General features: G+C 40.0%; 4 protein-coding genes and 1 long non-coding RNA gene across 6 annotated transcripts in view; 2 read left to right on the forward strand and 3 right to left on the reverse strand.

Annotated features, from left to right (window-relative positions):
• nat10 (N-acetyltransferase 10) overlaps positions 1-14,211 on the reverse strand; it is a 15,919-nt gene extending 1,708 nt beyond the window's left edge. The window contains exons 1-26 of the mRNA XM_085357555.1: positions 14,120-14,211; positions 13,777-13,919; positions 13,548-13,639; positions 13,264-13,435; positions 12,510-12,632; positions 12,349-12,410; positions 12,128-12,242; positions 11,548-11,655; positions 11,282-11,415; positions 11,080-11,173; positions 10,896-10,994; positions 10,662-10,798; positions 9,576-9,700; positions 9,340-9,490; positions 8,938-9,034; positions 8,675-8,791; positions 3,121-3,222; positions 2,951-3,025; positions 1,716-1,832; positions 1,489-1,622; positions 1,361-1,409; positions 1,173-1,269; positions 979-1,086; positions 721-893; positions 504-623; positions 282-380 (exon numbers count right to left, since the gene is read on the reverse strand). Coding sequence (XP_085213681.1) covers positions 282-380; positions 504-623; positions 721-893; positions 979-1,086; positions 1,173-1,269; positions 1,361-1,409; positions 1,489-1,622; positions 1,716-1,832; positions 2,951-3,025; positions 3,121-3,222; positions 8,675-8,791; positions 8,938-9,034; positions 9,340-9,490; positions 9,576-9,700; positions 10,662-10,798; positions 10,896-10,994; positions 11,080-11,173; positions 11,282-11,415; positions 11,548-11,655; positions 12,128-12,242; positions 12,349-12,410; positions 12,510-12,632; positions 13,264-13,435; positions 13,548-13,639; positions 13,777-13,890 — 2,814 coding nt within the window. The 5' untranslated portion in view covers positions 13,891-13,919; positions 14,120-14,211. The remainder of the gene's footprint in view (positions 1-281; positions 381-503; positions 624-720; positions 894-978; positions 1,087-1,172; positions 1,270-1,360; positions 1,410-1,488; positions 1,623-1,715; positions 1,833-2,950; positions 3,026-3,120; positions 3,223-8,674; positions 8,792-8,937; positions 9,035-9,339; positions 9,491-9,575; positions 9,701-10,661; positions 10,799-10,895; positions 10,995-11,079; positions 11,174-11,281; positions 11,416-11,547; positions 11,656-12,127; positions 12,243-12,348; positions 12,411-12,509; positions 12,633-13,263; positions 13,436-13,547; positions 13,640-13,776; positions 13,920-14,119) is intronic.
• A 3,921-nt stretch (positions 14,212-18,132) lies between these two features.
• caprin1b (cell cycle associated protein 1b) lies at positions 18,133-29,280 on the reverse strand. Of its 2 annotated transcripts, none has more exons than XM_085359342.1 (18): positions 29,139-29,280; positions 27,592-27,756; positions 27,406-27,468; positions 27,243-27,329; positions 26,904-27,142; positions 26,715-26,797; positions 24,020-24,196; positions 23,864-23,916; positions 23,693-23,776; positions 22,258-22,443; positions 22,075-22,183; positions 21,932-21,993; positions 21,759-21,851; positions 21,457-21,600; positions 20,622-20,775; positions 20,263-20,439; positions 18,783-18,889; positions 18,133-18,690 (listed from the first exon to the last, which is right to left on the reverse strand). In XM_085359342.1, the coding sequence occupies exons 2-18, from the start codon at positions 27,754-27,756 to the stop codon at positions 18,604-18,606; spliced, it is 2,070 nt and encodes a 689-aa protein (XP_085215468.1). In that variant the 5' UTR covers positions 29,139-29,280; the 3' UTR covers positions 18,133-18,603. The 2 variants fall into 2 exon arrangements, with proteins under 2 accessions (XP_085215468.1, XP_085215467.1); XM_085359341.1 differs by having other exon boundaries at positions 20,263-20,442.
• A 2,801-nt stretch (positions 29,281-32,081) lies between these two features.
• Positions 32,082-33,811, reverse strand: LOC146628073 (uncharacterized). Its single transcript, XR_014906332.1, has 4 exons — positions 33,568-33,811; positions 33,235-33,400; positions 33,018-33,113; positions 32,082-32,566 (listed from the first exon to the last, which is right to left on the reverse strand). It is a non-coding gene; the product is annotated as an uncharacterized LOC146628073 (long non-coding RNA).
• Positions 33,812-40,644: 6,833 nt separating this feature from the next.
• Positions 40,645-44,498, forward strand: lmo2 (LIM domain only 2 (rhombotin-like 1)). The gene is made up of 3 exons (XM_085357556.1): positions 40,645-41,138; positions 41,861-42,076; positions 43,084-44,498. Exons 1-3 carry the CDS (start codon positions 41,098-41,100, stop codon positions 43,307-43,309), a joined length of 483 nt encoding a protein of 160 aa, XP_085213682.1. The 5' UTR covers positions 40,645-41,097; the 3' UTR covers positions 43,310-44,498.
• A 22,781-nt stretch (positions 44,499-67,279) lies between these two features.
• alx4b (ALX homeobox 4b) overlaps positions 67,280-71,427 on the forward strand; it is a 19,425-nt gene continuing 15,277 nt past the window's right edge. Inside the window, exon 1 of the mRNA XM_085357557.1 lies at positions 67,280-67,622. Coding sequence (XP_085213683.1) covers positions 67,280-67,622 — 343 coding nt within the window. The remainder of the gene's footprint in view (positions 67,623-71,427) is intronic.

Consider the following 71,427-nt stretch of genomic DNA (forward strand, 5'->3'; position numbering starts at 1 on the left):
AGCGCTATATAAATCCAATCCATTATTACTGTTCTATCAGAATTTTAAACAAATATCCTCCTATGTGGCTCTTATTTTTCATAAAAACAAAAATAAGGTAAAAAAATAAATAAATCTGGTAATTCTTTGTTTTTACATTCATGGGCCCCAATATGCCCAAATATCAAAGAGAAATTAAAAATGCATGCTGTGGAAGAGTTCGGGTCTTAGGAGGTTAATGGTAATAACCTGTAAATTATTCCAGCATTAGCTAATCATCAGAAATAATTTAGCACAAATACCAGATCTTCACTGAGGCTTCTGACAGTTGGCTCCATTGCAACTTCTTTAGTGGCTGCCATCTGTGCTTCAACTGCTTTTTCTTGGATGCCGGTGAAGATCTAATGCAGTAATAATGAAAAGATATGATGTTACAGCCTTACTGCAGCTGCTTTAATTAACAGTGAGTTGTACATCATCCACAAGTGAGGTTTTTCTGTATGACTTAATTATTGGCAACTCACTTGCACAAATTTACGGATGACGCGGTTGAAGAGGCCCATGAGCTGTGAGCTTGGAAGCTCAATTTCCTTTTCCAGCTGATCCACAGACTTATGCTGCAGTCCGATTCCCAGCAGCAAAGCCTAGAGCACAGCGGACATCAGCCAGTTAACGTCTTAAACAGAGGAATCAGCTGCATTGGAAGGATACCCGTCATATAAAATGTTGATGGAAACGTACACACTGCGCTGCTGAGAGAGACATATCACCGAGCTGCTTGAGGAAGAACACGCGTGCCACCGTTGGCACCAGGTCCATAATGAGGTGGTAATCCACCATGCTCCTCGAATACAGCTCCAGACGTTTGAGGTCATAAGGGCTGAAGTGAGCCACCAGCTCTGAGCTGCTGAGAACTGTTATGATGAGAGACAAGTCAGACTGGGGTGAGGTCTACGCTGGAGAAATCAGATCAGGGTGTTTTAAACAGAGGACTCTTACTGCAGGTATTCTCCTTGGACTTCTTATTCTGCAAAATGCTCAGTGCTAGACTCGGATGAAAGTTGCTGAACTGGTAGGAGAGCAGAGACAGGAAGCGCCGACAAAAATCTGAGGAAGGGGAAGAAGAATTGTTCTAAAGGAGCCTGACAAGCTTGAGCACACCAGTTCTCCTCAGGCAGTGTAAGCATGTTCACCTTTCGAGAAGGCAGAAAGCCACTGGCTCTGCTCCGGGGTTTCATCTGTATTTAGCTCCTTCAGCATCACGCAGGAGTGCTCCCCTGTAAGGTCATTCTACATACAACCGCACATGAAAAAATAATTACAGCAGTGCAAAAAAACAACAACAAAAAGAAACATGAAAAAGTGACTGAATGGTACTTACTGGGGTTTGTCTCAAGTAAACTGGAATATATCCTGCCTTCTTCCAGAACCTGTTGTGGTTGAAAACAGATTCATTTTTATACACTTCCAAAAGATTCATCCCCTTCACTTCATGTTAAGCCAACTCACTTAAGCAGTTGTGCAGTAAGGCCATAGGAAACGCCTAAGTAGTCCAGTTTCTCTGCCCTCCTCTCACTCAGCTTCAGCAGAAGAGGAGGGAGCTCCTTGCGTGGAGTGATCACCTCTTCCAGCAGACTCACAGCCTGCACAACAAACCGTAGCGAGGTTCACTCCGGTTACACTTCAAGTGCGCAAATAATGTCTAGCAGATGTTGCTGAAAACACCGGTGTCTTACCTCACTGCTGACAGAGGTGATTTCATTGTGGTTTGATTGTGTGCTCTCATCCATCGTGGGAAACTTGCCCTCGTAGTACATCTGCAGCAGCTGGAGAGCTCTGGAGCCGTAGCCCATCTGGTGCACAGGTCGATTATTCAAATTAACTGTGTTACTACGCCAGCAAAAGCTCCGGGAACTTTCATTTCCCAAATTTCACTAACTTCCTGAGGGCAAGCATTCCTCTGTCATGTGGAGATTTCTTTTGTTTACACAGTAAGGCCAAAGCCAAAAAACCCCCCCAAAAAAAACCCAATAAACGGCTTTTCCCTCTGAATCACGTCATTCATGCGCTGACAGGTTAAAAAAAACAATGCTGCAACCAAGCACTGAAGTCTGTACTCACCTAAGGGGTGTAATATTATCTCCCCCAAACTTAATTTAGATGCATGGTCTAGTGGACAGCTATTTCTTTATTTTTATTTGTTTTTTTGTTTTTAACTACCGTACTAAAACCTTTTCAGGGAGCTAAAAGATTCTTTCAGGACATTGTTTGTCTGATTTTCCTGTGCAGAGAAGACCCTCTGAGATTAAGCTAATAGGTCAGCTGCATCTACACATGAGACAAAAACAAAAAAAACCCCCCAAAACATAGGGACCAGGTTACATCTTTCTCAGTCTCTTCTATCATAGTCCCCAGGCACTCCTGCATCACCTCATCTGTCAACCTGTCCGAGCAGTTCCAGGTCTGTTTTGCCTAAATTAATGCCGCTGCCATTTGTTATTTTATAGTGTGGCACTTCTCTCGCAGAAATCTCTCTGGACACGTAAGCGATGTAACAGGCACCACCCCACAGATCAATTTCTAACATGTATTCTTCATCACATCATCTCTTTTTATTTATTCTGCTGTTCTTCACATAACTGCTGATGGGTTTCAGGGTTTTTAAAAATTGTATTTTTGGCTGTTATTATCTTCTCTGAGTTTAACCTAGGAGTAATTCAGGGCCGCTCAGAAGTACCCCAGAATAGGCGCTTCTTTCTTTCCAAAAACAGAGTTTGCTTCATGCTTTAGTGGACTGCACATGAAGCTTTGGGCCACCCAAAACAAAACAAAACAAAAAAATGCTTAATAGTTCCTGCAGACAAAAATGCCCTTTAGGAAATTCCTCACCACTCTTACTCCCTGAGGAAAGCAACTGCAGCGGAAATATTTCAGTACAGTGTATATCAAGAAAAACATGGCAGATTCTTACTCCTTGGTAGTCTGGATTAACAGCAATGCGCACCACTCTACCTCCTGAGAGGGTGCCAAACTCCGGGTCTTGAAACTGTGACAAGAGTAGAGGATTCAGTATTAGTTTAAAAATGTCTTCACTGGACTGTAAAAGAATGAGCTGTAGTGGTTTTGTTGAAGGTTTTGTACCTGCTCTGAGACAGTCCAGGGAATGAGGTCGCCTGAGGCCTTCTTCCCTCTGGACAGGCCGTTGAGGATGGACTGTCTTGATATTTCCCCCTCCAGACATACCTGGGGGGCACGAGGGTGCAAATGCATGTTTGAGTGGAATCAAAAAGGTCGCCTATCAGTGATGTTCATAGAGCTCATGCATGCTAGTGACAATAAATCACTATTAAAAAAAACCCCCTAAGCCAGGGATGTCAAAATCATTTTACATCACGGGCCACACAGAGCTCACTGCTGACCTTATTTGGGCCAGAAATGTAAACAACTGTAAGAAGCAAACGTGTAAAATAAATATTAAATTTTATCTATCTATCTATCTATCTCAGTAGGAAAAGCTGTAAAAATGTATGAAAATACAATTAGAAGTCCAGATTTCTGTTCTTCACATTTTCCAAAGCCATCCAGTAAGGCCGGACTGGAATCTTTGCGAGGCCGATTCCGGACCCCCAGCCCTCATTGTCTGACACCCCTGCCCTATGGCTGTAGTAGTCCTCCGAGGCCATGTGCAGCGGCAATAATAGGGGCAATCTCAGTCCCAACTCAAAATAGCTTAACCTAAACCACAATCTATTTCCTAACCTACACAAGAAGTTTTGGTTCATAAAAACCAAAACCAAACCACAAGAAAAAGTGAGTTACATAGAAAAATAAACAGAGTGAAGCAGGACCCAAAATATTATGGAAGCCCGTTTCCGCCACTAAAAAAAAAAAAAAAAAAAAAAGGATCCATAACTCAAAATTTCGAGTTATTTTCTCGAAATTTCGAGTTATTTTCTCGAAATTTCGACATATTAACTCAAAATTTTGAGAAAAGCAACTCGAAATTTCGAGTTAGCGCTGCCAATCAGTAATCTACGTGAATGACGTCATTTCCATGTTACCCGGAAGCTGAAGCCCTCAGCTACAAATGCTACAGCTAAGCTACCGGTATTACATCCAGTCGTGAATGCACAGATTGCTGAGTGTTTTCAGCCTGGCTTCACAAATGATGAAATCCCTGTGTTATTAGCTGAATCACATGGTGTTACTATCAGCAAACATACTTTAATTTGTTGGGATCCGTTTTTGAGTGCGCGGTCCTGCGCCATATGCTTCCGGGTAACAAGAAAGCGACCTCATTCACGTATATTTTTGATTGGCAGAGCTAACTCGAAATTTCGAGAAAAGTAACTCGAAATTTCGAGTTATTTTCTCGAAATTTCGAGTTATTATCTCGAAATTTCGAGAAATATAACTCGAAATTTCGAGTTATGGATACTAGCTTTTTTTTTTTTTAGTGGCGGAAACGGGCTTCCATAAAATATGGACTAAAGGTTCACAGTCTTACTTTATACCAGTGCCACCTGTTTTTTTTAATTCTATGAATCTTGGGCAGCTCGACTTGCGTGAAGTGTTTCCAGATGTGCGTCATGTAGCCGTTTTAACAGATGCATGAAATGTACATTTTTAGACATAAGTTGTAACGGCCGCCGTTTTCTTTGTGAGTATTTATTACACAGCGTGCTGCGGGGAAAAGCCTGTTCTAACGTTTGAATCTAAGGTTTATTTTTTAGCACCTGGCGGCTCTTTTTTATGGAACGCCAGGACTGCCATAATGAATTAATTAAATACACCATTAAATAATTAATTAAATGTGGCAATAATTAATTAAAATTGGAATTAATTAATTAAATAAATAGTTATGACACATGTAATTAATTAATTATTGACACATTTAATTAATTATTTATGTATTTCACATTTTAATTAATTATTGACACATGTAATTAATTAATTATTGACACATTTAATTAATTATTTATGTATTTCACATTTTAATTAATTATTGACACATTTCATTAATTATTGACACATTTAATTAATTATTTAATGATATATTTATTTATTTCATTTTGGCAGTCCTGACGCCTGGCTCTCATCATGAAATAATTTTATCTGTCAGCCTCACCCATCAAACTCAGGGGGCGGGGTTAACGCTGATCGAGTCAAAACCATTGCTTTGGCCTGGTGGCCATTGTTTCTAGCACACAACAACCGGCATGTGGAAGCTAACAGAACTGAGCTTTGAAAAACCCTGTTTGTGTGTTACCAAATACCGTTTTAATATTTTTTTAGCCGAGAATGTAGTGGTTTAATCTTCATGTGTCTGGTCGGTTTGTCAAGATACAGCCTCTTTGCAAAAGTGTTTCGATGATTTCGGAGATGTCTGCCCAGTCTCACGGCAAAGCGTGGGATAGACCCGCTCGCCTCGCAAGCAATCCCACCGACAAAGCGCAGGCCCCGGTACACAGCTGTAGTAACCCCCGCTGACTTCTTTTACTGAGGTTATATTTATCGACGTTTTATTTCCTGATGTTCTTATGTGTCCTACGTGTTTCAGTCGCCAATTCTGAATTATAACTAACATTAAAAACATGTTTAAGGAGGAGAGAGAGCAAATAAATCTGTTTAACATCTGATCTTTGGGTTTTTGTTCAGTAATCAGCGTGACCTGTGTATAAACACATAAAAGAGATAACGTTGGTGTTTCCGTCATGTAGTAACTGCTGGCTTTAACTGTACAAAGGTTGTTCGACACTATGAAACACATACAGACTTCATGATGTTCGGCTAATATTTTTATTGTGAATATTAATCATGCTGACCTCGCTCTGTACACCACGCAGCGAGGTCAGCATATCCACGATATCCTCAGCTCCATGAGTTAACACACAGTTTCACAGCTGACTATCTAACTGCCAACTATTCCAGAGACGTGAAAATATACAGCATAAAGAAAAGTGTAAGAGACTCAGCAGCAGATTAGAATAACAGTTATACATTTAATAAATCACCAAATGAATCCAAGAAACGAGCAAACCTGTTCCGACAATTTGAATTTGTATTCCCTCAGCTGCAGACTCGCTGCTGTTTAAATGTTTGAAAAGGAAGATTAGATATAAACAAACGTCAAACATAGACTCAGTCTGCCTTCACATTTGATATGAGGCCAGCACGTATAGTGGCCTCAGCAGGCTATTACTGAAATACACGTGCTATATCATAAACTATGATATAAACAGGGAGGTCCTATTAACATGTTTAGTTTTAAAGGACACCTTCCTGCCTTTAGTCTCATTCATGAGCAGTATTAGTTTTCTTCTAACATCCAGAAGTCTGCACAATGTGTTTCATAGTTTGTAACAAGCCTTTGACAGGTAAACATAACATGACCGAAAAAGCAAAAAAAAAGAAAAAAAAAAGAGAGAGAGTGTTGACATAAGAAGAGAAAATTCTCTCAATTATGGAGACAGACAAATGGTTCATTTATGTTTGATGTGTGTTTATTCCTCCCTAAATATCGTCGGTGAAGTTCGCCATGCATGTCAGATTTTCCTGCGCATTTTTATACCTCTGCCAACAGAGAGAGAGAAAAAATCACATTCTAACAGACAGCTGGTGCTTAGAATACAGTTGAATAACTATTAAAAAACAGATGATATTTAGATGATAGTTCAGTCTAACACATGTGCCAGTGAACCATTAAACGTCTGTGAAACTATGCAGTTATGAAACGTAACTTTAACCTCAGCCAAACCGATTTGCTCAGTTGTAAATAAAACAGCGAAGTAAACGTGACCCGACAGACAGAACCTGAGTGAATGAAGTCCAGCGTTTAACCACTGAGAGCTAAAACTCAGCTGAGGTTTGAAAGCTGTGTGCCGGTGATTGGACATCAGCCGCTGATAAAGCTGTTCGCCTATAAAGTGCTCTGTAAGGAAACGAGCTCCAGCAGCTCTGCGCTCGGGGAAAACACTATATTTACTTATCTTGTGCAGAAAAATGCGCTGACATTGCGTTATATCGAGCACCGGCTGCCCAGTTAAACTGTGACTATCACCAGGTAACTAGGCGTGTTTCTTGAATTAGCAGCAGGTGTTAAACAGCTGACAGATGAGGAGGAGGATGCATGCAGGTAAACTGAGGGTCTGCTGAGCTGATCGCTGGTTTCGTGAGAAAAATGTCAGCTCGTTCTTTATGTTACAGAAGCACAGAGACACAAGACCAGGCGGAAAGAGACGATCGTTCGGTGAAAATGAGAATCTGCGAATGCAACATGTGGAACACGGAGAGTGGAATATGTAAACAAACCGGTTAACGTAACCCCCTCGGTGCACTCTGCATGCTAACTGTTAGCAGAGCTAGTGAAATCTCTGAAAACATCTGAGCACTTTTGCAAACATGTTCTATGTTGACAACCTGACCAGACATACGTCGTGACATTCGCGGCTAAAACACTGTTAAAAGTGTAGCTGGTGACAGAAAAACGGGGTATTTTAAAACTACACCACCACCATTGCTGCTTGTGATTTGATCTGCATTCTGGGATAACTGGCTGCCCCAAGTCTACACAAGCAATCGATTTTCTAGGATCGACCTGTTTTGACTTACTTTGCACGGCAACCAATCAAATGTTAGAGAAGCTGCATGGGCAGCGTTAACCCCGCCCCCTGAGTTTGATGGGTGAGGCTGACAGATAAAATTATTTCATGACGAGAGCCAGGCGTCAGGACTGCCAAAATGAAATAAATAAATATATCATTAAATAATTAATTAAATGTGTCAATAATTAATTAAATGTGTCAATAATTAATTAAAATGTGAAATACATAAATAATTAATTAAATGTGTCAATAATTAATTACATGTGTCAATAATTAATTAAAATGTGAAATACATAAATAATTAATTAAATGTGTCAATAATTAATTAATTACATGTGTCATAACTATTTATTTAATTAATTAATTCCAATTTTAATTAATTATTGCCACATTTAATTAATTATTTAATGGTGTATTTAATTAATTCATTATGGCAGTCCTGGCGTTCCATACTTTTTTACTTCTCATCCGTAAATAATCTGCTCTTTCACGTGATTCAGTTTATTTTGAAAAGTCTCAACAGGATCTTGAGCTTTATTGTGAAAGGTTTATGTGGAACATAAACAAGCGGACATGCGATGCTGTTACCGTCGTTGTTGCTAACCACAACGCATAAAAACAGGCGCTTGTCCGTCCGTAGTGTGGTTATATTAAATATAAGAGAAAGAGAGAACTTTAAGAAATTAATATAACCACTACAGTGACCATCAAAACGATGAAAAAATATTGCCGTAAACAGTTTATTTTGCGACACCACGAAACAAACGATAGCGTAAAATGAAACGATAGACGTTTTTATATCGTCATCCGATATATATCGTTATATCGAACAGCCCTATGCCCAGCTATACACTTTTTTAAAATAGAGTCTACACAAATCAATTACAACACCTACATAATGTTTATAGAGATGTTACACACTCTTTACCATTTACAAAGATTTGAGATGCCCATATAAGCAGTTATGAATCTTTTTGCAAATATCGTAATTTTGTTGGTTTGTAATAAATAACTAATAAGTAGAATTTCATTAACTACTCATTTCCCACCCTATGATTTAAAACAGTGGGTCTGTGAGTGTATTACAGTACCTGCACCACAGCAAGGACCTCAGGTAGTGAGTTTTGTGTGGGAGGAACAGGTGGCAGGAGGCAGAAGAGGTGATGAGCCGGAGCGTCAGACAACATCTGCAGGTCATTTGGGGAATTCTGGAGACAAAAATATGAGTCACAAAAATGACAACACTGTGCAGGGCACTGCGCTGCCGTTAGATTTAAGGGGGGGGGGGGGGGGGGGGGGGGGGGGGGGAATGAAATAAATAAATTAAAGTCAAAGGACTGCAATCGACAATCACCTTGTAGTGCGATGCCACATAGAGAGCCATCAACCTCTGCAGGAAAGCTTCAGACGCTTTGTGGTAACAGAACAGTGTGTCTCGGTTCACATAGTATCTGCACAGCATTAGATAAGGACAAATGCAAACTTGCATAGTGAATGTAGGTGATGTGATGTGCACCATAGATTAGAAATCTGGCAATTTTTTTTTTTAGTTTCTATTGCACAGAGTTCAATACTGAGATCAAATTCAGTGTTTTAAATAATAACTGTCCACAGCATTTTCTGCAGCCTAACTTTAAATGTTTGATCTATGCACAAAATACCACACTGTGCCTACTTAATGCTCACCCAGCAAAAAAAATAATAATTACACATGTAAATTTGCCTCAGGCGGGATTATTAGGGAAACAAAGGATACAGTTCACATGTTTGTGGAAGCGGGCAGCCGGAAATGAGCCTGGGAATGTTGAGGCAGTCTAGACAGAGCAGCTCATTCAGCCACTTCTCTACAGGGTCTCCCGGAGAGTACCGAATGGACTCGTGCAGAGAAACCTCGTGGAGAGAACGAGCTGCAAACGGAAACGGGTACACAGCAGTGAGTCACATGATACAGATGCACTGAACATAAACACGGTGAGCAACTGAGATCCTCACCTGCTGATAGTCTGGCTGTGTTGGTGGTTCTGTTCTCTGCAGACATGCTCTGCTGACTGTCTGCGCTCTGCTGCCTCAGCTGCTGAATCAGCTTGAGGGAAAGAGAGCGCCCGGTGCCTTCATAGCTGCAGAAATACAAATAATTAGCACGGAAACAGAAATTTGAAAATTCACTGGTTGCACCTTCTTGCGCTCGAGTAGCTCAGGTGTGTGCACTTCTCAACTGGTCTTCAACTAATTCAGCAAAATTTTTGTTTTGATTTTTAAAAAAACAAACAAAAAAAAACTGAAAATAGTGCCCTGTCTGCTTATTTTAGCCCTTCATTCAATATTCCTACAGCTTAAAGCTGAAATGTATGATTGCATAAACTTATTTACAGCAATAACAACAAGTACTGAAGATAAAGATAGAAGGACATTAAGTCCCAGGATCTCATGCCTGTGCTGCTGGAACTGTGAACATTATGATGGATTTCGCTCCCTTAATTCCAAATATGATCAGTTTTAAACACCGACTGCACAAAAACACACTGTGTGCTGTATAAGTTGCTTGGTTTTGGATTCAGTCATGTTGAAAAGGCTTAGCTCAACAGCCAATTTGCATTTCCTTGTGCCAGTGCAACTGCTCTGAGCATCCCAGCCACAAAACTTGATCTGTGTGATGATCTGAAAGGCAGTGCCTTAAGACTTAAGGTGCAGTGTGCAACATCGCATCACTAGATGTCAGTAGACTGCACATAGCTATGGTGGCACACTTAAACCTAATGTTAGCTGGCCTGATGTTAGCTTATAACCAGCTGTTATTGTTGTTTAGTTAGGTCATTGTCAGCTGTCAGGAGACGGGAAAGTCGTTTGTCTAATGTGCTGACAGAGGGTAAGTGTGACTAAATTGGGACTAAATAAGCATGTTTATGCACATTTTTGTGTGTTAGAGCCCTGACTTCTGTTCAGGAGTTCCATATTTAAGTGCCTCATTTCTCTCATTGATCATTTTACTCAAAAAAGTCTTCACGGTAATATATTTAATATATTCAAAACTAACCAGCATCTTGTGGTGTATAAATATGACTCAGGTTTTAAACTGACCCGTTGATGGTGGAGGCCATGAAAACCAGATAAGGCCCGAGCAGCTTCTTAACAAGAGGAAGAGGGATTGCTGCGGCCTCGTCGATGACAAGCAGTTCAGCCTGGCCCAGCTTCACTGCATCACCTGGGTGGATATACTGTTGGGCCACAGTAATGGTGCGATCAGATCAGGTGTAAATTTCACTTTTTATTGTAAAAGAAGACACTTTTTTTTTTTTTATTAGTCTTGTTTACCTGAATTGTCTGCCGATGCTCTTTGAATATGTTCACCCGCACCACTGCTTTATTGAACTCTGGATTCAAAGACTGGATGATTTCATAGTCGAGATGCTCCTGCGAATTAAAATGGGAGTAAGAAGCAGTACGTGCTCACCATGTGCGCATGACATCAGTGGTGCAGAGAAGAGTCAGAACCTACCTGATACTGCAGGGCATCGAAGCCTTTGAAGATGAATTCAAACATAGTGTGAAGGTTGTCCGGGCTCGGCGAAGTTACAAAGATATTAGAGTAGCTTTAAAAAAAAAAAAAAAAAAAAGTTACAATAACAGGTGACGAGCGAGAAGAATAAAAACAGACAAAGCTGATATTTTAAAATGGCATTGATGAAAGTCATATATACCCAAAAGCCACAGCTCCAGCAACAGCCAGCCCCAAAGCTGCAGACTTGCCTCGACCACGGGCAGCAGTCAGAGCCACAGTGCTCCTCAGTGTCTTCTCTGATATTGCTTCAATAAACTTCAACACCGCCTTTGCCTATAGAAAATATTCAAAATAACAACTGGGACACCTGCACATCTGCTACTTACTGTTTAACTATAACATTGCAGTCAACTTGAATTCAGTTATAGGAGGTGAATGTGTCTGTAGCATTTAAAAGGCCCTGACCTGGTCCATAGTCCTGCATGCATCCACCAATACACCGACTGGCTGAGTGTCCTGAAGGGACTCCTTCAGATCCTTCAGCTCCTGTTCTCGAGGAGGCAACCTGTCCTCCTGAAGGGGAACGAGAGAGCCAGTCAGAATGGAGTCTTTTTTTCTCCCTAAATGTGCACTTATTGGTTTTTCAGAGACTTTCAGCACAGTATCCTAAGCAACAGCAGGAAAAACATTATCATTGCTTCTTCTCAGAGCAGCCAGAAATGCCTGTCCGTAAAACCCTCCAACTCTTTCTCAAAGAGGCCCGACTGGTCTTTATAATGTATGAAACATTTTTAAACTTATTTAAAAAGGGACCGAACGCAGTGCAACCTACATATTGTACAGACAATAAATCCTGGGTGCCTGTTTTATGCAAGTTAATAGTCATAAAATCATAAATCATAAACACACAAAAGCAGAACAACGTCTAAACCATTAATCCTCCCATGTGCAGGATAACCACTATGAAGCTTGCTGTCAGCAAACTATCTGCTGAATAACTAACCGATTAAAAAAACCTTTTATACTATATAATTAAAAAAGGTACCTGAGTTTTTGGCGGAACTGGTTTAATGTTCGCCATGTGGGTGGAAATTGGCAGGATGTTAAGTTGGTCATCAATGACGACACAGTTTTTGCAGGACGCCAAAGATAGAATGAACCTTAAAAAACACAAAAATAAAACCACATTTTTAATATGACGGTTCAATTTTCATTCCTCTGAGCAAATACACTTCAAACTCAATGAACTCTTGGCAAAGCACCTACCTCTCATTAAACCTTCCAACCACATCCTGATGAGCCTCGGTCCTGTATCGAGAGTGCACGTCCTGGAGAAAGAAGAAGGGGTGGGGGGGGGAAAGTCGGTCACAGTGGGTTCCACGTCATCAGAAGAGCAAACCGAATCTAATAATAAATTAAATCCTTACCATAGTCATTGTATACAGCTGTTTCAGAGACTTCATGGTCCTGAGCAGTAGGACCACTATACCGCCACCTTCTACAGTCTCAATAGTTCTTGCTAAGAGGTTAGGAGTGAGAGCTTCAAAGTCCTGTGTGACAAGAGAAACAATAGAAATCAAACACCTGATGCACCTCCCCACCCCACCTGTCCTCAAATGTGATCTGATCAAATGCACTTATGTTCTTGTTTGTAAGGAACAGGAACATAAGTTCATCAACAGAAAAAAACAAAAACAAGGTCAAATTTAAAGAGCATTTAGAAAAATGAACAGGGATGTTTAGAAGATGCTCAAAATGAGGTCTCTGTTAACCTCTCAGTTCATCCAGTGTGACAAAGAAGGCACCTAGAAGCCCTTCTGTTTAAACCAACCTTTTTCTGATTGGCTGTACTTTCCAAACAGAACGTTCGAACAGCGGGTGGGTGGAGCTTCATTGTCAGAAACGACCATATTAAGCATAATTGTACTGATCCATGAGCACACGAAACTGTGTTTAGAGCAATGTGCAGCTTTTGGCTCAGCTAACTTCATTATTTGAAGCTTTGGCCAAGCTTAGTATGAGCAATATGACAAGTAATAGGTAAGGGCAAATAAAGATTGACTTAAAGTTCATTTCAAACCCTGTAACTATTCATTTGCAGGCAGATGTCACACTATTGTACCACAAGCCTAGTGGTTTATTTTACTCTAAAATCTTTTTTAAACCAGAGCAGAGACTCACCTGTAAGACGCACATGCCGTAGGTGTTTCCCAGGATCTTGTGCGTCTCGTTGTAGTAACAGTAACGGATGTTGGTTGCGGCAACAAAGAGTTCAAATGGGTCGTCCTGATTCAGGTTCAACGTGCCAGTTTTAATCTTCTTCTGCAGCTGTTTCATGCGCTTCTTTCTATTGCTGTTTCGCGAATGAGATGATGATGAGAAACACTTTTTTTTAAATCCCAGATTTGGGGAACTCTTTAAATATTTGACAGATTACACCCTCTCTCCTGTGAGCTCACACACACCTGCTGAATCCCAGGTCTTTTTTATAGCACCAGAGCACCGAGGGTCGAGCTCTCACAGCAGCTTTAGACAGCATGTGATGTAGGATGACAACCTGGACAACAGAGAGGGGCAACTGTGTTTTAATGCTCAGTTACACACATGTAAATTCACAACCCTGCAGGTAAAATAAGCTCACTGCTCCTAATGCAAGCTAATGTGTCTTGAATGCGCGGGGAGTGATGGGATTACCTGATCTCTGCCACGATCCCCCACCACAACAAACAAGGTCCTGTGCTGCAAAGCGACCCCATTCTCTATCTGGACCCGGATCCGGTTGTCTACCTTCTTACGGACGGTTGCCATCGTCTATTTGCTCCTGAGAGAGAGAATAACTGTCCGATAGCAAAATCACACAGAAGCAGATACTAGTTAAACAGTGTGACAAAAGCGGTGGAGCCAGAGCCGCAAAGAGCTGACAACAGAAACAGGAGGAAGAACTCAGTGGAGCTAACTTACAGCTAAAACAAAAATATTTAAGGATCAAACTAGCAAAACACACGAAACACTGTAGGATGGACCCGTTTCCGGTTACCTGATATTACAGATGAACTGTCAGGCCTTTAGCTTTTGTAAAAACACAGCAAGTTGCACGCTAAGCTTACACGCCAGCCATCACGCTGTTGATAAATTCACGTGGAGACTGCGCTTCATGGAGGACCCCTGCATGACGTCAGAATTGTGCGACTTTCTTTGAAAAGTTTCCTGTGTTGAGCGTACATTTACAACTGGAGCAAGTTCAACGAAGTGTGTGTGTGGGGGGTAAATCACTGCCCCCACACATTTTAGTCTATTCTGAAAGCAATGGTAAAGACAAGGATATTGGATATTTTCTATTTATTTGTTAATTTTTCTTTAATTTTTGCTCTTTTTTTTTAAACCTAGAATAATTAATTTCCGTTACCCTGTCATGTATTTTTTTTAGCGAAATGCTTTGTGTTATACTTAAAAAGACAAATACATGTAAGTTAAATAAAAACGAAACGATGGCCTCTTATATTTTCTATTGAATAGCCTCGGCTTCTAGTAATAATTTTGGTTAAATCTCTACATGTACTTGCAAGTGAGGCTTTGTTTTTGTTTTTGACCTATTTATTGAATACGCAAACGAAAGCATATCATACGGGGAGAGAATCAGTTGAACTAAAAATAAATTAAAAAATTAAAATGAAAGACTTATCTACAACTGTTATAACACGTTAAAGTAAAGTGTTTGGGGACTTTTTCCTTTCAATAGTTTGAGAAAATATTTGACTGACGGCTATCACACAGCGCCTTTTTTCCAAGTCTATTACAAAGTCACTAATTGAATTCAGTGTGGACAAAACGGGTTTTAAAATAGCTTGGAGAGACATTACAGCAGCAATTTATAGTGTAAAATTAGTTTTGCTTTGTCCCGTGTCAGCACGGCACTACAGTGTGTCTACTCTCTGGCCACAGGGTGATGCTGCATCCCACACTGAGCAACCAGCTAGATGTTTTCAGTTTTTCCTTTTTAGGAGAGACGCTTAGACTGATAACATTACAGAGAAGATATTTTGGTTGCAATTAAAAGTAAAGTTAAGAGTCACGTGAGCCAACGAAACTGAATTTTCACTACAATCGTCTTTAAAATAAGACGTCTGTACTGAGAAAAAGATGTCTTGATGCATGCTCAATCATCCAGGTAAGTAAATCCCAAAAGGTAGATTCTGTTCATCTCGACGTAGCGTTTTCAATGGGAGAAACGTTTCATCACTCATCCAAGTGACTTATTCAGTTTCAGCTGACTGCAGGTTTCCCCAACCTTATAAACAGTACATGTTTGCACAATAACTGAAATCAGCCCACCGAATGAACAATGGGCTGTGAGGTCATTTCTTTGATCATTACCGTATTTTTGCAACTATAAGGCGCACATAAAAGCCTTAGATTTTCTTTAAAAAGTGCGGCGCGCCCTATAGTGCAGTGCGCCCTGTGTGTTGTAAGGAGGACGTAGTAGAGAACACCATGAGAACGCTAAAGGGTGAAGTGTGGGCGTTGATCGTATATACCGGACAATCGCACATACCTGTATAAAAGGTCAGGTATGTGCGATTATGTGGAACATCGTTGTTTTAACAACCCTGAAAATGGCAAAGAGACACGCTTATGAAGCACAGTTTAAACTGAAGGCCATCAGCTACGCGGAGGAACATGGAAATCGAGCAGCCGCGAGAGAATTTAAGATTAATGAATCGATGGTTCGCAAGTGGAGGAAGCTGGAAAACAAGCTCCGACAGGTCAAGAAGACGCAGCTGAGTTTCCGCGGACATAAGGCGAGGTGGCCCGAGTTGGAGGAAAGACTCGAGCGGTGGATCATCGAGCAAAGAACGAGCGGGAGAAGCGTTTCGACGGTCACCATTCGACTAAAAGCAGTTTCGCTAGCAGAAGAAATGAAAATTGAACATTTCCGAGGAGGTCCGTCTTGGTGCTTTCGTTTTATGAAACGGTGCCATTTTTCCATCCGGACCAGGACTACGGTAGCGCAGCAACTTCCAGCGGATTATACCGGTAATGAAAAGCTGGCCATCTTCCGCTCCTACTGCAGCAAACACATCGCCGACAAAAACATCCAGCCCAGCCACATCACAAACATGGACGAGGTCCCGCTCACTTTTGACATCCCGGTGAGTCACACTGTGGAGAAGAAGGGGACCAGCACGCTAGCGATACGCACAACGGGGCACGAAAAGTCTTCTTTTACTGTTGTGCTTGGCTGCCATGCTAATGGACAGAAACTGCCGCCTATGGTGATTTTTAAGAGAAAGACTTTGCCTAAAGAGAAGTTTCCAGCAGGAATCATCATTAAGGCAAATGAAAAGGGCTGGATGGATGAGGAAATGATGAAAGACTGGCTGAGGGAGGTGTATGTAAGGAGACCAGGTGGTTTTTTCCACGCATCACCATCGCTGTTGATCTGTGACTCTATGCGTGCCCATCTCACAGCCAATGTGAAAAAGCTAGTGAAACAAATGAACTGTGAGCTTGCTGTCATTCCGGGAGGCCTGACAAAGGAACTCCAGCCGCTGGACATCGGTGTGAACCGCCCGTTCAAAGTAAGGCTGCGAGCGGCGTGGGAGCGATGGATGACCGATGGAGACCACAGTTTCACCAAGAGTGGAAGGCAGCGCCGGGCGATTTACGCCACAATTTGCCAATGGATTGTAGATGCTTGGGCTAACATGTCTGCTGGCACTGTTGTTCGAGCTTTCGCAAAAGCCGGCATCATTTCCGAGGAGCCGCACGGCACGGAAAGTGACTCTGACGGTGAAGAAAGTGAACCTGGAATGTTTGATGGAGATTTAGCACAGCTGTTCAATTCAGACACAGAGGATGAGGACTTCGATGGGTTTGATTGATGACAATTACCGGTAATAAAAATGTGAGTACCAAACTCAGTTTTGCTCCCGCTTCATTTTTAAATACGCATACTTGTATGTTTGTATGCTGATGATGATGACAATTACCGGTAATAAAAATGTGAGTACCTAACTCAGTTTTGCTCCCGCTTTATTTTTAAACACGCATACTTGTATGCGCCCTATGATCCAGTGCGCCTTATGTGTGTGTTAAATACAGTAATGGCACACATAACTGAGACTGCGCCTTTTAGTACGGTGAGTCTTATGGTCGTGAAAATTCGGTAATATGCAAATTGTCATGACCATTGATCAACAACCACTGATCAAGGCCCATTGGTCAAAGATCATGAGTACCATTCACAGAGAGTTTGGGAATGGCTGCAATCACAGCATTGTAAGATGGCAAAAGATATAACCTTAGGCCCCCTCCTTGACTCCCCATCCAGGATGTGCACATCCTCATCATGGAAAGTGTCCATTGGCCTGTAGGTGTAAATAGACTGCGGAGTCTTGCCCTGAAAAGTTAGCTCTTCTGTGTTGTGCCATCCACTTCGACAGAGGTTGTTTGGTTTCCCCGATGTATATATCATTGCAATCCTACACCACAGTTTAAGACCAAAAATGTAATCTGAACTTTCAAGCATTGCAATTACTTCACTGACTCGACAACTTCTTTCTTGTCAGGCAGACAGAGTCATGGGATAGCCTCAGTTAAAAACAAAAACAAAACCCTGTGTGTTGCATACTTGTCACAAGCATTCATACCATCTCGGCTGGTGCTTAAACATTGATGAGACAACCTGTAAGTGTGTGTGTGCGCGCGCGCTGCTCCCTGAGGGATTTCAGCCCCCCTCACTAATCTGTTGTAGTTTCATTTTCAGATGAGTACAGAAACTGTCCCAGTTCAGAACCAGTTGTTAGAAAGTTTAGTTAGCAGGTGCCAATGAATGCCAATACACTGAACGGGACTTGCACTTAACAGCGTACACTATATTACTCTGTGTTGGGGGACATGCGCAGTGTGTTTTTTGGGTCAAAACAATTACTGAGAAAGATGCCTGCCACTACATTAGTGTTATCTTTGGAGACCTCTTTGGAGCAATAACATAAGTAAAATGAGATTTACCCTACAGCAAGAAACTCAAGGATGAAGCACAGGTATGCAACACAACTTTATTGAAACTCTTGAAGCAACATCCATTTACAAACAAGGAAATGGGAGCTTGTTGAACGTAAATGCCTTTTTTTGGAGCCAAAATTACAGAAAAGAACAGGGGAAAAACAAAACAAAAAAACAACTCCCAGGGATTGGACCAGTGGCAGGTGTATTTTTTAAATACAAAAAAAATTAAAAAAAATTAAAAAAAACATAACTTATGAAATCGTTCAAGTTTACAGGAAGATTGAGACACAGGGCATATGTAAATCATTGATTTACAGTTTAGCTTGCGTTTGAAACTTTAAATGACTTCCAAATATCAAAGCAGGCATTACTTTGATTTAAGAGATGGACGAGAGGGAAAGAAGAAAAAACAAAAACAATGGGCGTGAGTGAGATGGGGCAAATGCATTCTCGAATTCTGGATTTTCAGTGTGGTGCAAGTTAATCAGTCACAGTCATTATGAAAAGGCCTTTTCAGGATCGCATTGCTTGAGTGCTGCCTCTTGACACTCCTCTGGGTCCCTGACCAGCTCCACGTTTGTAGTTCTGCTGGTAACCGTCCTAACAAAGAAAAAACAAAAAGGGATGTTTTAGAAATTGTAACAACAAAACAGCAACAAAGATCACGTACAGTTTGAACACTTCTTTCATACCCTCTGATAATTCCCATTTGAGTAATCCCGAGGTGTGCTGTACTGAGTTTGTCCATATCCCGAGTTTGGAGAGTTGGCGAAAGGAGCACGATAACCATCGTAGCCACCTGGAAACACAAAGACACAAATTAGAATTAATGCATGAGAAACTCATGCTACCAAATACAAATGTGTAATAAAAGAGAACGTCCTGGTCGTGGAACACTGGACCAGCTCTTTATCCTCTCCAGGATACTTGAGGGTGCATGGGAGTTTGCCCAACCAGTCTACATGTGTTTTGTGGACTTGGAGAAGGCATACGACCGTGTCCCTCGGGGTGTCCTGTGGGAGGTGTTGCGGGAATATGGGGTGTCTGGCCCATTGCTACGGGCCATTCGATCCCTATACAACCGTTGCAAGAGCTTGGTTCGCATTGCCGGCAATAAGTCGGACTCGTTCCCGGTGGGTGATGGGCTCCGCCAGGGCTGCCCTTTGTCTCCGGTTCTGTTCATAATTTTTATGGACAGAATTTCTAGGCGCAGCCAAGTGGCGGAGGGCTTTCGCTTTGGTGGCCTCAGAATCTCATCTCTGATTTTTGCAGATGATGTGGTTCTGTTGGCTTCATCGGGTGAGGGCCTCCAGCTCGCACTGGAACGGTTCGCAGCTGAGTGTGAAGCAGCGGGAATGAGGATCAGCACCTCCAAATCTGAGGCCATGGTTCTCAGCCGGAAAAGGGTGGAGTGCCCACTCCGGGTCGGGGATGAGTTCCTGCCCCAAGTGGAGGAGTTCAAGTATCTCGGGGTCTTGTTCGCGAGTGATGGGAGAAGGGAGCTGGAGATCGACAGACGGATTGGGGCTGCGGCTGCAGTAATGCGGACGCTGCACCGGTCCGTCGTGGTGAAGAGGGAGCCGAGTGTAAAAGCGAAGCTCTCAATTTACCGGTCGATCTACGTCCCTACCCTCACCTATGGCCACGAGCTGTGGGTAGTGACCGAAAGAACGAGATCGCGGATACAAGCGGCAGAAATGAGCTTCCTCCGAAGGGTGGCTGGCCTCTCCCTTAGAGATAGGGTGAGAAGTTCGGCCATCCGGGAGGGGCTCAGAGTAGAGCAGCTGCTGCTCCACATCGAAAGGAGCCAGCTGAGGTGGTTCGGGCATCTGACAAGGATGCCCCCTGGGCGCCTCCTGGGTGAGGTGTTCCAGGCATGTCCCACCGGGAGGAGGCCCCGGGGCAGACCCAGGACACGCTGGAGAGATTATCTCTCTCAGCTGGCCTGGGAACGCCTTGGTATTCCTCCAGATAAGCTGGAGGAGGTGGCTGGGGAGAGGGAGGTCTGGGCCTCTTTGCTTAGGCTGCTGCCCCCGCGACCCGGCCCCGGATAAAGATGGATGGATGGATGGATGGATGGAAAAATAAAATAAAGAAATGAACAAATAAATTACATATTCAGTCTTGTTTCAAAGTGAAACCACTAACTTACAGCTGAGGGTGTTATCATACCTCGGAAACCATTTGATGAGCCTCTGTATCCATTGATCATGCCCCGGGCGTTGCGAGGTCCACCACGAGACATACCTCTGCTGTTATAGAAGGACTGAGCCTGCCTGCCAAAGCCTGGACCCTGCTGGGAAGGCTGTTGATGGCCTCCAGGTTGGTCTTGGGAATGGAAGGCACCAACTACTAAAAAATAAACCAAGATAGCAAGGGGTCCAAAACACAATAACTCAGTCTGTAGTTGAACAAGAACATGCATTTAAATAAAGTTTAACTGCAGTGAAGCCTCTAGGAAGGGGAAAAAAAAAAAAAAAAAAAAGACAGGAAAACTTAAGTTGCGAAGATAAAATTTAAAGTCTGCCCACCAGATTGCAGCTGTTCTGGCTGCATCTCCGTCTGCTCCACTGGATGCTGTGGCTGGCTGCTAAAGGCCTGGTTATTGTAGCTCTGATACTGGCTGGCCTGGTTCAAAGCCTCAGCCTCATTAGCTGGTGGGACTGGAGCATTAAGGTTGAACACCTGAGGGATGAACAAAACCCACATTGTTATGAAGCCAAAAATCAGAGGAAAGGTCACATGGTTATTAGGAGTAAAGTCCACTGCCACCCATTTCCTGATTTCTACTGTTCTGCTATAAACGTATTTTAAACGCAATGTGATAAGGTCACTTCAGGACTCAAAACAAACAAAACAAACAAACAAAAAAAAAAGTAAGTCATTAATGAACTTCTGTTGTGACTCCAGTGGTGAAGAGCACTCTGTGCTCCAAACAGCTGGTTTATCCACATGATGCGCTTGATGCTCCAGATTTCAGTAACATTTTTTCTTTAATCACACTCCAAGCATGGAAGGGGAACAGCTGCACGATGCACGAGAACTGTGAATGCTACAACACCACAACTGAGGGTATCCAACCACGTTCCACACATGCATGCTAAAAAGCAGCTTGTTTGTTGTATTTGGCTGAACAGCTTGAAAAGTTGACAAGTGTGTGAATGTTTAACAAAATTAGAGGACCAAAGATATGGAAAACAGTGCATGTGTGGAATACATGAAACAAAGCAGAACCCCACATGGAGTAAACCCTGAAATTGCCATAAAGAACAACATGGTTTTAACACAGGCTATTTTATGACATGAGAAGCAGTTAATATTTATACCTCCAAAAACAAAAAAAATCAAAAGGAAGCAAAGCCTTACTGTCTGCATGGACTGGAATGGTGCTGCGTTGACATTGATGCCACCACTGTGAGGAGCTTTGGAAACAGGCTGGAACACCGGCGTCTGTGAGGCTGGAGGGAGAACTGTAGAGGGTGGAGGCTGCTCCGACAAAGACATGGAGGGCTGTTGAGCAGGGAAGGCATAATACACATCACATTAAAAACGGTCAGCAAAATTTCACATGACTGCAATGAGCACTTCCCCACCTTTCAATGGAAAAACTACTCCATATATAAAGAGTTTAAAAATTAAAGCTTTACTGAAGTCCCACCACAGTTTACCTGGATGGGGTCAATGGATTCTGCTGAGGGTCGAGGATCTGGTGTGTGTGAGGTCTGATACATAGGTGGTGGTGTTGGAGATATGATTGGAACCTGTAAACAGTAGGAGTAGAAATTACACCCATTCTCCATACAATTTCTAACAGCATGTTTGCTTATATTTAAGTACTTACTTGTGTGGGCTCAGGTTGAACAGGAACAGAGTTGGGTTGTGATAGCCGGGTCTCAGGATGAACTAAGACAATTTAAACATTGTCAGACCTGACATAACTTAAAACAAATAAAATAAAGACTGTTTCTCTTTGGTACAACATACCTGGAGGACACCCCATCTGTGGCACCTCCATGTTTTGGGCAGGTTTCATGGGCTGCGCCGATACAATGGCTGGGTCAATAGGCTGTCCATCGAACTCCAACATGGAGTCCTGAGAATAGAGGTAATTAGTACCAAGTTACAACATCCAAACACAAACAGCAGTGCTTTCAACTAAATCCACACCTGCATGAAGTTGTACGTCCCCTGCATCTGCGCCATTAAGTCTTGCACCACCTGCTTCCTGGCCATGGGGTCAGTAGGAGGCGCAGGAGACGTCAAGTTCATTGGGTGGGTATCCAGGGCAACAGGGGGCGCTGCAGGCTGCACAGGCTGCTGCTGCGGTTGCTGCTGTTGTAAGGCAGCAACTGCCTGATAGTGGAAGGGGGAGAGGACAAGTGAGTGAGAAATGCACTGAACGAGAACCACTGAAAAGTGGTTTAATGTTCATGAAAAGTTGTATGCATTCGTATTCACATCAGGATTAGTAAACCAAGACATCACAGATTAAGACCAAAAATGTAATCTGAGCTTTCCAGCATTGCAATTACTTCATTGACTCGACAACTTCTTTCTTGTCAGGCAGACCGAGTCATGGGATATCCTCAGTTAAAAACAAAACCTTGTGTGTTGCACACTTGTCACAAGCATTCATACCATCTCAGGGTGGTGCTCAAACATAGATGTGACAACCTGTAAGTAGACAAAGCCAGAGTATATATATAGAAATGCCCCGGATGTGAAAAAGATTTACTGCTCCCTGAGGGATCCCCCCCTCACTAATCGTTTCATTTTCAGATGAGTACAGAGAAATTGTCCCAGTTGAGAACCAGTTCTTAGAAAGTTCTGTTAGCAGGTGCCAATGAATGCCAATACACTGAGCAGGACTCGCAGGGGGGAAAAAGCCTGGAAATGATAACGACTTCTATCCTGAATCATAGTTGGTTAATCAAGTCTTTAATGAAAAATAACTGGCTTCAGGATTAGCACACAAACTCAAATAAGTAAAAAGGAGTTAAACTGTTAGCCACGTACTGCCTAGAGCAGAATCAAAAGCTCCACAGAGCTCTATAGGTAACTGCATACTGAACCATTTAGCAAACAGGTTACACCACATTTCTTCAGCTGCACTTAAAGAGAAGTGTGGCTGCTGTCATCACAACCACCACTCCTTGAGTTTAGCAAAACATGTGATAGACTGGATTTAAAAAAAATAAATAAATAAAACTTCAAGTGTTGCCTAAATCTTCTTCAATATTTATCCCCAAATTTTCAAGTTTTTGAAATAAATAAAAGTACAGAAAGATTACCCTCTAATGAGAGAATGAAAATGTTAGTTTCTGCGATAGCAGCAGCCGCTAGTTGTTTTTTTCTTCTCTACAAATTTCTGTTTCATGGTCATGTTGCTGATGTTTTGAAACAGCTTCAGAAGCCAGAATTTACAAAAACACTGAATTAATAAAGACTGTACAAAAAAAAAAAAAAAAAAAAAAAAAAAAAAAACTCTTGGAGATTTAAGTACAAGCAGAAGATGTATTTTCTTTCAAAACATATTTAATTACTACTACTAGCTTTGAGTTAGCTCATTAATTTTCAAATCTACTTCATAATTACATCATACCTCCGTTTCTCGGGTCCACTCGTCTCCCTGTTCCTTCTCACTGCCGCTGTATGTGCCATCTGGAATGAACTGTCTGTTTACAAACTGGAAGTAATAAAGCAAACATCAGCACAAAGATGAAAATATAATAAGCTCCCCAGATTTTGATGGAAGAGAAAAACTTGCTCTCACCTCTGTTGTTTCCACTGCAATGGGCTCTGTGAATTCCTCAATTATTTCAGTGTCTGTAAAGAGGAAAAATTATTCAGTGAATGCTGTGATGACTTCTTTATTGCTGGATTATGTTAGGACTTTTTAAGTGGTAAGACATCAGAAAGTGGTCAAGACCTGGATCGGCAGTCTGCTCTTCTGCTTCTGACGATTCAGCTACTACTGCAGGTGCTGCAGCAGCAGCTGGCTCTTCCTCTTCTTCTTCCTCCTCACACACTCCATTTTGGTGAGATGGAATCCGGTCAAAGTACCCACTCAGCAGAACCTGGTCCAAAGTCTCCTTCAGTGCCTTGTCTAGCAGAGGGGGTGACAAAAAAAATAAAATAAAATTCAGCATTTCAACAGAAACTCAAACCATCAAAGCATGCATTGAGCTGCCACGGGAATAACAAAGTGTCAGTATTAGGACCTTTGGATCAATAGATGACTTAACAGGAAGTGTTTCTGATACACTAAGGAGAGCTTAACAAGCTAAACTCCAAACGAGATGTAACAATACTGAGTTTCAATTAAATAAACACTGAGCAGTGATGCAAGCTTTACATCCCACACTAAACCTGAACTTCCACTTTTTAAAAAAGATAAATGTGCAAATTTGAGGAATTTCATCAGTAAAAAGACCACACATTTAGTGACTGCAGCCTCAAAATGTTTTCCCCCTGCATCTTCCACAGGAATCAAAGCCAAAGATCAGTGTTTTTATTATTACTTTCAGAACTGCCTCTGAATGAGACATTGTTGTCTAGCTAAAGGTTAAAATGGCTTTACAAAACAAACAATGTTTTTAATCACGATGTAGATGGTGGTGGATGCATAGTAGGCAAATGCACACATTAACTGAACTGTTCTACAAAGAAAAGAACACAAGCTAATCATTTCTAAATGTGAATCCCTTTAAAAGGTTGATTCATGTAGTAGAAAATGGCATTAGTACTCCAGCTTTCCTCAGTTGGACACAGTAGGGCTCTGGTAATTTTCCAAGTCCAACTTTCAAAACTGTTGAATTCAGTGCTACTCCACCTTTAGTCTCTACAACACCACATACAGACTAAGCCTACAAACATTTGCAATAAAAATAATAATTTAAAAAAAAAAAAAAAAAAGATGATTCCCTGCAGCTCAGTTTTTAGTACCAAAGCCACATTAATTAACACCACCACGAACCACTTTGCTGAGCAATATTGTAAACAGATTTTTATGACAGTAGTAGGATTTAGCCTCCCCCTACCCTACTTCAATATGAAATAATAATAATAATAATAATAATAACCATAATAACAACAACAACAACAATACACAACAGCATTGGCTTTATACATATACAGTCATATTCTTCAGGTACAACAGCATCAAAAATAGCACAATATTTCCTATAAATATGTATCTATTCATATACATGTTTAGCCAATTATCCAATTCTGCGTCATGTGGTGGGCTGGAGCCTCTCCCAGATGTCAGATGAGAAGCAGGGTACACTGTGGCATGGTCACCAGCCCACTGCAGGGCTAACACAGAGAGACAACCATTCATGCTCACAATCACACCTCTGGCCAATTTATAATATACTAATTTATTTAACAGACATGTCTTTGGACTCTGGGAGAATGCCAGAGGACTGAGAACCTAGATAAGCTCACAGAGAACAAACAAATACTGCACAGAAAGGCCAATACAAGTATCCCTAGTATTGTTGTAAAACAGCCTCCAAATGGGATTTTTGGCACACATAAATATGAGGGAACTTACAGTCTTAAGTTGCTTTAAATCTATGAACTAAAAAGTATGGCAATGTGAAGACTGATGTAAGTTTTTAAAATAAAATAAATTAAAAAAAAAAATCTAAGCCCATACAATGGAAACAATTTTGGTAAGAGCTTACTGATTGGATTATAAATCCAAACATGATTTATAATTTTCTTGAAAATGGTAGAAAACCTTCAAGATGATTCATGCATTTATGCTTTTGGATCTTCAGCCAAAGCAGCCCAGTATCTTTTCTTTCTCTGCCTTATGCTTTAGGTGAAAAAGTCTGCTGTCACTTTGATTAATCTCACCCTGACTCTCTGAATGAGACCTCTGACTGACAGGAAAGGGTTGAAAGGTGTCACAGTGAACTGGGTCACCAGTATCCTAATGTGGCTCTAAAAATCTGACTAGTGGAACCACAGGCGACAGGGCTGCTGGCACCCTGCCCTACTGCTGAGTCAGGATAAGCCCACAGCTCTCAGCCCCCTAGCTGAATGCAGTAGTGCGAGGCTTCAGGTCAGATCGCTGAGAATGCAGTAATGCCAATAGCCCCAAGCCTTGATTATTCACATTGCTGCATTAACAAAAACACTACATGCACATGTCATTAATGTATTAAGACTGACTTACAACCGGAGTAACTTTTGACCAGGCGCATTGATTTGGGATCTCCAGATTCGGACAACTACTCCCAAAGTATGCGACAGATTACTTATGACCAGCTTCAGTGTGATAAAAAGCTTACAGATGACTGTTGTGTCACCATCCATCTGATAAAATGTCCTGCCAACAATTTTCAGTGCCAGCTGGGCATCTAAATAAAGCCAATTTGTCTTGAATAATGACGCCCCTTAATTCTGCAATAAATTTTAGCAAGGCTGCAATTACATTATTTCAAGTATTATTTTACTTGACATTATCTTTGATAAGCTGAACTGCTTGTCTATAAAAAACTAAAAGGAGAAATAAAATGCTTTAGCTAATTGGCCAAAGCAATAGAGAAACTAAGAAACTGAATAATACACCAGAGTTGATTACTACGGAAATGAGTTAAAATTTGGCTTACATGTTGTTCCAACCACAGCCTTGTCCTTCCCTTCCAGCAGGTCCCAGAGGTGAACAGATGCATCTTCATACTGATCAGCGAGCCTGCACAGATAAAAATAAGCGCTTAAAATCAGCTTTTTATGGGGAAAAAGAAAACACAAAACCCACAACTAGGCACAAGTTTTCTGTATCATTGCCTTAGACAAACCTGATGTTTTGGTCACGTTCTGGCCCCACTAGCTTGTAGAACTCATCAAAAACTGCAAGGTCTGCATCTGTCAGCAGTGGTGAGCCACCAACTCCCTGCTTCAGGTCCTGCCGCACAGTTTCATCACCCAGCCGATCAAGGATGAACTGCAGCTCCAGAACCGTCTTCAGCCTTCTTTGCTCAGCTTCCTCCCGCTGCAGCTGCTCCCTCCTTGCAGACTTCTTCACTACTTTCTGGATCTGAGGATAATGAGTATGAGCCACAAAAGATCAAGTTATTACAATCCAGGGTGTACACATCTTTGATGAACATTTCTAGAAAATTAAAACTCAACCTTACATCTTGTCCCAATGTGACAAATGTCTTTTGCAACTCTCGGGCAAATTCCAAGTTATTCATGACTTCCTGGTACTTGGAGAGGGCTTCCTAAAAAGATGAAGGAACAGATGTTTCACAAGTTTTACATTCCTTTTAAAAATGATTTTGGTTTCCAAGTACCCACCAGCTGGTCCTGATTAAGACCCTCCCCTTTATTCTTCCTGACTTCATAATCATCCAGTTTGCTCTGTAACAAGATGCAAAAATGCAACAAACAGTTTAAAGATTAACCACAATGTAGACAACTGGTTATTGTCAGAAATTCAGTTTAGTCAAGCAGACCTGGAACAAACCGGTCAATAGTCCTCACCTTTTTCTTCTCCATGTTGCGCACCTTCTTTTCAATAACAACAAGAACTTGCTTCAAAACTTCAGACTGTCCACCAAGTGCAAGATTGCCCATTGACCCTGGAGCGGATCCCACATCTGGGCTGGCAGACTGCACCGTCCTGTTTGCATTCATTGCTGAGGGCATCTAGGAATTGAAAGTATAACAGTTCAGCTTTTGGTGACAAAAATATTTTCATGTACTCAAAAAACAGAAAGAAAAAAAAAAGTATAGTGGAAAATACTCAAAACTATCTGTGGACCACAGGGAACCGTGTCATTGTTTTGCTTCAGCTAAAGATAACTTTTATTAATGACTAACCTGAAAATCATCTTAGGTTAAATTATTAATTTCACTCAAAACCTTCAAAAAGGACACACCAAATAGATCCTCTTAGGCAGGATCACTGCAGATAATTTTCTACATCAATAAGAATTACATAGATTCAGCCACAGCAGGCCCCTGACTCAGCATTTAGTGCCACAGCAGATTTAGGCTTCATGTTACCTTAAAAACAACAACATATAAATAATTCGAATTAATTTCAAGCAGCAAAATACACAGATTTTAAGTGGTAGATAGTTTTTTACAATATAAACATGATGACTTGACTGGAAGTTGTAATAAGCAGATATCCAGAGTTAATATATTAATAACTGATAAAAAACAACAACAACAACAACAAACAAAACTGGGAATAAAGTATCAGAATATGACGAGTAGAGAAGCTGCAGATTTGGATTTATTTTTGCACTGTGCTTCACAATTTCGACTGAATTCTTTGAGAAAACTGTTGCTATCAGTCCCTATACTACATGAGATACCGTCATGTGCATGCTAAGGTGGGTCTGGATGTACTAATTGCTGGATGGGTATATTTGAGAGGTTAACTGAAAGCTTTATTAAGTTTTCCTTGTGCGTACTCTGGAGAGACAGCGAACTATTCTGCTTAGAATGTAAAGCTCCTGATGTATATTCTTGACACTTAAGTTCGTAAATGAAACAGTCAACTATACTATACACGAAAATAAATATGGTCACTGGTGAATAACATAACTAGAGCAACTGGCCCAAATAACACAGCAGACCTAATATATTTTTTTTAACATGATGTATTATAGCTGTAATTTAAGTGACAGTGAAGTTAGCTATAGTTTTGTAACAGTAAGTGTTCAAGACAAAAACCCTAGGCCTTAAAACTATTCTCTAATAGCATCTGGCTAACTTTAATCCAAACTGCGCAGCCTTGAGAGATATCATTTTTCTAACCCCGCACTTTCTCCCCGTCAATATAGCTTCCTCAGACCTCGGGCTGTAAATCTATACCACTCGCTAGCAAGTCTGAGCCTCCTCGGCAGTACGGCCAGCTTGCAGATCTCATCTCTTCGATTTGGTAAAATGGCCTTGGCCGCACTACCGTTAGCACACACCACTGACTTAGCATCTGATAGCTACAGCAGCGCGTGCTAGCCACAAGCCGGCCGCCGGGAGACCCGTTGCCTCGATACAGCGGCTCCCGAATGACCCACCTTGCTGTTTTATATCCACAGGGGAGCTCGGCAGCGAAAAGTACGAAAAGGCCAAGTTGTGTTGTGTTGCTTTATTTTTCTCTTGCACTCTTGTGTGGGATCCGCCCCGCCGGCCTCACCGACAACTGAGACGGTTCGAAAGAAGAAGAAACTCTTTATAAAGGCGAAGGTCCGTTTTTAGCTATCTTAGATATGCCTGAATATATATACGCGGAAAAATCACGAAAAAAAATATTTTTATTTAACGCAAACAATTAAAAAGTCAGACTTTACCATTAAGAAATCAATAATTAATCACTTAAATAAATGGAAAGTTATAAGCCAATTAAACGTTTGCAGTTTCTATTTGTGATCAGGCATAATTGTCTCCAGCCTCCAGACAGAAAATCTGCACAATCATTAGCTTTGATTACGCTATCATATCTTTCCCTGTGCCTCGTACAGTTTATCCACTGCTACTCTGAGCACCACCTCACACCTGCTCTACAATCTTTTATAGCAGCAGTTCAAAGTTATATAGATCATGTAAGTGTGCATTTAAATATGTAAGATGGCCTGTAAGACCCCTAAGAGTTCAGAAGTTTCACTTGAGTTTATATATATATATATATATATATATATATATATATATATATATATATATATATATGTGTGTGTGTGTTTATACTTTCTCTCTGTACTCAAGCTTTGCATGTAATTAATTTTGCCAAAAAACAAACAAAACAAACAAAAAAGGACACAATATACAAATTTAAAAGTAACATACTACTTTCCTTAATTGCATGTTTTAAGGTCAGTAGTATACAAAAGTCTTGGACCATCCCTAGGAAAGCTTCAACAACCCTGAGAATCAACATTTGTATATAATGACTTTAAACTGACTGGCTGACTTTATACTGACTGGTCCCTTGGAGGCCAATCCATAACTAATACTCTTTACTTGTGTGTTTTTTTTGTCCAGGTATGCTTTTACTGTATTGGCACGTGTTTGGGATTATTGCCATGCTAAAAACTGAAGCCATTATCAATCAGACACTTACCAGATGGTATTGCATGGTGTCTTAAAATTTGTCTGTACTTTTCTGCTTTGCAAATTTCATCAATTTTGACAGTATCTTCAACTGCACTGGCTGAAGAGCCATGTCATCTACACTGTGTTTTGCAGATGACTGTAGACACTCACTGTTGTACCTCTATCCTGACTTCCTTTATACAAACTGATAACGATTTGAGATTCATGACTCCATACGACCTGTTACCACTGATTTTCAGTCCAATTCTTGTGTAATTTGGGATACCTTTTCTTCTTGTTCCCCTTCCTTGGGAATAGCTTCTTGACAGCTACCATTCCAGTGAAATCATTTCTAAGCACATACGTTTTAAATAATGTTCATATGCTGTGGACAGTTCTTTTGGCCTGCCACTTATTTATCCTCCACTTGTTCAGTTTCCTCAGATTTTTTTAAGGGCACACCATACCAAGATATACCAGGTCTCTTTGGGAATCACCTTGATAGTGCAAAAATTCTACATTACGCCTGTGAGTTATTTTTGGTATTTTTCATAGATTCAACTAAACGGGAAAAAATAATGTGCTAGGTGTCTGTTATATGTATACACAACAATGGTCCTTGAGTTAGGTGCCTTTTTATGCTTGAATGATTCATGGTTAAGTAACAAATGGCTTAACAAAAAACTAACAAAAAAAAAGCCCAAATCAAAACATTACAAAAAAATCCTCTGAAAATGGTGAGGTACAAGGACTGGACTGAACATAAGTGAAAAAGTAGCCAATGTCCAACTAAAAACGTGGCCCAGCAGCATGCTTTGGAGACTTAAACTTAATACTGGCAGCTAGCTAGAGAGCTATGATGGATATAACAACAGGCATGATACACTGTAAAACCCAATAAGTTAATTTTACTCAAAACTTTTGGTGAAACTGATTACATAAAATATTTTAAGTAACTAAAACTTTAAAATAAAAGTTAAATAAACACACTTTATTTATTAGCTTCAGATAAATATTTTTAAGTACCATTGATAAATGTTTTTATGTTATATCCACATTTTTGGTTTAGTACTCTCTACTTGATATTTTGAGTTTCAAGTACAAATCTAGCTCAAGTAACTTTAAGGAATTAATTTTTAGTTTCAAAATGTTAACCATTTTAAGCTAATACAACTCAAAAATTTTAAATACAAATGCTTGTAATATCCAAATCTACTGTGTTTTGAATTTGATTTAAAAAAAAAAAAGTGCCCAAAATAATTACACTTGTAAAAACATAAGACAGAAAATATAAATTATAAATTCAAGTTACAAGTTTATTGAGTTACTTTGACACAAAAAGCCCAAAGACATAAATCCACCACATTTTATAGGGAATAATGTCAGAAATTTTGGCACAAGGTTACAATATTAGAAATAAAGAATTTCACAACTTGTTTTAAGAGTATTCAAATTTGATTAACACATGAGTATGGCCTTTTTATTAAAAAACAAACAAACAAAAGGAAAAGAAAATCCTGCATTATTAGGTGGGAAAACCGAATGAAAGTAACAGTATAGTGCAGCTAATACACTGAAATATAATTGGTAACCTTTTTAATATGCCAGTACTGTGGTTATGCAAAATGCACATTTGTAGAGTGCAATCACAGTCTCAACAACAAAGCAATAAAATTTTAAATAGAAAAATACTTCTTTAGAGACATAAACAAAGTGTTATAAACCTCCTTAGCGCCTTATGTCAGTTATGAGTAGTTCAGGAGGAACGTTCCTTAAGTGACATTCAAGATCCCACCTAGAAGCCAGAAATGAGATTGTCCTTCATTTTCTCTATAGATTTACAGTTATCTGACTAAAAACACAATCAAAATCAACTAAAACACAAGTGATGATGGGGGAAAAAAATAAATAAAAATAATAAAATCACCCCTTTTACTTTGGATGTGGCTTTTAGATAATGAAGTATGAAACAGAGTCTGCAAAGATTTCTTTATTCTATTCTCTCTTTTTATAAAAAAACTTATCCAGACTTGGAAACATGATAAACTGAATTACTTGCTTTAACAGGCACTTGAGGGCTGTGTAGGAATCCTGGACATTATTCTGCTGCCAAAAGATCATTTTTAAGACTCAGCACTTTGGGCTTCAACTTCCCACCCTTCAGACCCATCAAAACTTTCTGAATAAAGTCAAAAATGTTGGCCAAACATTTTGGGTAGCTTAGGTGCAGGACGTCAGTCAGTCCAAATATTACTAGAAATGCATCAGCCAGGGTGGTGAAAACAATGATCATGTTACCCTCGACCAAAACTGCAGTCTTCTCAGGGCAGAAGAATGTTGCATCGCTGGAATTGGCTCTGATCAGGAGGAGTCCAAGTGGCACTTCACTAATATCTGGTCTATCAGAATGCATCATCTACAGAAAACAAAATTACTACATGTTAGTGCATTCCTATTTCTCTTAGTTTCATCTATACAAGTCACATTTCTGGATTATTACTAGCTCAGAAATCAATTGTTTGAACAACAAAAAAGCCACAACACACCAAAGATTTGAGAAAACAAACTGACAAAAATAGTACTTTTAGTAAAGCAAAGTCATACCTCTTCGTAGCAATAACAACAGAAAGTCAATAGGAGTTATATATTTTTTTCATTTGTACAGTGATGTATGGTTGGGCTAGGAACATTATAGAAGGTCTACACACATTAAAAACATGTAGTGTTTCCATTATGTGACATGGACACTGTTGTAGACAGATCCAAGCATGGAGATGCTTCTCAAACTGTCAAAGTGTCATAATGTTTTGAGAAATCTAAACAAGGATGCTACTAAGATATTGTTCACAACTTTGTCCAAAACTTACATCCCATGTTTTGATGAAGGTAGAGGTGTCTTGGTACAAATAGGCAGAGAGGGCATGAAGCACACCAGCACTTTGGGCATGGATATCAGCTTGTTCCTACATCACAAGAAAATTTTTTATTTTAAATTATTGGCTAACCTAGTCAAGAATGGTAATTAAAATTGAAAAATTGATCAAATTAAATGAAGCTCAAAAAACAAGACAAAAACTCACTAACCTGGAGATTATAGCTTCTGAAGAGCTGAGACAGGACATCAGACACGTTCCCTGTGCAAACAGCTTTCTTTCTGAATAAGCTCTGGAGCCGGGGAGCATGTTGGTCCAACAGCATAAAAGTGGTTCTTCAGGTGGAGGTTTGTAATCCTGTGGAATTCTGCACAGATCTGAACACACAGGATACATTTGTGTTTACAAGTTTCAATTAGTCTATAAATCTTTGCAAAATACATCAAAATCCTTACACTCCAAAGGCATAATTTGTTCAGACAGGCCAGATAACAGGGGTTGATATAAAATACATCTTGTTAGATACATCTATATACATTCTTACCTGGGACTGGGATTTCAGAGTAGGCCAGCAATCCAGGATCTGACCTACTGGTAGGTCATCATTGATGATCTCTTTGCATTGCAAGGCCAAAGTTGTGAGCATCAGCTTTGTAATCAGGATTCTTTTCACTTTTCTCGACTTCATCTACAATCTGTAGTCTTAGCTGGTCAAGGTAAACAGCATCTTCACCCCTGAAAATTTACTTCTGCCCTGGCATGGACATAACAGTAAAACACAGAAGGCAAGACAGACTACACAGAGAACAGAAAAGACACACAACCAAGGAGACACAGATGAAACATAACCAGCCCAGAACTCAACTAAACCTTAACTAATAACAACAACAATACAAGAACTTCACCTCATTTCAATATAACATAAGAAAGCAAAAATACAAAATAAACTCAAAATGCTGTGTCACAGACCCAGCCCCTGACAGATAAAAAAAACTAAGTCTTTCACTAATGAACACTGGGCATCAGAATAAAATAAAACGAAAAAAATAACTGTTTGGTAAATATATTATTGATGGATTCACCCTTAAGCTAACCTAAAATAGACCAGGCACAACAATTTTACAGTTCAGAAGATTCTACATTTCAACTTGGTATACATAACTATTTGCAATGTAAACCAAGTTCTACCGCGTAATTATGTAATGATTATTCACTGCTTTTGTAAGTATGTCCTGTGCCTACAATTTTGCTGCCCCAGTTTTAATATGTACAACTCCAGAGAACTAAACGTAAGTTTTAAGTTCCACCAGTTAGCAAATGGGCTAGCCAATATCAATATCCACGTATGCGCTAAGTGTGAAGCAGCGCAGCAGTGCATATTGATTCAACAATTTAACCACAAGGCAGTTTATAATCTGCAAATCCAGAAATGCCTTCTAAAGACTTCTTTTAAAATAGTAAGAGATGAGAAAAGTTATTAACACATTATTAGTCCCAGGGACTAATAATGTGTTATACTAAATATGAGCTTATTAGCATAATTCATGCAAACACTTTGGGGCCAAGCCGACATGGATAAAACGACGCATGCATGTAATTCTTAAATGCCTGCTAGAGTTGTACATTTATGACGATAAAAACCCAACGATACAACGGAGAACTATAGTTTCAGAAAAAATAAAACTTACCACAAAAGCACTCCTGAAGATGCTGCAAAGGCGGTAAATGCAGCTAGCCAAGTGCAGAGCGTTAGCTGTTCCAGTTCAAAAGTCCGTAACATACCATAGCATGCCCTCCTTTATCCAGCGTCAAAGGCAATGCCGCAAAAAACCCGTTGACAAATGTTTTTATTTCTGTTCGGATATTAACGTTCCACAAGTTTCTTTCGGAGTAATGAGCGGGCATTCGCACTCGAAGCGAGGAATCCAAGATGGTTGCCAGCACTTCATAAAGAAACAGGTGGCGCACGTAGGTACGTACGTAGGCACGTAAGTGACGTCAGTGTTAAAACTCAAATTATTTGAGCGCAATGCTAGAAACTAATCAATATATTCAAGTACTGATAACTTGAAAAAACAAACTTGTTCAAACTACTCAAAAAAATAAAGGTGTATGAACTTATAACAGGTTTTTAAGTAGTTGGAACTCATTTCATTTATCAAACTATTACTATTCGGTCTTACAGTGTATGTTTGTGTTATATTTTCAAGAACTTAAAATTAGAAATCATCTTAAAAAACAATCCTGAGGAATTGTTTGAGAACATTTACAGCCTCATTGTGATGGACTGGTGACCTGTCCAGGGTGTACCCTGCCAAAGCTGGGATAGGCTTCTGTCCTCTGTGACCCTAGATTGAATAAGTGGATGAAAATAGACAGATGGAATCTCCTGCACCTCTTTTGTCATGATTCCAAGGTCTAAAACCTGCAATGCAGTTTTTTATATGAAAAAAAGTATTTAAGTTAATATCTCTATTTTACTTTTATCCATTTTAGAATAATAAGTGTCTAGTTCTACAAGCACCTAAACAAATAGATTTTAACAAATGTAACAACGATCTTACAGGGTTGACATGTTCAACCAAAGATAGTTTTTAGTTACTTATCACCAGGTGGCAGTAAAGGTCAATATATGATCAACAAATATTGATGCTGGACTGAAGTGAAAGTTTCACTCTTCCCTTACATGGAAATATGTTGACCAGTTTTTAATAAATGTAATTACTCAGACTTCAAATCTTTAAAAATGTAGTTTTTTATTTATAAATGAGGATAAAGGACTCACGCTAACAGACAAATGGACTTGATTAACAGAATTAAAAAAACAACAACAACTGCTTCTGGATTTTATTTTTTTTATTTTACTTTACACAATTTCCATGTAAGTTACATACCAGCTTGCCAGTCAAGCTTACCAGGAGACTATTGAAAAGAATGTGTAGCCAGCTTTCTGTTGTTTTGCCAAATACAGGAAGCAGTTAACATGTCTGCACAGCTTTTTGATTGCAATGTTCCACTAAAAGTGTTTTCTTTTAGGATAATAGTGATTATGGGAGGATCCCAAGGGTAAATGAAGCTCCCTTTCAGTGACTCATTTCCGCAGCCTGCTATATTTCAATCGAACAACGACTGACCAGCTTTTCTAGTAGAATTCTAGGGTGGGTCCTCATCTGACCTCTGACCTTTACAACAAAACTTTTTAGGTTAAAAGCACAACTCAGTGCTTTGTGGTGCCAGTAAACAATAAAACATTTCTAGACCTTTTGCTGTTTAGGAGGGGCGTGCTAAACCAGAGCTAGATATCATTTCACTTTAGATTGGACAGGAAGTAGTCGTTTTTACTGATGCTGTTCCAGAGTTTGCACAATCGTAGAGTCAACACCATGTCCATAGTCTTTTACTTCAGGAAATTTTCCTGCAAGCACTTTCAATATTTTGTTTCTTGGGAAATAAATTCCCATTCTTTGCTGAATGACTAGCTTCTGTATGATTTTACTGTTTGCTTAGCAGCAATGTTTTTTTCCCCCCGACATTCCACACTGCTTTCAACTCCATAATGCTCTCAGTACAAAACAGGCAAAACAGGAAGTTGGACATGCACTTCCCTAAAGGTTGTCTACACTCTTAACTGTTTGCTCCCCAACTTGTACCCCAGAGAGGAATAAAAGCTGAAAATAGCAAACCACATTTCGCATAAAAGGTCACTATTGCCCTTATTTTAAATGCTATAAAGTTCAAAGCATGAAGTGTGAAAATCCCCCGCCTTTCAGTTTTATTACAGAGGTAGGGTGACACATGGATGTCAGATCTACAGTAATGTGCACCTCCTTTCTGGTGGCGTTTAAGAAGCGTTAAAACAGAGATATGGGTTTTACCACCCAGTCACAACAGCCTCGAGTTGTGTATGAGAATACTTTCTCCTATCACCCCGAGCCATCTGGAGTCTAGCAGTCTATCTGGGAAACCATGAGAAGGGTGCCATCGTGCATGTAGAGGAGTAGGAAGTGAATGCAATGTGCACCAACCCTTCAGGAAAGCTTCGTCTCTGCATGCCAGTTTGAACATCCTCTGGGCTCTCTCAGTCAGCTCCACAGGAAGTAGTGGATGACTTGTGTCATGCCAGTACTGATTTTGTCTTCTCTCTTGTGTTTCTCATCTGTCATGAATTTGTTCATGTGCTTTGTGTTAATGCCACGTGGCATTCTGGAAGGATTCAAATATTATCACTACACATGTATCCATGGGTAGTATTGATTGTGAGCTTCAAAACCTCCTTTGTTTAATTGTCTCAGAGAGGAGAAAGTTAAAATACCAAAAACTAAAAAGACTATTACAAACCTCCCCTCCTAAATGACAATGCAAGCACTGACTGAAACTGTTGATCTTTGGCACCGTAAATTGGCACTCAGTCAATAAAACTTTAGCTGTTTAATTCATTATTTGATTATTTTACATCATTGAAAGCTCAAGAATAGTTTCTTGGCTGACTGCATGTAAAGACTGTTTATGACAAGAAAGAATGAACTTTAAATTTTAATATTAAACTATATGGATGGGAACTTTTCAAAGTACCAAAGAAATATTAATTAAACCATATGTGCAAATCATTTCATTACAATGCCAAAGGAAAATTGCATTGTGCTGTTGTTGTTCATATGGATTCAGCAGGGATACTTACTTGATCCCCTGCTGAATTTGTATGTTTGCTCACTTCCAAAGATATGATCAGTATCTAATTTTTATGGTAGCTTTATTTTAATGGAGAGAGACAGAATATCGACCAAACATCCAGAAAGAAAGAAAAACATGACTTAATACTTGGTGGAGAAATTCTTGTTGCAAACATCACTAAGATATTTCTTGTAGTTAGTCAGGTTTGCACACATCTCAAGAGGATTTTTGGCCCACTAGTCTTTACATAAACTCTCTAAATACTTTAGGTTTCTTTGCTGCTGCTTAGAAACGTTAAACTTCAGGTCTTTCCACAGAAGTCTTACAGGATTGAGGCCTGGAGACTAGCTAGAGCACTCGAAGATGTTAACATGCTTCTTCTTTAGCCACTCCTTCGTTACCTTGGCGATATCTTTGGGTCATTGTCATGCTGGAAGACCCATCCACAGCATATCTTCAGCGTTCTGGCTGAAGAAAGGAAGTTCTTGTCCAAGATTTTATAGTACATGCTCCCATACATTTGCTCCTCAATACAGTGAAGTTGTCTTGTACCCTTAGCATAAAAATAAACCCAATGCATAATGTTTCCACCTCCATGCCTGACTGTAACGATGGTGTTCTTTGGGTCATGCTCACTTCTCTTCCTACAAACATGGCTGGCGGACTTGATGCCAAAGAGCTTGATTTTGGTTTAATTTGACCACAGCTCTTTCTCCCAAGACTTCTCTTGCGGGTGAAAGTTTTCAATCCATTATAGTGTAGTGTGTTGACAATGGTGTTCTGACTGTGGTCCCGACTTGCTTCAGATCATTAACAAGCTCCTCACATGTAGTTTTTGGCTGATCCACAACCTTTATCATGATCATCCTTACCCCTTGAGGCAAGATCTTGCATGGAGCTCCAGATCGATGCTCATTTTATATTTCTTCCATTTCCGAATAATCACATCAACAGTTGTTATCTACTCACCAAGCTTCTTGCTGATGGTCTTGTGGCTCATTTCAGCCTAATGCAGGTCTAAATTTTTGGCCCTGATATCCTTTGCCAGATTTTTGGTCTTGGAATGGAAAAAAATGATTCAGTGGATAGTTGTGCTTTGTATACATAATAAGTTGAGATCAGGAGTATCTGTAATTGATTGACTGATTGTAGCTTATGTGCCACATGGCACATGTGGATTTTTGTTCTATATTCTGTCTCTCTATCAAAATGAAACTACCACAAACATTAGAGACTGTTCATTTCTTTGTAAGTGAGCAAACTTACAAACTCTACAGGGGATAAAAATAATGATTTCCTGCACTGCATATAAGCAAGAGGGTTTAACTGCATGACATTTTTATTTAGTGAAGATTAAAGTCACTATACTCAAAATGGTCCCTTCATTGTGTTATTGTGTTGTACAAAATCTGAACGTGTTTCTCATCTGAAGGATTTGTAGTTTGAGTTTTATCTCTGTCAAACTGCTCTGTTTTCTGCGTAGCTGGCACACAACAGCCATGCTCACCTTGCTCCTGGGCTTTCTCAGCTTGGTATCAATCCAGTGAGTCTACTCAGCTCTAAAACTGTGTGGCCCAAGGATGCTTTCAGCCTTCATCTTAGAGTTCGCCTGTGATCTTTTTCTGTTACATTTGGCTGCGGAGCTGATTCTGGGTGCTGGAGTTTAGGTGCTTTATCTTCCCTGTCCAGTCAGACTGCTGTCGGTGTCCCTCCCTCTTACAGGCAGCCCTGAGGCACTGGCAGGAGATAAGAGAAGGGCCCACAGCAGCTCTGGTTTGAAAAGGAAAAGCCATGAGGACACCAACTATGTAGAAATATCAATGCATTCATTCCCCAAAGAGGCAGCTTTCACAAGCTCTTTCTTTTGGATTATTTCTAAGCATAGCTTAATCACATCTTCCTCCAGCTTCACGATTTCTCTGAGCTTTGTGTGAAGAATCAGCAAGTACACATATGAGGGTTTTACCCTCAACATAATCGTTAAAACGTCAGATGGAAATATTAACATTAAAGTAATTACTAGTGAGTTAACTGGTGGATGGACTGCTACTTATATAGTACTTCATACAAGCACTTTTTTGTGCTTTTTCCACACTTTTCAAAAGCAACTTCGGGTTCAGGATCTTGCCCAAGGATAATCTGGCACGCAAACCGGAGCAGCCAGGGCTCAAACCAATTAGTAGGTGACCTGCTGTACCTCCTAAACTACAGCCACGCCAATTAACCTTAAAATTATTAGTTTAGAAGATATGTGATGCAAAGTTATTGCTCAAAGTGTCTGAAAATACTCTCGTGCATAATCAGTGATCTAAGATTACATTACAGAGAAGTTATGCAACAAAAATAATAAATAAAAAATAAAAAGTAAGGGACTTCCCTGATTGTCTGAAAAGGCCCTGGCAACCATGTTTACAGCTGTGTGTTTATGTAGGACCTCTAAAATGTAAAATCACAATTCAGGAAGTAAAATGAAGTCCTTGGAATTTGCTTCTAAGTATAATATAATAAATCCACTGAATTCAAGTTCACATTACTTAACGCAGTGATAACCATCATCGTCTGAACCCTGACAGAAAGTGACCGTCAAAACCTTTTAGAACTGGCAACACCTGGGGCATAATTATGAGAGAAAACACAAATACTCCTCCCCAAAGAATTAGAGCGTGCCACTCTTTATCTTTCGTCTTATCTGCACTCTGGCGAAGCAAAGCATAATAATCATTAGCCTCAGTCACGACCCACCCCATGCCTGACAGAGCAAGGCCGTGTTAAGCTGTCGCTTTAAGACCGATTTCCCCCCATTGTCAAACAGTCGTGAGCAGGAAGAGGAAAACGAAAGCACAGCCTGACAAGCGAGAGAGAGGGGGTGTGAGGAGGGGAAGGGGGTGTGGGAGGGGGGTGTATTTAAAACACGATGCTGCTGCTACTGCACAATAACGGTGCCCGCTGCTTCATGTGGAGTCGCGCGCCTGTGAAAAGGCACGCACGGACACGGAGAGCCACGCAAGTGACCTTCTGATCGCATCAGACGGCGTGTGCATTTTAATAAAAGAGCGGAGAGGCAGCAAAGTCCCTGCGGGGTGAGGAGTCACACTTGGAAGAAAAGACGCGAAGTCTCTCCGCGGGTCACTGCCTCAGGAAATGATGACAGTGTCCTCCATCACGGCTTAGCCGCTTAAAGCGAACACTTCGCGTCTTGCGGCCATTTCGTCTGGACTCAGCTGCCTTCGATTGAACACGTTTGAAAGCCTGACGCGGGCTGCTGGTGGTGCTGGTGGTGCCTCGGAGGGGGAGCAGGTGCAGCGCCCGCACGCAGCTTCGCTTCGCGGGTCCCCACTGAGCTTGCTGGCCGGTGACTTCAAAATCTAATCTGGTGGACCAGGCTGGACATCATCTTTGAAGAATGACATCCACTATAGAGAGGAAGACGCTGGAGGCCAGCGAGTAAGTAGCAATGAATGATGTTTAAATAATGTCATTTCTGATTCAAGTAAAAGTATCCGTGACGCATCAGCACTCACGGGACAGCCACAACTCTCCGGTGAGACAGCTCCAGAGAGCTGGTAGCATAAGGTCTGAAGTATCCTGCTGTTAGATTAAAAATGGCAAAGTTTAAGAACAGAGTGATGTGTTAATGTTAATGTGAATAATAACAAAATGAAGGTCCTGCGAGGAAAAAGTGGAGCGCTAAGGCACTCCTAGCGTAAATCGACATTAAAAAAAAACTAAAAATGTTGTGTGTGACATACTTTTTATTAGTTAGCGGTTTAATATCCAATGGCTCCCTCAGGTGGATGGGAATAAAACACATCTGTGCACACAGCTCCAGCTCAGATATACATGTGGTTGTGTAGCACTTATTAGATACAACACAGTGTGAATATTGATGCAGAACACTAACTGTGCCTTTGGATCAGGAAATGTTTGGTTTATTTGCATAATAATAGCAAAATATCAACAGGTTACCAACAAGTATGTGTCAGAGCTAGAACAGTTCTTTTCCAGTATTTGATTCATCAGTTAGCAGAACGTTTGAGAGATCTGCATGTTACATTGACTAACTAACCAATCACACAACTGAGGGAAACCTTTGCAGATTAACTGATGAAGGAAACAAAAATTTGATGCAGCACTAAATCCTTATTGCTTTTTTTTTTTCCCCCCAGGGAACCGGTGGATGAGGTCCTCCAGATGCCTCCATCTCTGCTGACATGCGGTGGATGTCAGCAGAGCATTGGTGACAGATTCTTCCTGAAGGCCATCGAGCAGTACTGGCACGAGGACTGCCTGAGCTGCGATCTGTGTGGCTGTCGGTTGGGAGAGGTGGGCCGTCGGCTCTACTACAAGCTGGGAAGGAAACTGTGTCGGAGAGATTACCTCAGGTTGGTTCAGTTGGTAGTGATATTATGAATTAATCAATTAGGTCGTCTAAATGAGGTCTGGTCAACATGTTAAAATGTCCTAGCATGGAGCTTAAAGCCATAAGCATCAACATTAAACCAAAGTAGACTGAGGATATTGAAGTCTACATGTAGTAGAATATATTGATGTTCGCCCTTTTAGTTAAGAAAAAGATGCACTTTTTGAGATGCACTAGTATGTATATCTTTTATCACACCTTAAAGGCTCATGGAGAAACACTTTGGGCAAGTATAGAAATTTCTAACCTCTTTCCTGCTGTAACTTTTTTATTGACGAAAGTGCGGACAAGTTGAAATAGATTCAGGAGAAGAAGGCAGGTCTCTGTTAAAGAACTGATAAAATTTGATATGATATGTAGCTGTGTGGTGCACAGCCATATCAGGTAAACACATTTACCTAAGATAAGATCAGGAGGAGATACAAAATCAGGCAGACCCACTGGTGTACTCCTAATACGTAATGTGCTCTCAAATATGTAGTATCAATCAGTGGCAGAACCTGTATGATTGGACCTGGCTTGTGAATGCTCTGTATCACCACTATAAAGGTATGTGTTGCTTTGATGACGATGCATTTCCACTTTATGGTGAAAAATATGGACCGAAAGTAAAGCAGATCAGTACAACCTATCTGTAAAATAAACAAACAAGAAGCAGGTAATGCAATGCTTCGATACTTCCGCACCATTTCCCAGAAATTCAGCTCTGATCCATTTATTATTGCTAATAATTGCTAAAAATCGTGGGTGTTTGTGTGACATTTTCAGCTTCTGAAGTTGAGCAGGATAGAAAAAGTCTGTGAAGCACTGGTGGTTTCTAACAGCTCAATCCCTCAGGCTCAGGGGAAAGATCCAGAGTACCTTAATGGAGATACTGTCAGTCTCTCTTACAGCTTCACATCATTAAGAGCGAGTAAATGTTTTCCATCTTCCTCCCAGTAACATGTTGATGTCCTCTCATCCACTCAGGCTTTTTGGCCAGGACGGTCTCTGCGCCTCCTGTGAAAAGAGGATCCGAGCGTTTGAGATGACGATGCGTGTGCGGGACAAGGTTTACCATCTGGAGTGCTTCAAGTGCGCTGCCTGCCAGAAGCACTTCTGCGTGGGTGATCGTTACCTTCTCATCAACTCAGACATTGTGTGCGAGCAGGACATCTTTGAGTGGACCAAGCTCAACAACAATAATATGGTTTAGGAGGATGTCTTCTTCCCCCTTGATTCAAAGGGAATGGACTACTGATAGACATTTTATATTTAAAATGCAGGCTTTATAATGCATTTGAAATCAATATGGAATCATTAAAAAAAAGCAAACGAGGGGCTCTGCACGTCTCCCTGATGGGGACTAATGAAGACTGCACCAGCAATAACCGAGAGCTTTTTTTATTGAAGGCAAAAAATAAATGCTCCAATACTGACAATGTTTAAAAATGCAATATTGGTCATTTGTTGTACACTGGAACAAAAACAAGATAAAAAAAACATTTTGTCCAGTTTCTTGCAGTCTTTACACTGAGCAGATCAGCAGTTTGTCTTTTATGGATTTGTAATTTCTTAATACTTTCCCAGCGCTAATTATTTTTGAACTTTGTTAAAAGAATGCGTCTCTCTCTAAATCTAAACATACATTAACTGAATGCTTATTAATTGTAACTGTAATATGTTAAAGCAGTGGTTGTCAGGCTTTATTTTGCATGCCTCCAGTAAGAAGCTGAGAAGAGATCAACCACCTTATCACTTCCACCAACATATATTTCTTCGTATTTTTATGAAAAATTAACGAAACAAGCATTGAAGCTGAATTTAAATCAAATTCAAGTCATCATTATAGCGCTCCACTTCATTCATTCAACTTAAGTTGATATTTTTCCACATACAACCAAGGTCCACTTCACAGTTTGTGAAACAATCTCTTAAAGTCATTGTTTGCCTGTGGACAAATTTAAAATGCTCGAACGGCCTGCTGCACTGGCTGATTCACTAGAAATTAGGTGGAATGAATGAAGTGGATATGTGCCAGGTGAATGCTGTGTCTGTACATCTATGATCGTTTCTGAAAGTTTACAAGAAAATTTGTGAGAATTTATTAGGAAATTACAGACCTGTAATTAAAGCATTACCTGATTTTCAAATTATAAATGAAAAACAACATCCACTTATTTAAAAAAAAAAAAAAAAAAAAAAAAAGAGGGTCTGATCAGAATGATTATGTATTACCGGGGTGAACCGGTGGCGCCCTCTAGTGGTCAAGGAACCCATGCAATTCTTGTTTTACTGACTTTTCAGAGGTTTTGCATGCGTCTTTTGTAATTTTACCTATTCTCTGGACATCCATTCAAGACTTTTTGTATATTAACCTTGAATTTATTTAATAAATGACAATTCAGAGCAATACTGATAATCTTTGGGTGTCTTCCTGGCAGTCACAAAGAAAAAGTCAAACAGCTTGTGAGATCGTGATGCAGATACAATTTGTAACACGTTATTTACCAGAATAACAGCAAATAATGCGTTAATTATGGTCAAGATAATCTCTTTATGCTCCGAACAGGAATGGCAAATCAGAGTTGGAATATATACTGCACATTGGTCACAGCAACAGTAAAACAAACATGCTAGGAAGTTATCTAGAATGTAAACACAAGAAGCAGAGATTTGAAGTACCACTTAGTACCACTTTGACCAACAGACAACATGAAAACCAGCTTCATCTGTGTCGTTTGCATCCTGATAGGTTAAGTGAGTCATGACTATAACTGCTTAAAAATAAAACGCAAACATTAAACTATAATCACCTTGAGTAATAGATGTTAAGTTAATGTATTTCTTATTATGATCAATATTTTGTACACAACATCTCAGAAGCTGAAAGCAGAGCGAAGCTGCAATAAATCTGATTAAAAGCTTGTTTTATCAAGCTTATTAGAAGGTGTAAATAGAAGGATTTGGCAACTAAGTAAATAGATACCAATTCTTCAACCCAGTTTTTAGCCACAAGAGGTCACTAAATGATTTATAAATTCAAGCTTAAAATAATGACATTTCAGTTTGTTTTAGGGGTTTGTTTGTTTTTTGCCAAGGAGAAGGAGAGCTCCCCAATAAGATCAAACTCGTCTGACATGATCGATGAATCCAAGAGACAGAAACAGAAGAATCTTCTAATGAAGTCATGATGTCTGGGGCTGTAATGCTCAATCCTTTCCTTACTCTCACTGTCTGTCTTCAAAGCTGGGACACAGTGTTTTTTCTCTCTCCTCACGACTGCCAGCTGACAACTCACTCTGAACTGGCCACAAAGCATGCTCCTCCAGTGCCATCCAACAACGTCCTGCCATCCCCAGTTATCTTTACTGGCACCCGCCAGTAATTGAATCCATGAACCGCTCTGGAATAAAGGCGCCTGACCACACGATATTAGCTGGTGAGGGAGACCGCTTAAGCTGGCATTAAGAAGTGGTTGAAAGATGTGATTGGGAAACAGTCTGCAACAAAGGAGACATAGGAGAGACTAAAAAGGAGAGAACTGGGTGAAAAACCCATGTCAGAGCACAGAAGCTCCAGGATGATTAGCTGGGTCTGATAGTTTCCTCATAGAGAAGGAAGGAATGAAGAAACAGACCAAACCCACCCCAGACGGGGATTACATTCTTGCTGAAGAAGACACTTGTGGGGAAAACTAACGAGTTTTACCACAATAGAGATGGGAATACACTAGATGGGCACCCAGAGAGATATAGGCCCTGTGCTCGTTTGGGGGTCTCCAGAATCATCAGTGTGGCATTAGGCAATGCTTCAGGAATGGTGCCATAGTAAAAAAAAAAGAGAAAAGAATAACAAAGAAAACCTAAAAATCTATGCGGTGGTCTCACCAATAAATCAATTCCATACTGAACACCCGGCTTGATATGAGTAGCACACAGCAGAGAATACCATCTACCATCATCATTTTTAAGAATAATAAAAACAATGGGGTTGTTTCATTCATTTATTCCTGTCTCGCCATCTGACCACAAACGCTTTGGAAGTATAAAACCTTACCACAAACAGGTGGCAGGTTACTACAAACTAGCCTTAGCATTTAGCTTAGCATAACGGCACACGGGTCAGTAATTTCTTTGAGCCTCTGCTGTTTGTTGGGCCAAGAAATAATATATCATAACACCTGCAGAGCAATAAATTGTCCTTTTAACTCTCTGGCTTCTGTATGATTTTAACAAATGACACGTAACCAGTTAATACATAGAGCCTGGCCTGTGTTTGTGCTTTCCCATGGTTTTAGATTTGATGAACAGATTGGAGAGAAGCCTAACCTTCTCAACTGCACAGAAACTTCTGACAATTTGAGGGAAACTTTAGTATAGGGATATTTTCCACAGTTCAAACTACTTGAAATACTCTGTGTGTTTTAGCTGAGGCAGTTGTTCCGATAGAGCGGGCAGGAGACAGTGCACATGATGCCTACTCGCTAGCAATGGATGCACTCGAGTATTAGCTGTGCTATGCACACACTGGGCCAATCAGACGAACTTTATACCACGGAGCTTGTATGTAAAAGATCAGCTAATGTTTAAGCAGGCTATGTGAAGTGTTAGAAAAAAATCAGGTTTGAAGTGTAAGTGTGAAAATGACTTAATTCTCTGAAAAAAAGGAAACGTGGCTCCCTTTCTTCATCTCCTAACTCCCTCATAATCCCAAGCCTACGAAACAGAAACTTGTATTTCAGGGTAATTAAACAATGTTTGATTTGTATTTTGAACCATTAAACACCAAACAGAACATTAGGGTTAAATGAAGGTGTTGTACTCTTTAAAAGGGATGGAGCTGATGGATGGTTATAGCCCATCTCACAACATCCACACACACAACACACTGGCCTACAGAAACTCTCTACATTGGCCAAGCGGCCTGTGTTCCATCCACTGACTCTCCACTGCTGCCCTGCAGGCTGAGCGTTACCAGAGCACTGCATTGACTTGCACTGCAGTCTCAGCAGGACTCAATAAAGCCCTGTGCCTCTTGTGTCATCCCTACCAGCTGTACACAAGGCCGGGAGTGTAGTGGCGTGTTTGTGTGCCGAGGGAGGCCTGTTTCATCTCCAGTGCCCGTGTCACAGCAGTCCCATATGGGGAAACCTAAAAACATCCAGCTGTGAGCGCATGGAAACCAAGGAAACTTTTTGAGAATTAAACCACAGCAGCTTGCAGCTTGTTTCTATCAAACAGCTGGCCCCACAGAAACAACAACCACTAGCGCTCACTCTGGTGCAGTGTGCAGCATGAACATTAGATGGCAGTTCTTCTCCAGGTAGATGCTCTGTGTCTTGGGTGGCGCACGACAGGAAGATTAAGGGAAAGCTGGTTTTCATATGGATGCCAGTTCAGGACCACGATTAGAAGTGAATTGGAAGTGACGACCTACACTCAAAGCTCTGTAGACATGAATGAAAGTTCAGCAACACCTCTAAAGGAAGATGTGGTTGGACAATTATCTTCAGCACCACAGCGATTAATCACAGTGCGGCCTGTCAATGTCAAAGCCATCTAAAAAAAAAAAATGAGCAAAGTGCTATTGATCATGCCCGCCTTGGGTTTCACTTGCACTCACACTTTATCAGATGGAGCTAATTGGGAACATATTTAGTCTGAGGTCCTGAGAGATGTGTCTGTCAGGAGTCACATTCCTGCTCCGATTCTCTGATAGCCCGTAGCGCCTGCAGTCTGGCTGCAGGACAGGCTGTGGGAGTTAGGGTTTGGGGGGGTTGGGTTGTAGGGATTTGGTATGGGAGCAAACTTAGACAGAGATAGGTGAGTAATAAGCGTGCATCCTTTAACTCTCTCCGGGCATGTCCTTCTGAACAGATTAAATATGTGCCGAGGATTTATTAGGTAGAGAATATCTGGGGCCCCAGAAAAACTCCATGACTGAGTTCCATCCACATTGACTTTTCTCCCACTTTATATTTTCTTTCTTTTTATTACACACAACCTCTTTCACCTATTCTCATCTACCTTCCCATGTGTTGTTACCCCACCATGTCTTTTTGAGTCTTTTAATCTTCCCCCTCTTATTGTCCTTTCAGCCAGCCATATGTACAGACGTGTGACATGATGGAGTCTGATTATGATGATGTTTACCACTTTAGCCTGGAGGCCTCATGTCAAGAGGAAGGCTGAAGAAGTACAGAGCAGAATCATTCAAATCCATTTACTCAATCAAATGCAATAAAGCAACAATATAAAAGCCCTGCACTAAAAATTTTATCACTAAAAGAATGCTGTAATCAGGCAGCATAACAAATTGAACTATTCAGGCTATAACTAGACTACATAACTCCTTAATTCATAAGCTAATTGTTTTTTAGTTTCCTTAGTTTTTCTCATGTCTTAGGTAGCTTCATTTCTCTCCGTATAATTGAGGTAAGGTGGCACAAAATGAAAAAAAAACAGCATATTCAAGTAATAGTACTAAAATACTAGTACTAATAATAGTCACATAATAAAAAGTGATAAAAAGAAACTCAAAGCTACCTGTTAGCTTAGTTAGCTTAGATCTGGCCCTATTTAACCGAAGTTAGAAAATAAGTGAAATTCAGTATTTTTCAAGGATTAAACAGGACCTGGAGCATCACTGATTCCCTGCTAGTCCCAGCATGAAAACAAAAATATACAGACTTTGCTACGTCCAAAACCAGGCTAGTTGTTAGCCTTCCTTTTCCTATCCATGTTAAGTAAGCTAGCCAGCTGCCAGCTTTAACTGCAGTTCTACCATATAAGCAGTAAAGTAGTACATATCCTTCAATCTTCTCCTTTATCTCATTGTAAATGAGTGAATTAGGAATTTTCCAATACATCAGGATATCCAGTTTACATGTCCAAACTCCCTGGGAAATCTGAGAAATCTTCTCTGTGATGCATCAACTTCTGGAAATGTTTGGCATACACTTTGCATCTCAAACACAAACAAATTTGTCTGTTTTATTTTTCAAACTAAATTAGTCTGAGCGGCCTAATATATTTTTATTCGTTTGATATAGATATCCTACAGTTTGTCACGGTCCAAATTCTTTTGATCTATCATGCAGGGATAGTAAATCTGTTTTGAACCAATCTACAGGATGTTTTCTTTTTTCAGCATACAAAATTCTTGGGCCATAAGTCACTTTATGCTCTTAAATGATCCCCATATGTTGAGCAGCGTTGGCTTCTGATAACCCTACTACACAAGCCCTTCATCAAACATGCTGAGGGGAAAAGTGCCGCCCTACTGGGATGGACAAGCAGCAAAACTGCAGAACAATAATAAATGCAGCTGCATGCTGTGAGCACATAATACAGATTAGAAACTACAATCGTAGGAATTATGTGCTTTATAACTCCAAAACCACCGACTTATGTTTTCATGGATGAATAGTAGCGAAAATGAGCTAACGTGACACATGAAAAGATTCTTGAGGGTTCAGTATGATCATGAGTAACTGTTAAAGGTCAAAGGTGAACTGTGCCTGTGCTGAAAGCAGAGAACAGGTCAGTATAAAGAGCAAAGCTGTCAGGCAATATAAAAAATTATGCTTATAATTGAGAGTCTTAATAACCTTTGTGATTTATTCTCTTTTGTTACATGTGAATGCTATGGTAAAGTTAGGAACGTTTCAGTGATTGATTGCTGTGGTGTCTTTTCCTTCAGCCAACTACTTCCTGTTTCTTATTAAACACAGCCCGGTCATGCACGTAATATTTTATCGAGGCACTTTATCCCAGCGACATTAGACAACTTCTTGTACCAAACACTGTTGGGATCCCTTACGTGCTCTATTTAGATGAGCATAAAACGGCCTGCCTGGTATAAATCTAAGTCTGACACATACCTCCTTCTCATCAGGCATCAGTGAGAAGCCAGACCATTACCAGGAAGCAGACCGTGGCAGTGTATTTCACTTTCAAGCAATCAGCGATGGAAACTCCAATTAAGGTGGTGGAAAAAGGTGGCTACTGCTTTTAAAAAATCGGTACAGATGTGCAGGTAAGTGACCATGCGGCAAACCTTCGCTATACAGCGCCAGCCTCAGTGCAATTTCCGTCTCTAATTGGACTTCCCATGCAATGCCTGCTTCTAATCAGTGCAGGCAGTCACATTGGCAGGATGGTAGGCCGCATTTGGATGGATTATGAAGAACGTAAAAACAGAAAACTGGCTGGGCAGAGATTTTAACTTGCATATTTGTATTGGCTTTGAAAGTTTGACTAAAATAAAATATAGATATACTGACAGTAGCATCTCTATGCATTATTTTTATGCTGTACATGACTAAACATGGCAAATTTTCATCTGTAACAATGCATCATAATTCATAAAATGGCTCTGAAGTTGATTAATCAATCACTATTCTTGAAAAGGACTCCCAGTATTTCAGTAATTGACTACTTCATTCATTTTCAAGAAAAAAAAGAAAATATTTGATGCTTTCAGTTCACTTGATTGAAATGTGAGACTAGGTTGCACGCCTTGGTTTTCCATTATGAACTAAGTATTTTGGGGTTGTGGTATATGGTCGGACTTTCTGTGAAAAATGAAAACAATGCAGGAAATTACAAATAATCTTTCAAGTAGGAAACTTAAATGTCTTTTTAAGATGTTCTTACTTTGAATTTGATGCCAATAACAACAACAACAAAGAAAGCTGGGACAGGGGGTGGATGGGTGTGTTGCCTCATTTTTTAGCAATACTTTGCAAACACTTAGAAAGTTAGAAGATCAAATCATGTAGCTTTGAAAGTGAAATGTTTCAGTTTGTCTCTCAGCTCTTCAACAGTTTGTGCTTCCATTTGTCATGTTTTTAAATTTCATAATGCAACAAATGTTTTCAGGAGATGAGAGATAGCCACCTGTATTTCTCTAAAACCTGTGCATACTATTTAGCATTAACGGTGCCTTCACTTACCCATGTGACGTGCACTCCTCCTTACCACCATAGATGCCAGCATTTGAACTGCACTGAGAACAAGCTGAATAGTCCTGCTCATTTTTAGTCGAAAGATTAAACGTAACAGTGTTTCTAGACCTTGTTTATAAATGTTTTTTGTGCCTCAAACCCAATGCAATATTTTTCACTATAGAATAGTTTCGGTTATTAATCATCTTTTTAACCATTTCGGTCTCGGTTTTGGGATTTGTCCCTTGCATACAAAGATTTCTATAGATTTTCTAAATCATTTAATGCTTTTATATGGTATAGATAATGAGTAAGCCCACATATTTACAATCTTATATCTTAAACTGATCCACATATTTGCTTATAAGAGACTCGCTATCTTTTAAATACTTACTTATGTTAGTATTTTACCTAATTAGTTTTGGGATTTTCCACCATTATATCACAATGTATTTAACTAACATTATAATATATCATAAATGTTCCCCTTTGTTTGTTGTGTCTTAAAACATTTGATAGGAATATAGATTTTTTTAAAACCCCCAATATGTATATTTCTTAAGTTTTGGCATAAATGTATTGTCTTTATATGAGTTACAGTTCGGTGAAAATCACTGGACTCTGTTTTTACTGACATACCAACTTTTTGGGAAATGGGGATGTCTGAAAGTTTATTAAATGATTAAGAAAGACACTTTCCACAAACATCTGGAGGGCTCCACGCCACCCACTGTAAAAAACAACAACAACACAGTGTTTGAGCCTCCTCAATTCTCTACACCTGTTGTTCTACATCTTGCCTTTATGTTTAAATCCTGCCAATGCCATCCTTAGTTACGAATTTCTGTCTTCCCTTTGACTTCTTTACTTTCAGAGGAGCCTCACCTGGAACCAATCTGTAACACAATCAAAGTGTCCTAACATGAAAGCTCAGTTCCTTCCTTTGATAGTCCATTTCTCTCCACACTTGGTCTTTTTCTTTTTTCTCTGGTAGCGCTACAGCATGTCTGGAAAAAATTCAGCTTAAAATGGAGACTCGGTCACTAAGCATTATGCAGATTCTCTTGAAACAATTCACTCATGCTCTGCTTTTTGCTTTTGCAGAATGTACCCTTTGTCTAAAAATATGCTGCGCCTAATGATAACTAAGAGCCTCAATTGTTGAGAAATTGAGAACACTGCTGTGAAGGCCTTGGGAAAATTGAGGTAATAAAATCTAACTATGAAAACAAATAACTTGTGCTAGCCATATCATTTACAAGTGTAATCTAGTGGTTTCTAACCCAATTGTTCAAACACCAGAAAAAAGACAATTAAAAAAAAAAAAGGAAGCGTGAAAAGTGGAAACAAAAGTGTAATGTCATTTTTTTCAAAGCTTTCCCCCCCTTTCCCTCATCACTGGATTGCACTCATCCATCCAAAGCGTTGATTGCAGCTTCTGGATGAGTTGATGCTTATAGTTTGCATGCTGCCTGCTCATCAGTCATCCCTCTCAGCTTCAGAGTGTGTCCAGGATCGCGGGGTTATTAAACTCTAATAACAGTCTTTTGAGAAGTCCGAAGGGATTTACTCCTGAGTCAACATGCCAGACCCCATTTCCTTCACACTCACTGCTGCCTCTCAACACCCGACCTGCTCCAGCCACAGTAGATCTCCACACGGCGCTTGTATAGATTAGGAAAACCTTGGAAGTGACCCCGCATAAGGCCTTAAATACACATGGGTAAATGTGCCAATAAATCTCATGAATAAGTCTCATTTCTTCCTACGATAAAGTAATAAACTTTGCTTTGATTTTAAAATTTAATTGACAAATGAGACATTAAACACAAGTGATTGGGATCATGATAATTACCCCCATTAATCCTTTGTTTTTGCTGTTCCCTTTAGGAGCTGGCACAATGGATCATCTACCTCCATCTCACACTGCATTCACATTGCATTCTCTTCTGTTACACCAACCCACTACATGTCTTCCTTCTCTACATCCGTGAATCTTCTTTTTGTCATTGCCACCATCTCCAAACCATACATCTTCCCTTTCACTATTGTTGCTATACTTCTGTCATAATCCAGCCACTCCACCCTGGTTGCATGCTCTTCTTTACCTCTCTTGTGCTCTTTCTGATGCTTTGGGTGGTTGACCATAGGTATTTAAACTCTTCTATCTTCAATACCTAGACACCTCACTAGGTACTGAGGCAGGCTACTGCTGTCTCCTTCTCATTCACACACATACATACCAGTACGTACCTCCCAGTTTTCTTCCACCTGTTTGACTCTCACTGCAGATCACAGTGTCATCTGCAAACATCATAGTCCACAGAGACTCCTGCCTGACCTCATCTGTCAACCTGTTCATCATTATTTCAAACAGGGGGTTTCAGAGGCGATGTCTGATGTAATCCCACCCCCACCTTGGACCAATCTGTACTGTCACACTGTCTTACATGTCCTTCACTATCCTCACATACTTATCTGCCACTCCTGACTTCCTCACACAGTACCGCAGTTCCCCTATTGGCACCCTGGCATATGGTTTCCTCTAGGTACTCAAGTGGAACTCCTTTTGACCTTCTCTATACTTCTCCATCAACTTTCTCAAAGCAAACATCACATCTTTTTCTGCATGATGCCATAATGCTGCTCATTGATCATCACTTCTATTCCTAACCTGGCTTCAACAACTTCTACCCAAGGTTTCATGGTATGGCTTATCAACTTTATCCCTTTGTATTTACTACAGCTCTGCACATCAGCCTTGTTCTTGAAATTTGGTACCAGTACACTTGTTCTCCATTTCTCAGACACAGTCTTCCCTCTCTCTGAGACATGGAGGTGCCATCTTTCCAGTCTTCATAGCTGCCCTCCTTTGTCCTCACTTATCCTTTTCACCATCTTTTTTCACTTTATTTTAATTCATCAGATCCTCAAAGATTTTAGACTTTAAAGTGGATTCACATAACATTTTTAAAAAATCCTTAGACCTAATGAAATTGAACTCTTGTGTGGCTAATTTATCACTGAAAAGCCATTATAGCACGGACAGGAATAAATTTTTCAGAAATAAACGGAAGAAGCTGAGAATATTATATTGTGATGATAATGATAATAATAATAATAATAATAATAATAATAATAATAATAATAATAATCCTTCTGATCTTGATGTTGCAGCAGAAGGAATATTATTTATACATCCTTTGGTTACTTGGGGTTGGTATGAATATGTGCATTGCTTCATTTGCATCTTGGACGCACATCTTTATCTGCTTTGCTGACAGAACACAGGATCTTCTGCTGCATTAGTCTATTAGACACATCAAAGTGTTACCAAATTGTCTCCTGCACACTTCTGCTGTACAGATATGGTAATTATTCCATGATCAGCAGAGTTTTTATTCATAGATTAAAAAAACACTTTAGTCATGTATGTCAGTGTACGCAAGCTGTTGTTTGAATGGGAAAACGGAAATCGCAGTATTTGATCTAGATTCCCGATGGTGCTTTCCCAAGCTGAAGCTGAAGATTGAGACGCCTGTCATAGTGCTAACATTTCAGACATCTTGTTTTGTAACTTCCCACGAAAAACAACACAGTGCCCCTTATCCACCATCCAGTGCCTCGGTTCAGACAATGTATGCTGCTCCTCCATGTGACTTTAATTGAATGATTAGATGTAATTCAATAAGCAATCGAAGGGCAGTGCGCGTGAGTTTGAGGCGTAAAGCAAAAGAGCACTGGTGAGTGGGCTCTTTGTCTGTGACCTTCCATCATTGCTGCTACCTTTCAGGCTAAATCATGTGGCCTGATCGGCCTCTGGCCAGCATCCCTGTGTGGACCACTCCACTCCAATATGCTCGGCCACCAATTTCAGGAACAGTTTACAGGTTTAGGGACTGCCATGTCTTGTGTTTGCCATGTGAGTCACTATCTTTAGACAGGAGTCAACCACACAAAAACATCCAATTATTATTGTCTGAGAGCAGAATTTCCACAAATCCCATTACTTGGATACATCAAGCTCTGGGAATGTCGGCCTTAGCTAAGTCTGATAGACAAACATTCAGTCCAGAAAGATCACAAAACACTTGACAGGTTTCAACCAAAGAAAAGCGTAAACATCAGCCAAAGCAAGATTGTGAAATTTTTCTGAATTGTGGCAAAACTTATCCCAGCTTGAAATATTACCCGTGCATGAAGACCCATTAGCCAAACGTTCACACAGCTGTTTACTGTCATTCTGCCCTAGCTCATGCACATTTGGCAGGAAACAGTTGGCATTATAATAAGGAAAATAAAAATGTCCCGATCCAAAGCTGTACTATGATGCAGTAAAATAGCTCCATAAATTACCTCAAGTCTGCTAATTCTCAGAGTAAATCAAAGTCCACAGAGGAGCTGCAGTCTGTAAAATATGGCTCATTACTAAACCAAAGAGACGCGAGCCCTCGGCAGGATTAGAAAAGTCAAGGCTGGTTATAAAATATAAAAGACAATGTTAATTTTAAATCCAGGATTGTAGAAATGTCAAAGAATTCTTGCCACCATTTGAGGAGCTGACTTGTGGAAGCAATCTTGGCAAATGTGTGTGGAGACAAGTGTATTATCCCACATGTGTCTTTAATGCCTAATCATTGCACATGCCAACTGTCATATGTTAAAGATAGACAGCACCCTCTTCACTTGTGCCAAGAAGGCCCATAGATTTACAGTAATAACCTGCTGCAATAGTGAGAGCCGAGGTCTGCAGGCCAGCCAGAGGCTCCATTCTCAAGTTATATGTTGTAAAGCTTTGTTACTAATAATTGTTATAGACTCCTGGATGCTATGATGACTACTGCAGCTGACTGAGATCACAGCTGAACCCACAAATCATAGTTGAGTCAGCTTCATCTGCAGCAATGAACAAAAGAAAAATGGGCTTACAGTAACACGCAGATAGAAACATCTATAGGTAAGTAATTTAGTCCACAACCTACAAGGGCACTATGAGAGTGGTCTCCTGACAAGACTATTAGTGAATAGCAAATACGCTGTCTGTCTGCAATCCTGGAAACAGACAGACTGACAAACAGTACCCAAAAATAGCCATGATTTATAGCAACAGGCTACTGTAATTGTGAAGTATTGACATATGAAATTTTAGTTTTGAAATTTTTTATCAAAAAATCAAAATGTCTCAAAAACAACTGAAACAATGATATCTCTACCAAAAGTCTGAATACTGGATGAAACGGTGTCTCTTTTATACATCCACAATGACACATGTTAAAAACAAAAGGGCTAAATAGTGTTGAAAATACAATGTAATGCAATTTTATTTTATTTTTTGCCAGCATTTGTTCTTTGTTTTGAAGCAAGGACGCCTTTTATTTGCTTTTTTTTTTGGAAAAGCTATAATTTTTCTTTGAATTTCGCTCAGATCTTCAAACCAAGAGCAAATTGAGTAATTAAAGTAGTACAACAGAAGAAGGTAAGGCTTTGTTAAAAGCAGCAGTGAACGGACATGTGATAAGAGAAAAGGTTAGAGGCTGTGAACTAACATTGTGCTGTGGTGGATGTGCGGAGGGGGGTGAACGGGACTCCGAGTCGCTTCAGCCGTTTGAAAGAGGACAAGGCAGTTGTTCAACAAGTGTCCTACAAAATTAAGTGCTGGGAGCATGACTCTGATTAGACGCCATGTGAAAGAGCTTCTTTCTTGTCTCAATGAGAACATTCCTGACAATTAGGTGAATGAGTGGAGCTCTGTTTGTCTGTTGGAGGCAACCTTTTCTGTTGGGTCAGAGACTACCTGGGAGTCCATGTGATGCATCTGCATGCAGCTCTTCAGTGCCAGCATTAACACATGGCAGGTGAGGAGCCCCTAATAGTTAGTTAAATTAGGTTACAGCAATTACAGTAAATACTACTACTGTTCACATTAGTTGCAAATAATACATCGCAAAGAAGTAATAAAGAAACAGCAGGATTTTTAGCTTTTTTGTTGTTGCCTCTGAGACGACTGGAATCTGAAGCTTTATTCTCAGCTGCAGGGTCGACCAAGAGCATTTATTGGCTGTCGCATGGTCAGAATATATTATGACACAGCCACAAAAATCAATCTGGATGTTGCCATCTGGGATGTTGAGCAGTCAGAAATGCCAAACCCTCGCACTAGAGGAGAGACAAAGAATGGGAGTGATTATGTGACAAAGGAAAAAAGGTCAGACATAATAAAAGTGGCAACATTGAAGAAAAGTTTTCTTTTTTGTAACAGATGGGAACAGAAAGGAAAAGAGAAGTCAGATTTGAGCAACAAAGGGAAAATAAAAGAAGTCATGCAACCTTAAAATGCTGTGGGCCAACAAAGGGTTTGCAAAAGGAAACTTCGCAAACAATGGAATAATGGAAACTTAGGAAAATTGGACAATTATTTGGGTGGTTCATAATACCAGCCAAACAGGATCCCAAGTCATTTAATGTTCTCAAGAACTGACTAATGCAACACCACTGAACCAAGAAAATAAATTGTAATCTGACAAGAATGGAAGCTTTTGTCTATCTTTCACTCTCGTCTAAAATGAAATATCTCAACAACTTGGAGGGATTATTTGTACCTATGTTCATCATCCCCAGAGGAGGAATTGTAAAGACTATTGTTAGGTAAAAGTCTGACTTCCTCCTTGTATCACAGAGAAGTTCACATTTGTGGTTTGAAGTGAAATGTTTATTGTAGAAGTTCTCAAAGTTTGGTGACTTTCTGCCAGTTTCATCATTAGTTAAGTGGCTGTAACATATCTTCACACCAGCTGTGTTTGGGAATATTTAAAAGGTTTATTAAGCAGTAAAGCCTAAAATAAAATTGCACTGTGGCATGTTAGTGTGAACAAACAGTGCGGTAGTTCCTCTGTTGGATGGATTGCCTTGAAATGCAATACAATTCTGAGTATGCCTCGTTATGATGAATAATAACAATATTTAAACCTTTTCAAAATAGTGCTATGATCAGAACAAGATATAAATCAATTCTTTAAAAACAAACTGCAAAACCAGACCAAGCGGTACTTTCTGTTAATAACTAAATATGAAATTGCTAACAAGCAAAACAGCAATGATGTTAGCATTTAGCTCACTATTGTGTCTGCACCCTCTGAGAGCTGCTCTAGAGCTGCAGAAATCTGGACTTTGTTGTTGGAACAGATAACAATCGGGTCAAGCTGCACTCGTCTTTGCATCTCCCCTTGAACATATACAAGTTGGTGGGGAAGGAGGAGGAGGAGGAGGCAGCTGGGTTAGTTACCCAGTCACTCACATTGCCTTCCTGTTCAGACTCCTTTAAAGTAAGTCCTCTATTGGATTACCGCTGGCCTGAGGGAGAGAGTGGGAAGAGGTAACCTGAATAGAGAGGAAAGGAGGGTCAGCGAGCTGCTTTAAGTGAAAGTGGAATTTCGAGCATGTGTGTTTGTTTGTAATTGGGTATGTTTGGGACTGAGTTTAACATCCTGAAAAGCCTAAGGGGTAGGGCATAGGTTAGTCATCGTAGCCCCGGCATGCACTCTACATGTGCCACGAAGCTGCCTGGTGACGTTCCAGAGCATCCTTGGTTTTCAAAGGTATTAGGGGTGAGTTAAAAAAAAAAAGAGGAGGGGGTGCTTTTGAACGTCTGTGAATCTGTATCTCTCCTTCTCTAATCTCTGAATTATGATTCAAAGCTTTTTGGGTGTGAAGATGTCAGCACGCCGTCGCTGGCAAAGATGAAAGGAACAGACAGGTTTGTGATGACAGCTCCTCTCCTCAACTCTTCTCTCAGAGATTTAATTTTCTGGAGCTCGCCTCCATTTTGCTGAGACATGCCAGACTGCTTCAGCTACTGGCAAGTAAAATGTGGACATCATGCTGCCTGTGTAATATACTAAAATCACACAACTTTGATTTGAAAGCAGATACATATGATTTACAGACAATATTAAAACCTCAAACCATGAAAGCAGATCCCAAGATTTAGTGAAATATTACTGTCCTGCAGACCCTGACATGGGATAGCATAGCATTCCAGGAAGACCCTCTTATGGTCCACCTCTAAAAACTCCTTGGGTGAAAGGTTACTGCTGTGACAGTGCCGGCTCATCTGAGAATCTCTCTTTACCCCAAAAGCAAAACACCCGAGGGCAGAATGGTGGGGTTGTCTGGCCACCCCAACCTGACTCCCCGGGATCCTGGCAGGGAGGCAGAGAGCTCAGGATCAGGGCTCCCCCCTGCACAAATATAGACGGGGTCGTGGGTCATCTGGGGGGCTCACACAAGGCTTTCATCCCATAGAAGCTCATTTCAGGGGAATGTGGCTCTTTCCCTATTGAGATAGGAGTCCTTGCTGAGCTCTGTGTGGCTGCGCTGAACCCAGGATTGACAGACTTGTTCCCGGAGACCCGTTTGTTTTGTTTTGGTCCTGCGTCTCTGTGCACATTGCTTGGCCTGGTCCAGACATTGCTATGGGAAGATCAGGCTGGGTCAGCACACACACGGTGCTCTGTTACAATCCAAACACTTAACTAAAACTGTATCAAACGGGGAGCGAGAGAAGACCTGGGTAAAAAAAAATAAAGTTGCAGTATTTTTAGCCGTTACCTCTCACAGTCTTAAGATGCCACCAGTGGCTGATATAGCTATAGTCTCACTCCGAAATTAAAACACGAAGACATTTCTTGAACGATGACTTCCACATAATAAACACTTTTGAGTGAGAGACTAATGCTCAAGTGTAATTCCCTTTGCTTTTATTTTGTTCCTTGCCTCCACAAATTCAAGTCACATGTAAAAAGGAAATGACACTGTACTGACACAATGCAAGCCATTATACATTTAATTGAATGAACTTAGCCATTCTCCTTGCCTAAATACTGCACTCTTATTAGGCTGCTCTTATCTAAAAGCATGGAACTGAAACTCAGTTTTCCAGCTAATTTGGCCTGTCTTAAAAAACATCACCATGCGTAAGAACATGTATTATAAATCAGAGCAATGGAAACTATAAAACCTGAGTGCACGGAGCTGCAACAAATGCTGTTTTCAGTCTGGAAGCACTTGACTTGCATTAGGCTGGCCTTGAATAGGATCCTCTGTATGAAAGTGCTCAGGAGCAGATATCTTATACTGCTAAATGTGTTTCTAGAAATAGTTTATAATCATATTTGACTACAATGAAGATGAGGAAAACAATAATTTTAGTGGTAAAGTTATATAATTATGATGTAAGATGCATTCATAGTTTCTTTTCATAAAGAGCTGTTATCAAAGCACATACGATTTTTGTTATCTCTTCAGAATTCTTGGCAGATGGTGCAATTTCTGTCTGCACTCAAATTGTACAGCGTTATCACAGAGACTCATTATCATTAACATGTGATCTACTGCAAACTCAACTAAAACTAAAGATGCCCGCTAGCTGTCGTCAACTAGTGCTTGATATAATGACATTCAACACAAGCGCAGAGAGGTTTCTTCTTCACCTTTCCCTCAGTGTTTAAGGCAGTTTCTTTAGTGCCGTGGCATCCACAATTATTCAAAGTCATGCTCTGAAATCTTTCAGATGTATATACCTGAACTGAAACTGCTTCAGTTTTTCATTAAGGCACCCCTATGAATAAATATATTGCACATTCAAGTTTCCAGATCTTAAGTGTTTGTTCTGTTAGCACAACCCTTTTATAATGGGCATTTCTCCAAGGTCATTATGTTTTACTTAAAATTATTATTTTTTCTTTAAGACTACAAATGTTGACAGAATGTCATATTAAAAAAGACCTTATATATAATAATTTCCATCTCCATATTTTTTTTCTTGTACACCACTACAGTAGCTTTGCATTATTCATAATTATAATAGATGTATGCTGATCCTTGGTGCGGCCAATCAGTTATAAGCTATCAATCCCCAGTTCAAGCCACCTTTCTTCTGATTGGCTACTTCTCACAAACAGAAGGTTTGAAAGGTGGTGGCCATTACACTATTAATGATGTCTGCTTTGAGTGACACCATACAGAGACTGGGGTAACAAAAACAATCTGAAAATCAGGATTGAGAGTGGTCTTAAGTGTGAAAGATTATGTACACATATACTGAACTTTTAGTCTAACGTGAGCATCCTCTCTGACAGCATGTCTCAAGGAAAGGTTTAATCGGTCTTCTTTAAAGTGCTAAACCTCAGTGAGAGCAATTTAGGTTATCTGTGTGTGTATACAGTCCTTTTAATACAAAGTGCAGTGAAACTTGGGCTAGAAAAAAAATTGACATAATGTTAATAATGCTAGTTTATTAATGCACAAAACAACTACCTGAAACTTGGAGTTTAAGTTGAAGAGAATTAATAAGAAGCACAGATGTGGCCATGTGAGTGAAGAAAATAATAATGTGGCTTAAAATAAATAAAATCAGAGGTGGTCAAAAAGTTGCAAACCTGGTGGACAAAGAAGCACAAGTCTGTTGGATAAACAGAACAATAATTTCCATGATGAAGAAAAACCTCTTTGTGATCAGTAAGGCTCTCAAGATGCAGATGCACATGAGGCTTAATGAACCTCAGAAGGTTTATTGAATGGTGCACAGCACTGGTAGACCTCAAAGAAAGGAAAAAAGAAAGACAAGATATAGTCTGATAAAGCAGCGGGAGAAACAAAAGTATTCTTTGTGCTCCAATTCAGCCAAATTCACCAGACATTTCATCATTTAGCAAATTGTTTGGCAAAAACACAACAAAACAGCTTTTCATGGTGAAGAGATGGAATATCCTTCATGGGCCAACTCAGTCACCCGATGAAAACCAGACTAACGGCAAAAAAAAGGCCTTCATAAGTGAGAGCTGAACTTGGCTGCAGGCTTTCGCTGAATAAAATATTAAATATTTTGACATTGCTGGACCGAATGTATATGTGTCCAATTACCTTTGAACACAATGACAACACTCGGCTCATTATTACAGTACACATATTCTGTTTCAGGTTGAATGGTTGATATTTGCAGTAAGGGTCTAAACACTTGTTTCGTAAGTTTAGACATTTTATCCTTTTAGCTTTTTTGCATCTAAATGCACAAGGACTAATTTGTACATTCATATAATACTGTTAATGGATGCAGATGTAAATGTGGTTATGGAAAAAACAGCAGTGGTAGTCCAGCAAACGATTGATGGATTTATTATTTCCTAAATTCATCCACAGATTATTTTATTTTTTAGAAAATGGAGAAATAAATGATCTTTATAATTTCTCAGACCACAACATGACACCTTAAAATTGTTTTGTCTAAAAGGAAGTCCATATCCCCAAAATACTAACATAAATATTATGTTGAAAATATATATTTTTTAAAACAGACAGCAGCATCATTTATGCCACTTGAAAGACTGAATATCTGACATTTTATCTTTTTTTCAATTCTTTTAAATAAAATTATAATTAACCCAAGATATGTGTTAACTTGAGAACAGAATCATGACATTGGAGCTGGTGAATGTTTGGGTCTTTTTCTTGACAAGATAATAATGTGATTAATTTGTTGTCAGCAGTTATTCAACATTATTAAAAATGTGCATCATTTGTACAACAATCAAAGTGAAAAACTTTTGAGATCACATTAATTAAACCTAACAGTAAACCTTAACACCATTTTTAAAAAAATCATTGATTAATAAATTTTGTTTAATAATTTGAGCTATAATGCATGAATAAAAACTCATAATAAAATCCTCAAACCTTTGCTTACATTCAGCTAATTGAAGATTTCAAAACTGAGGCAGTAAAAATAAATCCTGACTAATGAATTAACTGTAATGTGACAGATCTGTTAGGATACAGATTGCAAAGAGGATATATATTATTTCCTTAGACGTGTATCTATATTTTCTGTTGACTACGACAGCAATGGTGAACGGACGTTTGCTACTCTGTGTCTCCATCCATGGCTGAACCAGATATAGAGCTGAGTGATGAAGGCAGCACAACGTTCACTCTGTCTGCCCCTACTTGGTCCTGTTTATTGAATTACACATCAGTACAACCGCTGCCTCTTTTTTCTTCCCCCTCATCTCTGCTTAATTTGATCAGAGAATCTGCTGATGCAGTGTGTGGCCAGCTCATGTGAAACCAATTTAAAGCTACACATAAAAATCTGCTGTCCCTTTTACTCTCACACACATATACAAAGGGCGTGGTGTGTGCTATTTGTCAGACATGCAGAGACCCATTTCTATTAATACTCTGCCTGTATATATCTAAGCAGGGGACAGCAGGTGAAAGCTGGGCACTGCATATAATTATGGGGCAACAACTGTGAGCAGAGTGATGTTTACAGAATGACAGCAGGTTTAGGAGGGCGTTTTCGTGGAAACGTCAGTGAGGTCCATTATCTTGTTGCTTTTGCTACTGTATAAGGTTACTCAAACAACAATGGCAACGTGTTCGGACAGAAGAAATTCAACAAGCAGTTACAGTAGTGACCGTCTTGTGTGCTGAATTCTTCAAAAGCAGGCCCCTTCTGGACATTATTAAGAAAATTACGCTGCTGTGAATACTGCAGGAATTTGTGTCTGGTATTGTTTTTCCACAGAAAAACAAAGTTTGATTTCCAAGTTTAAAGTTGGAAAAAGTCACACACACACACATGCACACACTGCTTCTCCTTTACTGAAAAACACAGAAAATTTACAGTAACTTCTGGACACAAGATGTTTCCTACTTGAAATGAAATTATATTTAGTCTGTGTGGAGAGTGATTAATTTACACACCAGTTCTCGTGTCAAAAAACAAATCTATCTTTCTCAGTCACAGAAAACAGTGTTCCTGCACTAATGCTGCAAGTTTTTAAGCACCAACATGTGAATGAAATAACAATAAGCAAAAACATTGAGGGGTAGAGAATTTCAATATAGCCAAAAGTACTGTGCTGTAGCAGGGGTGAATGCTGGTACTCCATACAGCAATGTCATCCCTAAATTAGACTGTGTCACAAAGGCAGAGGGAGATTTGATCTGAAGCTGTGATGTGACAGGCTCGTCTGAGGAGTCTCAGCCGGTTTATGAATTTCCAACATTACTTTCTATAAGGTAACTGGACATCACAGGAAACTACGACATGCTATGACATGTATCTGCTAAATGAACCAGTGATCCATCTGCATGACAACATTAAAATCACAGTCATCATTCCAATAGTTTCATATATATATATTCCCAGCAAGCATAGAAACTCTCTGCGGGGTGTATATTTCCTGTCCCTCATGTCTATAGCTTTCCCACTTTCAAACAGAGCATGGCAACGCTGGGACTAAGTAATCTAACCTAAAGCCCTCTCTCCAGCCCATTACCGCTTCGCCACACCTCTCATACAAGAAACTGATAGCCGGAGGATTCTGCTGCTGATGCACACGAGGCCTGTGCCAACACAAACCCCAGAGGCAGAGAGCTGCTGCATCAGTGCAGAGCCCGGCCGCTCAGTGGTGAATACCTGCTGGAAATTAAACAGGCAGGTCACCGTTAAGTGAACCTTTCACGGAGAATGCCATGCATTGGTGATGTATATCTGTGACAGCTGAGGCTTTAGCCTGTAGCAGTAGAATGGTTTGTATTATGGCTTGCATATACACTGTAGTAAAGGGAAACTCTGTTATTCCGGTTTGGAGAGCTGTGTGACAACCGTTAACTTCTTGTTCCTTAATTGTGACACGATTACCTTAAAAAAATTGTATTTTCTTTTCTTTTTTTGTGGGATCTTACTCTGAAAATAATAATAAAAAAAATATAGAAATACAAATGCACAGCAAAACAACTCCAAGTCATACCACTTATATTGATTTCCTATAAATGAGGTATAATCATGCATGTAGAAATTCTCTCTTTTTTAAAATCCTGGACATACACCAGCTAAACACTCTCAAAACAAACCTCTTTATTTGCAAAGAAAAGCCTGGTAAAATTATAAAATGTGCTAACTTTAATACTCAAAAATCCAAATAACAGAAAAGGGTTTTTCAAAGGCAACAGGGACTTTCGGTTTTAGCGCATAAAAAATATCTAAAAATTATTTATCTCTCTTATCATTAGAAAACAGTGCGAAATGAATAATTACAGACTGCATTAAAAACCCGTATGTTTGTCTTGTCTTCTGTCTCACATCATAATGTTGATAACGTAAACAAACACTGATCATTCTGTGGGAGCCAAGCTTTCTGCTGCTTGTTTATATTCGTGTGCTTCGTGCTCTCGTCGAGACACGAAGACATAAAACAGCTGAAATAAACTGCAGGGATCTGAAGTATAAAAGCCGAACAGGTTTAATCGCCCCTCACATTACCAGCCGCAACACAGGCTCAAAATAAAAAAGAAAAGAAAATGACTAAAGAAAAGTTGGGGTCGGTGTGGTGTGCAGCCAGAGTCATACTCATTATATCTGAAATGTCTCTTTGCGGGAGACTTTTACTAACAAAACAGTCAAAAGCCTCGTTAAGGAATATCTGCACAGCCGGAGAGATGCCGGCGGTGGACAGGACATCGCCGACAAACTGCACGTGCACCGGGCCTCAACCGGTCATTTGGCTCTTTTCTTATTTTACAAGTGAACACATTTAAAATGTGAACAAAGGGACCTCCTCAGAGAAAGAAACATAATGCATACTAAAAGATTACTGCTTCGGGCAAAAAAGCAACAAAAACAAACCGCTAACAGCTTAAAAATAGAGCTAATTCGCTTATTGGTGTCTCTTTTTATTTTATGTTTTAAGAAATTCAATCCTCCTGCTGGCTGAGTATACTGCATCATGTTGCTAAACAAGAGCCACAAATAAAAGTTATAAAATTAATTAAACCTGAAAGAAAGAAAGAGAAGAGGACTCGAGAATTTAGATTAATAAAAATAAATGCAGAAACAAATAATAATAATAATAATAATAATAATAATAATAATAATAATAATAATAATAATAATAATAATGTTTGGCCAAATATTAAGGGACTATTGCCGTATACTACCATGTCACCATGTGATATTAATGCGAATCAGACACGCTCGGTTGCGCCAGATTGTAAAAGATTTGGGATTTATTTTTCTCATTTTCGCTGTCTCTCAAACTCTTAGGTAATCTTGACAATATCCTAAAATTAAGGACGTGATTGGAGCCAGCTTAACCAATTTGACTACCGACAGACATAAAGGCCCATCTTGTTTCCTTAACCGCTTCATTCCAGCGTTTTATAGTCTAGAAAAGGCAAATTGCCGGCGCGGCTTCGTTGTACCAGATCTTTGCGCACGAAGCCAAGTAACCTATTTCAGCGAGCATGATGGGCTTAACGATTCATAATTAGGCCAATTCGATATTTACAAGTGCTCATTTTCAAATGGCAAAGCTGCTTAATGATGCTCTGATTCTCCTTCACTGTGAATGGACGTGTGCGCAGTAACGGACCCCCCCTGATAATGCGCTTCGTGCGGGCCTCCACAACATAAACACAAACAAAACATTTATGCAACACTGAAGTCTAACGACGACTGAATTTAGGAGCTGTTGCTGCTCGAATTTCCGGCTTGATCCATTTACACTTGTGCTGTTTTCTCTCTTTTCCCCCACATATTTGGAACACAAATGTTTCCACAAATGTCATTTAATAAGCATCTGGCTTCCCCGGAAAGGAAGGGAAGAGTCCTTTAAAGGTTAATAAAAACATATAATTTTTTTTCTCTAAGTAGGAGGTTAAGGTCCTACGCCATGCAACAACGGGAATCAAAGCGGTCATATTCATCCCCTAATTGCATTAATGTCATGTGTTGTATCTCCCGCGTGTTTACAAAAAAAACTGTCCCCCTTCTGAGCTTGACCTCCCATTTCTACTGGCTGCATAATAGCGGAGGTTGAAGCTCGGTGTGGGCCCTACTTCAGACGTGCGTCGAGCCTGAAGGTCGGAGTGCTGCGTGTGCGTGTGTCTGATCCACTGTAGGCTACTGAGGCGGCATCAGCTTGAGGAAGGCATTTCTCTTTACCCCGACAAACCTTCAGGGGGCTTTTAGCATTTGTTCAGTCTGCAGTCTCTGGAAAACATCTGATTCATTTTTTAACCAGTCCCAGATGCGCCAGTGTGAGAGTGTGTGTGCATGAGCGCGGCAGTGTGAGCCTGTCAGTGCGAGAGAAATTTGGGAGAATATCTGCTGTCTGTAGAAGGGGAGGGAAACAAGAACCGTGTGGATTTTTTTAAAAATATATCTTTTTAGGTATGAACGCAGATACGTGCGTCTCATACTGCGATATGACATCGATGGATTCATATTATAGTACATCTACTGCGCAAAGTAGAGATCACCAAGCGAACCCTTTCAGGACTTTCCCAACCACTGAAACAAAATACAGTCCCACGTTCATTCCGGGTAAAGGGCAGGCTTACGGAGAGAAGTCCAGGAGTCCTTTCCAGCCGGACTGCCAGTCACTGGATGGCGCTGAGGAGGGCACCTTCAACAAATACCAGCTCTTCATGCAGCGACCGACCTGCAAAACTCCCCCGGAAGGCAGCAAGCTGCACCCGGACAGCACACACAACGGGACGCTCATCTCCTGCTATGGTGAGTGCGCACAAGACAAAGTGCGATTTCTGCAGGGAATATATGTGTTGGCCAGAAATTTAACGGAAATGCGAGGCAGGACCGGACATTTGCAAGCAATAAGTGCAATTTATAGTATTGTCTAACACACGGTGTGAAAATAAGCTGTCAAAGTAGAGCAGAGAGGAGGAGAAAGTGTGCGCATTAGTGTGCCATAAGTTCGTTTGTTGAACCCATCAGCCTGACTGGAGAAGCCGAGGTATGAAAAGAAAACACATTTTGAAAAACAGACCTATTTTCTTTGAGCATAACTGGTTCTGACTCAGGAATATAACCTTCACATTAAAGCCCTTAAATCCGGATAATTGCAGAAAAAGTAAATATTAGAAGTAGGCTGATTTTTTTTTTTTTACAAGTCTAGTGAGATTAAAGGATTTTAGGTACTTGTACATCTGCAAGGTGACTTATAATTAATGCATCAAACCTCTGGGTTTTATTTTGATTTAATGAGGCGCTTTGACCAAAGGCAGTTTGGTATTTTTGTGCCTTTAAATCGACTTTTTGTCCGTTTTTTGCGCACTGACGCTACAAAATAAAAGCACTAACGCAGAATTTTGTTTCCTGTGTCTGTCACTGCATCGCTGGACTGGCGAGCCCGCAGCACCGCTGTGACTATTCTCACTCAACTACAACTGCAGCATGTTATCGTCAACAATAAATTATCTTGATCGCTGACAAATAAACTCAACTCGTGGAATATTGCTGTTATTATTATTATTTGGGGCACTTTGAGACCTGTCTGCGTTACGCGGAACCCTCAGCCTTACAGCCTATGAAACATAAGGCCTAATTTTTGGAGAATTTTTTGGATGTGCAGGAAATGGGCCTATAATTTTCTTTCCAGCAAGTCCTGCTTATTCTGTGAGAGTAAACACAAAAGGGCAAATTCTTCTTTTTTCAGGTGTCTTTGTTAATATTAATTAATCCATTTGATGGAGGTTTATAAGCCAAAAGCAATGCTTAGTTTATGTCCCTTAATTGTCCGTGTAGTCAACTTCGTACCAAATGCATTTAAATAGCGTTTATAATGAAAGCTTTACAGTTTTGCGACAATCGACAATTCTGGAGCCACGCTTAAGGTCGGCAAAAGAAAAGGTTCTGCTTTTATTAAAATCAAAACAGACAACTTTATTAAGCCGATGAATCCGATTCAAATTATTCCGAGTAACAAAATGTCAAAAGGGCAATAGGGTGAAAAAAGTAACAGACAGTAATCTTAAATATTTTTATGTCATATCTCTATAATATTCTACATCAAAAATCAGATTTTGGTGAACACTGAGGCAGACCGGTTGGCGTCAATTCCAGATGTTTACCACAGTGATATAGACGAAAACATCTGTTGGGATCACAGCTAAAACTAAGTGAATCGAGTCCTTTGCAGCAATCCATCCTAAATGCATCTAATGCAGTTCTCACTGAAGTTCAGAAAAGTTCCAAAATTTGAGATCTAAAAACTGCTCATTACACATAATGAATAAAAGTGCTTTGGTCTAATTCTGCTCTGCGTGATCTGCGAGGAGGAGACCGGCAGTATACATTTTTGTATAACCACCATCACACAGCCACAAAGTGCAAAGTGTTCTTTTTTGTTCTGAGAAAAAAAAAATGGTGTCACTCTTCACTTTAGTCTGAACTGTCACCTTTTCTGCCTCCAACATTTTCAGCACCCCTGCACTGAACTAAATCGACTTGGCAAGTGCATTGACAGAATCATTTAAACACCATCATTAAATGCAACATTGCCTCCCTTGAGGAGAGCTGTGCAATGTTAATATTGAAAATGTTGCAGCCAGATGAAGGCATCGTGGCTCTGGGGAGGATACTTTGGGGACTTGCCAAAGCCTCAGGCGTCAACAGGGTTGTGCTGTTATGTGTGGTCCTCAATGGGAGATATATTGCTCAATACTGATGCTTTATCTCCATCATGATGACAAAACTGTCTTGTCCCCAAAGGGAATTTTGAATGTGGTAACTTCAGCTACGGCTCTAAAGCTGTTTATGGCAAATCTCTATGTCATTCTGAAGATTTTACATGAAATTGTTTTCATACATCAAAACACCCAAAAGAGAGGCAACCAGCTAGGCCATCTCTTTTAGATATGTATTAAAACTGCCATTTTTTAAATATACATAAAGTGCAAAGAACTGGAATTTTATATTATCGTGGAATGTATTTAATAACTGCTCCATAATATCCACATTTCTTCTTTTAAATTTACACCTTTGATTTAGGAGATCCAAAACCCCTGAAACACCTTTACATTCACATGATTTCAGTGCAGCTCAGTACAATTCATCTGAGAAAATTGTAAAGTTATAGAAATCTAAGAAATATTTTAAAATCCAATTTAAATATTAATCAAAATATTTCAAGCTTTTTTTTATTTTTATTTTACTTTATTAAAAAATAACATCCAGGTTCAGGTGGTGTGGATATACTCTTAAATCTTGTTTATTAATAATACAACGTTGTCTCATAAACCACGTGTGTAGAAAAAGCAGAAAACAACCCTGACTCAGCAAGCATGAATCAACATGCAGCCGTGCACAGTAGTGGCTCCGATCGGTGGGACTGTTCATTCTAAGCCTACGTTAATCAGGTAGACTGTCCTGCAGTGAAGACAGGGATGGAGCCGACTACCTGCTCACATGGCGATGAATGAAATAAAAATCCCTGGAGCTGATCGAGAGCTGAGGAATGCAGGTCAGCGCCGCAGGAGAGGGCCGCATTAATGCAAGGCAGATGTGCATTACTGGATCCTATAGTTATTATTCATACTCCCCAAACATCAGATCTCCGAAGCTACAGAGAGTCCCCAAGATGACAAAGTGGGACTGGTTTACATAACCCTGTCTCAACAATACCTTGTACAAATAAGCAAGGAGTCAGAAACAGACATGGAGATTGGGTAATGATTTGAGAGACTCGAGAGAAATGAGAGGGTTTCCAGGAAAGCGGCACATGTGTGGGAACGACTGTTTACGTGCACAGCACTTTATTGAACTCACTGTTTAATTTTAATTAATTTCAGTTTTTTGCCTTTGATAGGGGCTGCTCGCTTCAGAGAGGAGATCATATTGTTTCATGAACATAAAGCAATCATTAGAGTATTCTCACTCAGTATTTATAAAATGAAAGTAAGGCTTAAAGGTGGCAATCAGAGAGACACTAGTATTGTGGTAATACTAGTACAACTCGGGCTAAAGGCTCATATCCTTTTCGCCTCTTCACAAAATAACCAAAGCAAATTATACACTCCGAAAGTACAACAATTGTCAATCTTTGTTACTTTTAAACAACCCCTCCTCCTCCTCAGTGGGACATTGAGCATCCTGTGATATGTAAAACATTTTCTCAGCATATGAAAACCAAAACACAAGCTCAAAAAGTCCTGGCAGCTCTTTAAAAGCGTCCTGTCAAAATACAGTATTCTAAGTACGCATTAAAAGGCTTGGGGAAGTGATGTCACAGGATACACATGTGCTGATGACTAACACATTGTGTTGATTTTAGCAAAAACGCGAGCGCCAGAGTGACACCTGTGATCGTACCAGCATGCTTCTGCGAACCAGAATAAATTCGAATACGTAATGAGTGAATGCTTGGAAGCAGTGGCTCATATAAATGTGTGACTCGGGACGCAAAGGAGCAGCAACTGGCCCGCCATGAAAAGAAATATACATCCATATAGCTTTGGCAACCCGAGATCTTGTACTGTGGGGTGTTGTTTTTCTCAATGTCAAGTTCCTGCTTGTATCTGTT

The sequence above is a fragment of the Diplotaxodon limnothrissa genome, linkage group LG7 (genome assembly GCF_057381915.1).
Source record: "Diplotaxodon limnothrissa isolate DT_005_m linkage group LG7, D_limnothrissa_male_GT1.1, whole genome shotgun sequence".
Lineage (NCBI taxonomy): Eukaryota > Metazoa > Chordata > Actinopteri > Cichliformes > Cichlidae > Diplotaxodon > Diplotaxodon limnothrissa.

Bases quoted from the DNA above. Each gene is read 5' to 3' on its own strand.
- caprin1b (XM_085359341.1), bottom strand. From the start codon at position 27,756: ATGCCCTCAGCAATGAATGCAAACAGGACGGTGCAGTCTGCCAGCCCA. The intron at 22,444-23,692 runs GTATGATGTAAT...TTCCACTATCAG, and splicing joins AGTGGACCCGAGAAACGGAG to GCAGTTGCTGCCTTACAACA. The intron at 21,994-22,074 runs GTATGTTGTACC...AAATTGTCTTAG, and splicing joins ACAGATGGGGTGTCCTCCAG to TTCATCCTGAGACCCGGCTA.
- lmo2 (XM_085357556.1), top strand. From the start codon at position 41,098: ATGACATCCACTATAGAGAGGAAGACGCTGGAGGCCAGCGA. The intron at 41,139-41,860 runs GTAAGTAGCAAT...TTTTCCCCCCAG, and splicing joins AAGACGCTGGAGGCCAGCGA to GGAACCGGTGGATGAGGTCC. The intron at 42,077-43,083 runs GTTGGTTCAGTT...TCATCCACTCAG, and splicing joins TGTCGGAGAGATTACCTCAG to GCTTTTTGGCCAGGACGGTC.